Genomic DNA, 72,089 nt, shown 5'->3' with positions numbered 1-72,089 from the left:
TGGCAGCAGAATCCGAAAACGAATTTCTCTATAACATCGAATGATTGGTTCTTAAGAGACAGTCGGCTTCGAAGTCAAAACTAGCTTAGATGCAAACTACGCATTTTGGCATTCATTTTTTTTTCTCTTCTAGATGCACGGTGGCGGCTACTTCCCAGAGCCGGGAATAAAGAAAGTCTCCAGCCACAGCTTCTGGGCCCACCAGGGGGTGAGGGTGTTCACTTGCCGGGCTCTTAATGCGATAACCGCGCCATACTGCCACTGGCCGCGCGTCGCCGACGTCACGGCACTGTTGGCGCTGCTGCCCGATCGTAGTGTTGTCCCGATATCGAACGGTACTCGCAAGGTCCGCACATGGAGGATTCGGTTCCTTGTGCGCGCCGTGCCTATGGCTGCAAGACGAATCCACGAGGACGCACTGTCACGCTCCGCTGAGTCGGCCTGGGCCGGTATTTTGTAGCGATGCCTTTTCCGATTCTATGCTTTTTCAGGCTTTTCGCGCTTGGCCAGTGTGGTCAGAGCGACGGTCTGCCCACATTATCAATGGGATCAGGCGGCCGTGTGTGGTGGATGGTAAGAATAGCATAGAATAAGGCATAAGGCATCGCTACAAAATAGCGGCCCTGGTCAAAGCCAGAATAGAATTGTGGCTTCCGCTGCTAGCATGATCTTTGTGTGCGCATGCATTAATGCTCTTACTGAGAAGCTGCGCGCATACAACGCCGTGTTGCACGCACTGGTCTGAGAAAAGCTAACTTTAAACGTTGTGCTAAATCTATCTGATCTTTTGGTGCATTACACCAGGGGTCCATACACTGGCCTCAGTGGAGCGCGGACACTAAACGTTACGCTGAATCAGACCTTTTCAGCTGGCGCTTAAGGACGCTGACGATTTTATCTTCCCTGTCATTTCGCGCACAATCCACGTGTGGCGGCGGGAACGCCCACTGCCGGCGTTCCTCGTCAAGCGAGAATTAGAGCGAGCCTGGTTTTCGCTTGAGCTCTGCTCCGGCGGCAGTGGGTGTGAGAAGGCGCGAGTTGGAACGTGCGGTAGTGCCGGTGAGGGTGAGTGCGTATCGTGAAAAAGTAAATGTTGATGAGGGAGCTTAACTTGCTCAGTTGATCTATATTAGCGCAGCGTGGTTTTAGGATGGCATCCTGCCACTTGCTAATCTTCCCTTGCACAGGGTGCCGGAGGGTTCCTGACTCCAGGCATCATTGGGGGAGCAGCGGCTGGCGGAATAGCAGGTGGCGTCATCGGTGGTGCATCAGGGGGTGTGGCAGGTGGCGTCATCGGTGGTGCAGCAGGTGGTGTGGCAAGTGGTGTCGGCGGTAGCTTGACTGGCGGCGTGGTTGGAGGAATAAAGTCGTTTAGATACTGGCCGCCACAACAACAGTTGGTATGAAATGCCTGCGATGCTATTTTTCTTATGGCCACTAGCCTTTGGTATGGCCGTTATACTATGTAAAGAATTTCTGCCATATCTCTCCCCAGTATAGCTGCCTGGTTCTTTTCTTACTCCTCTCGATTAAGAAGCGCTTCTAATCGGTTTTATTCCTGTGATACCATAATGAGCTATAATCATTTACGGTGGTAAAGATAAGCATGTCTCTTTTGGTGTCTCACTGAAAGGCATCGCTCATTCTATTATTTTTCCCGTGAATCCATCTATGTTCATAATATGCACTATCTGTGCAAACAGTGTGAAGAAAACTCAAAAGGCAAACGTAAAAAAGAGCGTCTAACAGAGCCTTTTTTGCATTAAACAACAAAAATGAATGCCTCACGCAAACTACACACAATCTCATGGAACATTATTTAATATATCCTCTGAAGAATACTACTCGAAAGACGTGGTTGCTGTAGACGTCGCCACGCATTGACACGGCACGGTTTGACGTAGCTTTGAAATATGTGATATCTTTTATGTGTACCTTTACTTGTAAAATACAGGGACCTCTAGCATAAGCAGATAAGATAGAGAGTGACGGAAGTATACAATTCAATACTATGAGTGCGTACCACATTCTACTACATTGAAATCAGGCACAGCACAAAAAAGTGATAAATATAGCAACACCAACAAAAAGTGCAATATATGGATTGCCAATTCCATCCGAAAACTGAGACACAGTTCACTTGTGGATTTCACTGTGCCTAGAATTAAGATCTTCAATCGTACAGGGAAACCATACCAGTGCGGGTTAGAAAGTTTCATATGCAAGGCGTTGTAGCTTCTAGTATACACTTGTGGGACAGGTGTTAAAGGGCAATAAAGCTATTAGTTAAATACATTTTCAGAATTATTAGAAATGTAGACTTTAAGACTTGTATGGTAAAAGTTAAGAACTAATTTCGCAATAAAACAACAGGAAAATAGTAGCGATCTGCGTCGCCGAACCTAGAGCAGTCGTTAAAGATGAAACAGTTTTATTTCATCCATATGCCCACAAAAAAAGAGGTACCTAACCATTACTTCATATGCAAACAAAGTGGAATGAGCACTTTTCTTGAAGAATATATCCGAAAGAACACGAAGAAAAAGGGGAAGGAAAAAAGAGGAGGCGATAATGTTTGAAATTGATTGGCGTGCAATACAGCAGTAATGGAACGAATAGCCGAACATTATGCGGAGACCCGGTATTCAGGCAGGGCTTAGCTGCCAACTAAGCGTATATTGAAACAAAGAATAGGCCTACGTGAATAAAAGTATTCGTTCGTCTAAGCATTTTTAGATAAATAAAACTACAGTATACATTCCTAAAGCTTGGAGTATTCCTAGTTCTATAATCTCTCCCATCGCGAATTTCGAAGATAATGGCTCACAAGTTCACCATCTCTTTTGTCAGCTGCCCTGTTATGGGATGCAATGCATTATAAGAATATATACAGTCGATTTCTCTCGGTGAACATAACGCAGCCAGGGATGTAGAACACTAGCACTGCACATATATTGTCCAACTTCTCGCTTAGAAGTCAAGGCTCGTCAACTACTGCAGCCTGTAGTTGAGATTGTACAACATTTTGTCGAACTGCGCGCGCGATGCTGTCTGAAGCGCCGTCCGTTGCAATTTCGCAATCACTTCACACCACTGAAATATAATATCGTTAACAATACACTTAGCTCCAGCGTAAGCCTTTTGTATTTCGTATAATAATTTACTGTTTACTTTCTCTAAGCCGGTACCCTCTGTGCATAACCATGAAGCGTGCGAGTCGCTCAGAATTGGCCATCAGAAAGATCCTGATGGGGAACCCATAAAGCGTAAAGCAAAAAAAAAAAGAGAGAGAGAGAGAACAGACATCTCTGCAATCATGCAGGTTGGGCTATGTCTTCCACCTACGAGTGTCGCCAAGTTTACATAAACATGGTCACTCATGGACTTGCGAAGTGCTCTGGAACAGTCATTTTTCTTGTGTGTATAGAAATTTAAAACTGCTGTCACTGCATTTTTTTCCACAGTTATTATTCAATACTTTTTCGAGAGCACTAATTAATTAGGGCCATAGGAGCAACTGGAATCGTCTAAGAGACACTAACATCTGTTTCAATTAACATTGTTAACTAGTTTTTTTTTCAGAACTGTGCGGTCTCCTACACGACTCGTATATTTTTGTGTTGCAATCCGAAGGAATCCGTAGGATTTCGACTTGTCCTTAAACTGCAACGTTCAGCCTTGAATTGAGAGGTCCGGTTCGGTCTGAGTGCTGTTGTGGATGCCTTCAGTCCTTTCAATGATTTAATTCTCTTCTCCATGCAAAATCAGGGTGCAGGCTGTGAGGTATATTGTATAGGGGGCGAGGAAGTAGAATATATATATATCACTAAATCATTCATATTTTGGTAGTGGAATCAGTGTGGTTGTAAGAGCTTCTAAAGTGGTTCGTGCCTCGGTTTTTATTCCCTCGTTTTTCTTTTGTCCAACAGCTACCACCGCTACTTGGATGATGCGGTTTCAGCAAGAGGAGTCCGTGAGAGGTCCCATGAATATGAATAATGCACGGAAATACACTATGATGTATAACGTCGTGTGTATCTTTTTTGTGTTTAACGTACGGCCATTTTGCCGTTTTGGATGCCTTGGTGCTGGAAAATTGACAAACGACGACACTGCTAACATTTCAGGCAGCGCAGTACGCAATCTTGCTGAATACAAATCTATATGACACTTACCCCTGTATTGAGAAACGCTTTTTAACTTGGAGCTGACGCTTGGCTTAATCTAAATGATTCCTCAAGTCAACGTGCCCATGACACTCATTGCGTTTCCTTCGGCGTGCTCACGACACGTTTCATTTAGACTGAGTCAAGCGTGGACATAAAGTTAACATGCATTTCTAAATACGGGGCTCGTCACGCGCCGTTGGCGCCATGGCTGCCACCGTCGTCCTGCTGTAATGTGATCGATGGCGCATGCGCGGTCTGTCTGCGGTGGCTCACGATGCCTCATGTGAAGCGAGAGATGCGTAGTGCCTTGGGGCGCAACCGCAGAGTCGGCTCAGTCGGCTGCTTCAGCGGAGGCAGTGCACAGTTCCTTCCGTGATTGTCATGGCCTGATCGTTTCGCAAACACTAGCGTTCCTGAAATGTAGATGTGCACAAAATGATGGTCTGAGTGAAAAAGGCAGTAAAGCTGAAGCTGTGAACACCGATATGTCTTCTTCAGTGTCCTGTAGTGTACAATCAGGATGTGAAGCCTAAAACACTACTACTGGCGTTCCTCATTATGGCCGCGTTCTCAGACGCCTTGTAGCTGCGAGCACACAGTTGCCTCCAGGTAGTGCGCCATTTTAAAAGCGTCGCATGAGTTTTACATAAACCTTCCTATTGATTTTAATGCTTTGTCCCTCCCGGCTAAACTGCCAGATTTTTTCCTACGAGCATTTTCTTCTGTTTCAACCATCACATTAGGCGTGGACACCAAAAACACATATCATTTTGAACATGTGGCCGTTTTGGGGAATATGAAAGCTACAAGAAAAGGGAAGTTTCACAAACACTACTCTCGAAAAATGGCGGTAAGAAATGCTATATAAGGAAGCATTTCTAACTATCTCATATTTTCCTGACTAGAAGAAAATTGGGACCTGAAAATGCTTAGATACTGCAGAAGTCGTGGGACGTAAGGTGATTGCTCTGCACTCCTTAATAAATTAAATAGCACAGTTTAATGTCTCGCAGCCGCAGAGTGCTCTAGATTAGGGATGCCATATTGCGGCGCATCGGAAAAGTTTTGGCCTAGCGAGGACCTTAAACGCACACAATTTGTTCATAAACGCCACATATTTCCTTGCCTAAAAGAGAAATTGAGAGACTGCAGCGTTACCTTTCCCGATACCAGATAATGAAACCGAAGAAGCATAGCAATGTAGGAAGAAGGATACTTTTCTTAGAAGGATTAAACGTACCACCTTTTTACTCTCTGTGGAAAGAAACAATTTGTTCTTTTTTTCGTCTATCGCTGCATTCGTTGTAATTTTTTCTTAGTAAATTATATGAACGCGATAGAACATGTCACTTTATGGTCAAGTACCGAACAAGTGGCATATAATGCACCCAAGTAAATAGTATTTTACAGAACAATGCACAAAAATATGATAGATAAAGAACAAGGGACGGTTGAAAAAATAATGGAATAAAACATTATATAGGTGAACAATTTAAGTGAAAAAGACTCATATCCTATACAGACACGCGTGGCGATATGATTGCAAGAATGAGCAGTCGCATTCAGATCACAAGCACATATAAAGAATCAGTACTCGTGTGGCTATCGTAATGCAGTTATGCGATAAGTAAACAATGACATCTATGTTGGCTTCTTATGCTGCGACAAATAAATATCGAGCCCTTAAGTTTTCTTTCTTCTCGTAACCTAATACAAGAATGATAAAACGAAACAAACCGAAAATTCTTGTACACACCACAAGATATCATGTAACTACACACACTAAATATATGTGAATGCGCATTGAGAAAGAACAAGACGTGATAACAATAAAACTTTATGGGAGTTAGCGCCAATGTCAAATGCTCAGCTCACCAATTCAGTAATCATATTCAAAGAATGCATATACTTACGAATAACAAAGAAATATGCCACACTCAAACACTTCTTGCCCCATCATAATTTCTTAATCCTGTTCGTAAAATGGATAAATGCCACTTGAGGCAGTTTTGGCAGTGCACTATGGAGATAGAGGTACATTAATGAGCATAGAAAACGAATAAAATCACAGGTTGAAAACCAGCTTGTGTTATCATCGCGTCACTCTAAATGACACCTCAGCAAAATGACGCGTCGCAAAAGGTTTTTCACATGCAGTCTGCACCCTGCATCACTTTCGAAATTCTTGGCGGTGTTCTTTCACTGACGCTGCGAGTTGTTCGGTATGGTTGCCTAAGAAATACACATTGGTCAAACTGGAAACGTTGTGGGAAATATATTGTTTTTTCTTAGAAAATCTGGAAAACGTAACACTAGAAATTTGGACGCAGACACAACACAACCAATAACAACAAATGCCATTAACAACTATTTATTTCCATAAAACACCATTTATACGGCCATTCGAGAGAAATGCTCAGTATTACTACCACACGGTGAAAGGTTTTCATCAAGAACTACCACCTGAGTGAATACAGGCATTCAAAAACACGACCTTGGCCTCGCGCTACGCAGTTCATGGTCTGCTTATACAGATTGCGGAAGGATTATTATCAAGAAAGAGGCCAAAGCCAACCGAGTCACGTTATTTGCAGAACTGACGGGAATCCTAGGCTGACAAAACCACGACTCGCATCAACACTATGTATTATAGGCAAACGTACATACTTGTCGGGTTTCTTCTTTCTTTAGAGCAGGCTCCCTGAGTCGGTGGTATATACACCGTTCTCTCTGGCCAATGCAAACCTCTTAACATATCGTGGTAATTTGAATATACAGAACCACCCTTGAAGAACACGTCATGAACATTTTTACCCTGTGGGAAAACCTCATTTGATGCCACCGCAAATCGGAGGACAAAGCTTGGACAAACCGTTTAGAGGATAAGATACCCCAGGACTATGGTGCCTCTTTGTGGCCTTCTAGAAATTGTGCGAGGTCTTATGCATATAAGGTGTTACCCAAGGTTTAAACATCGGTCACTGGGGACCAACCCTTTCCCATCCAGCTTTGTTTTTTTGCTTTATTCTGGAATGATTAGCCCAAGGAAAGAAAACCGACTTAGGGAAACCCACTAACTTAATGGTCGAAGTTGAGGTGCATTTGACGCAGGCATAATTTCTGCAAAGCGAATTCGAAGCAGTGAGTTAGAGTGCCCCTTTCACAATTTTAAATTAAGCGGAGTCAAAAGGCAAGGAGAGAGGCCCATCAACCATGGTGCTCCAAAAATTTCACTTGCAGGTCCAGGAACTGTAACCCTTCCATTTCTGGCATGCCATGCATGAAAACCAGGCCCTGCGCTGCTCGATAAAAGGATCGATGATTATTGCAGGGGAAGTAAATTCGCGCTGCTTCTATAAAACACTTCAAAAATAATCGACATGCCCTAAAATATTTAACAGCTGAACCTCATTAAGCGCGTTCCCGAGAACCCTCTCAACATAAGCCAAAAAGCATTTAAAATTGGTGACCGCATGACGCCATACACCCCCTACGCTGCCGAAAAGGCTACTTGATAAGCACAATAAAAAGCCATACCAAGGTAAAATTCCAATCTTTTTAAAAAAGATGTCGACTGACAAAGAGGTAGAATTCCTAAAGTCGTATTCTCGATAAGCTTTAATGCAGTTGTTTACAAATGATAAAACCTTGTCTTCAGGCATCTAATCAACCAAATCTTCAATATCTACCGAAAATGCGGAATGCAGACGTCCATTGTGGTTACCAAAATCAGCTACTTTAAAGAAAGGCGTCACGCGGAAGGGAGCTCCCATATTGCTATTCTCAACTTATTCAAGAGAAATAGGCTCGCATTCTTCGGTCATAAATCACATACGCTCACGACAACACTTCCTGCAGATGTCGGAGAAGTCGGTACCTCGTTTCAAAATAGAAATTTGGCAGATCCTATCGCTTAATAACTGTCGACGATACGCGTTCCGTGTTCAATCAATGTAGGGACACAACGTAATGCCATCGTCGAAACGAGTTATGTATAAAGCGTATCCTGCAGCGAGAATCCTCTTTTGCGCTTCCCTAAGAACACTCAATGCCATCGAGCACGGCAGATTCGAAGCCTGCGCGTTACATCCAAAGGCATTGCATGCCGGTGCGTGCAAACGCTTATAAACGCGTCGTGCGGCAACCGGGATCCTCTCTCGCGCTTCTTTCTGGACACGCTGCACCATCTAGTGGCACTGCTGATAAGTGCGCCGTAGCCTTGGATGCAAGAAGCATGGCGCTAGAGACGAGCCCGGTTGCCCACATGACGCGTTCCTACCGTTCGCACGCAACGGTGCGCCATGCATTTGAAGGCCATGCGCAGGACTCATGATGGCGGCGCTAGATGTCGCGGAGTTTTCTAAGAGATTATGCAAGCTTTCTTACATCGATTTAGCCACCTCTGGCCTCCTTGAAACGCTTGGATTGGAAGATTGGTCAAAGAATAGTAGGGAAATGACAAACAAGGAGGCCTACAATAACAAAGTTCCCAATAGGGGTCCAGAAAGTTTGGTGATGGGAATTGTTCATGCTTTTAACAGCGGAGCTGCTTAAGCATGAGTTTCAACCGTGCCCTGCGACCTCTCAAAACTCGGCGTAGCTATGTAAAGGGAAGTGTAGAGGAGAAAAACCTAGGCGAGACATAGGCTAAAGCTAGGAGCGCTCGTCGCGACTCTGGTGTTGGGGTGAAGAGGTGTGCAGTGGGGATTGGCTGCGCCTAGCGATGAGCTTTGCTCTGACGTGCACGGACACTCCTAGCTGATGGACGCGGCGTGCTCCGGCGGGATCAATGTCCGATCCACCGATAAGATGACCTGAGGAGGTGCTCTCTCCCAAAGAAGAAGGGGAGCGGCGGGAAGGAGGAGTAGCCCCCCCCCCGGCTTCCTCCTTGTTTCATTTCATACCAAATAAGAAAAAAAAACAAGTTCACAAGCAAACACCATGGATCAATCGCAACATCATTCATATGAAACGTAAAATTAAGAGATTAAGAAAGGCCCGTACGCAGCCAAACTTAATATCTGAACTACAAGACAAGCTTGCACTTGCCGTGCGTAAATCAAAGGATCATTATTTTAACTCTTCTATGCCGAATTTTATTACAAACGATCCAAGTAAATTTTGGAATTACATTGCCGAGAAGAGGAAACCAATATCCCAAATGACAATAAATGGACAGATGGTTACGGAGAAGGTTGAACTTGCTCATCACTTTAATATGTTTTTTCACAGTGTCTTCTGAACTCCCAGTAATTGTTCACGTAACTGCCCAGCGTACCAACCGTTCGATGTGAATTTTATATCGTATGCTGGTGTACTGTCTATGGTGCTGAACCTAAAACCGAAATGCTCAAGTGGACCTGATAATATCCCTAATTTGTTTCTCCGTAGATATGCTGTAACCTTATCAAAGTTTCTTGTTATAGTATTCCGTGCTTCATTATTGTCGTCTGAGTTACCGAATGACTGGAGAACAGCCCGAATAGCACCAATCCATAAAAAGGGAGACCGTCTACTTGTAGATAATTACCGTCCTATTTCCTTAACGTCATCATGCTGCAAACTCATCGAACATATCATAGCAAAAAGCATAACCACATATCTGGAAAAGCATTCAATTTTAACTAAATTCCAGCACGGGTTCAGAAGAGGGTATTCGACTGTCACACAGCTGGTCACTGTAGTTCATTCGTTTGCATCAACCCTTGACAAGAACGGACAAATAGACGTAATTTTCCTTGACTTCCGTAAGGCATTCGATACGGTCCCTCATGATAAATTAATCCTAAAACTTGAAAATGCAGGGATCCCTCAGATGTTTATCTCTTGGATTTCTGCTTATTTGTCTAACCGGAAACAATTCGTTGACATAAATGGCGAAAAATCGGGCTGCCTTCCGGTCACATCGGGTGTTCCCCAGGGCAGTGTGCTCGGTCCTCTTCTTTTTGTTCTATATATTAATGATATTGTTAACACGGTTGAAGGTGGTGTACAGATTCGATTAGTTGCCGATGATTGTGTGCTCTTTAAAGATATTGTTTCTCTCCATGATCAAACTAGTTTATGTTGTAGTTTAATTAATATTCTTGCATGGTGTGGGTGCTGGGGAATGACACTAAACACAGATAAAAGCGTACTACTGCGAATGACACATAAGAAATCACCCCTGCTTTATACATATAAGTTAGGTCCATCACCTCTTCATGAAGTCACTAGCTATAAATACCTAGGAGTGACCCTTAACAATTCACCATCATAGAATGTTCACATAACTAACACTTGCGCTTCAGCCTTCAGAAAACTATGCCTGCTGAGACACAAACTTAATAAAGCCCCACCCAACGTTAAAATGCTATGCTACATCTCCCGAATTAGACCTAAGCTCGAATATGCTTGCATAGTTTGGGATCCATACACAAAAACTAATATCAATAGTCTTGAGAGAATTCAAAGAAAAGCGGTCAGATTTATATTTAACAAATTTTCCAGATGTGATTCCCCCACCGAACTTATGGAAATTAACAACCTTGAACCACTCGAACTTAGAAGAAAAAAAAAACAGAGACTTGAATTCCTTAAACTACTTCACACTAACAATTTATCCCTTGACCCACCTGAACATTTATCGCAGTTATCGATCAGAACTACACGCCACCGCAGACATGATGCATTAACCCCTTACTTTGCAAGAACAAACACATATAAGTTTTCTTTTTTTCCTCGAACTGTAACCTAATGGAATTGTATATATTGAATCCACTTCCTAATCTTGTTTTTCATTGTTCTGTTTGTTTTGCCAATCTGATTTTCTTTGTATGTACCATATGTCGCCCTCCCTGCTTGGACCACGTGTTCGCAGTATTCAATAAATAAAAAATAAAAAAAAAACAGTAGCAGGCGACCAATGAGAGGCCGCGCATGTCGCGAGGAGTAGAGGCGATGGGCAAGCGTTTCGGTGCGGCGCGCCGTTTCCAAAGATGGAATCCACTCGTCCCGAACGCCAGTGGGAGCTTGCACGAGAATGCGGTCAAGGAACCGGCGGCGGCGACGACCGCTGCCTCCCCAGCCGCCGCTGCTTACGCAACATAGTGGCGGCGGCTGCTGCCTCGGCATCACAGCTACTTGCAGACGTCGCGACCTGCTGTCACCACCTTAAACGTTCACGTCCGTCCCCCTGAATGTCCTTCAAATGTAGTTCGCCGTGGGTGCTCTTCGATTGGTTGCCCGGAGTGGCTCAGGGCATTCCGAGTAGCTCCATACACGAACGCTCATTGGCTATTTCTACTGCTTTCTTGACCGTCACTACCACGTGACAATAGTGCACTGCCGAGCCGACCCGCGGTGGTGGTAAAGCAGGCTTTAAGCACTCCCCCTACGTGGGCCGATGCCGAAGATAGTGCAATATCAGGCCGACCCGCGGCAGCGGTGTAGCAGGCTTCAAGCACTCCCCATATAGTGCCGATCCAGAATATAGTGCAATACCGCGCCGACCCGTGGCGGAGGTGCACTTCGCCATTAAGGGGACCACATGAAAAAGTATGACAAAGCTTAGCTGGTCATCCTTCTTCACAGAGTAGGAGGGCACTGAGTTTCTTTGTTCAGTTCTTTTTAACATGGCAGGAGATTAAACAATATAATAAGAAAAAGTTTGGTGGCGCAACCCACAGCCCTTTTCCAAAGGGGACGCTCATAGCATGCATCCATTCATCCAAAGCGCAAACGAGGAATTCCGCTGCGGGACACGTCTCACAGGTGCCTCTATTCGATGGTGGCAATACATTGCGCCGTTTTATTAATTCAATGCTAAACGCTATCACGTTGACAGTCGTCGGAATATGGTTCCGCCAGACATTTTGTCATTGTGAGCGGTACATACCTAGTTATTGAAGTTGCATCCAAGACGTTAATTGATGAGCGGCACATACCTACTTTTACATACCCAGCTACTCAAGTTCGCATCGAAGGGGTTGTCTGAAGAACAGCACGGAGCGAGGCCCACTTGCAGTGTTGCAAGTCAGTGTTTTATGGGAGAGCGGCACCTACCGAGTTCCGCATCTACAGTTACCCATGTCGGCGTGAAAAAAGTTGGTAGACGAGCGGCAGAAGTATACACATTGCCACATACTCAGTGATCCAAGTTGGCCCAACGATTGGACTTGAGCCATGTTTCAACACCACAGCAGGAAAATGGGCTGCCCATTCGACCACGGACGAAGGTAATCGGGAAAACGGTTACATACAAACGTAGATAGATAGATAGATAGATAGATAGATAGATAGATAGATAGATAGATAGATAGATAGATAGATAGATAGATAGATAGATAGATAGATAGATAGATAGATAGATAGATAGATAGATAGATAGATAGATCCTCGGAATCACATTAAAATAACCTCAAAGCCCACAATGCATAAAGATTTTGAAATATGTTTTCGGCAGAGCTTGGTAGTTTGATAGTCTGACACAACAAAAACATGTTACAGCAGCAGCACAGAACATTGTTTCCTCCTAACAATACGAAACTTCTGAAGCCGTAAAAGCAAAGAAGCAGTGCTGTTCTACTGTCGTACCTAAGAAGCATCCTTGCACATACTAGTACGAAAAAAATAAGGCATAACTCATTTCGCGATGACTGTCGATGGCAATTTGATTAGCATTCAGACAATATAGCGATACACCGTGTTTCTCAAGTAACTTTTATTTAACATCTGTAGTCATTCTGAGACTTCCATTGTTTGGGCTGTACCCGACCAACTACGCCATCGACCCCCTTTGCTATGGCATTCGCTTATCATGGTCGTTCAGGGCCATGGCGGCATGAAGATGACTTAATGGCGCCGACGCTGTGATGGTGATGAAATGAGGACGAGGAAATGACGGCCGTGTAATTACGAAGGCACTAGGATGGCGACGGCATGACGACAATAAGATGACTAATCTTAAACGATGACGATTGTATAGCGACGACAGCGTGACGACTACGACATGAGGGCAATCAGAATGATGACGAGCGTATGACAATGATAGCATCCGACGATGGTATGGCGACAACTAGCTGAAGCTTGAATGATGACGATGGCACGACTGCAACGGTACGGCGACGATGATATGACAACGGATGCATACAATACGGATTGTACGATACGGATTGATAACGATGGCATGAACATGTAATTGCGATAGAATGACGAATGACGTCAGTGAAACAATGATGGCGTGACGATGATGGACTTACTTAACCTATTGGCTGCGATGGTGAAACGACCGCATAACCATGGCGGCGTGACCAGTGTTGGTTGACGAAGTTCGAATGATGATGATGCGATGACCTCGAAGACATCACGGCGACAATATCATAACGAATGAATCACGACTAATGTATTGGGTGGCAACAACGATGACGATGGTAGATTAACGGCATGATGACCATAGCATGAGGCGACAATAGCGTGACGACATCTTTATCATTAGCCTTGAATGACGGCGATGACGTGATGAGAGTACGATGATGAATCTGGTGTGATGACGATGGAACGACGAAGGCGGTGTGACGAGTATGGCATTACGACGATAGTTTATTTTTATTTATTTTAGTACCATAGATGCTCCAAGGCGCTACAGAAGAGAGTGCTTAAAGAAAAATGTATATTTAATATGCGGTAAGCACATACAATAAGGTTCAACGGCAGAATTATATGCGGACACATTGAGACGGGTGACTGCGGAGGTGGGGAGGTGATTCTATTCTTTGATTGTCTAGCGGGAATGATTCCGAATACAAACTAGTGCGACAAAAACGGAGGTCAACTTTACGGCAGTGATTAGTACGACATTACAGATGAGTTCGCTCACTGAGGAGTTCATTTTTCAGGTGACCATTATGAAAGTTCTCCGTGGAACGTTTAGGAACGGCTCATTTTTCTGCGCAAAAATCTTGAAGCCGCAAAATCAGTTTCTTCAAATATACACTGGAGAACCGGGAATAATTTGACTGATTGGAAGGCTCACTACGGTTCTGCATCAATTATAATTCACTAAAAAGAAATTATTAGCCGCCGTGGTGCATTAGGGGCAATAGTGTGGCGCTTCTGAGCATGAGGTCGCGGAATCGAATTTCAATGGCAGCTGCCGTATTTCCATGGGTACGAAATACAAGAACACCAGTGTTTTGTGTATTGTAGGAACGTTTAAAGATTCCCAGGGATTATCCAGTGTCCGCCACTACGCCATGCTTCATAATCAAAGCGTAGTTTCGGCACATAAAACCCCAGAATTCAAAAATGAATTCTTGACTTAGACTCCCAAGAAGCACATGCTTATTGAAGCTTACACTTTACAAGCGTTTTACATATTGTTAATTTAAGAGATAACCGTGCCTTTGAAATGTTGCTTAGCAAATAACCTAACGTACGATTACTGATATTATTAACGTAGTTAACGTAATTATACCGAGAAGGACTAACAGTTATGCGGACTCCTATATACTTATAAGACGTTACTTCGTCTAGGACAGAACCATCATTGTTATAAAGAAGAGGTTAACGAGTTGTTGATTTTCGGGAAATTCTCATTACCTTGAACTTGTTAGCAATCGAAACCATTTGCCGTGCGTAGCACCGGACGGCGATAGCGTTCAGGACAGACTTAAGTAACTTTTTGCAACTTTTGTACTTGGTGTAACGAGTGGCAGATAAACATCAATTTTCGCAAAACTGTCTCTATGTGCTTCTCGACACGCACTACGCAATTGCGTCTTCCTTGTTTCAGTGGCATTCAAAACGTTTCTCAATATAAGTACCCTGGCATTCTATTCACACACAATTTATCCACCAAACATATTGAAGCAACCTGTTCTAAAGCTCTAGCACGTCCAGATTACCTAAAACGTTCTCGGCGCTCAGCCCCCGAAGAAACAAAATTGCTCTCTTATAAAACCCTAGTGCGGCCTATCTTGGATTACGGGTGTGCCATTTGGAATCCATGCCGGAAATCCGCATAAAAAAACTCGAAACCGCCCCCCCCCCCCACAGAAAGACTACCCGAATTATATACCGGCGTTACGACAAGGACTTCTCCCCCTCTTCTAACCTTCCCTCCTTGAACCTCGCTTCGCAAGTAGAGAAGCATAATGTAGAAAGCCTTAAACTGCTTTACGCAGCAGGTAACTCTGAACGTTGCTCATCCTTGGAATACATTAAGTTTGCTAAAGCGTCTAACACACGAAATTTTCACCCTCTAAATATAACGCCCCTGTACGCCCGCACTGACAAATTCAAATATAGTTTATTTTCTCCGATCCATAGACCAGTTTCCCCCAACATACGAAAATTGACATTTGAAAATTTTGTTAAGGCCATCGATGGTTCCCGTGATTCCTAGGACCATGTATTATACGCTATGTTTATTTGCATATATGGTATTGAGACAATTTTTTTTCATAGTTCTTACACTAGTGCTTTGCTGTCTGCTTTGTACCTTTGATTTGTGTACCCCCTTTTGCTGTATGTGAGGCACCCTTGATTTTGTACCCCACTCCTTCGATTACCCTTTAAAGGTTGCAGCATGTATCAATAAATAAAAACAAATAAATAAGTACTGTAAGGTTAACGTCAGAAGAGAATACGTGATAAATTACGCAGTCTTCAGCAAACAGGGTAATAGATGAACTGAACTACGTTAGTGAGGTGGACAAAAAGGGGCATCAGAATCGTTAGCTGTAATGAATTGGAAACGATCAAATGCGTGATCACGACTGTGTGACGACGACACAATGACAGCAATGGCATTGCAACGCTATGAGGAGAATGGGACATCCAGGCTTAGTGACGCTGCGCATCACTAAGCCTGGATGTCGATGTCGGCGTGGCGACCAAACGAAGAGTTTTAGATAACCAAGCTGGAGGGATGGCCATGGAACGACCATGAAAGTGTATGACGCTGGTTTAACAACGAATGCATGAGTGTGTGACAGCGATGGAGTGACGGCGATGTCATGAAGAGAATCGGATGAGAGTACTGGAATGAGGGGAACACAACGACAACCATGGAATACCAAATCGAGCTCAAACCTGGCGGCCCTATCTTTTGGGCAACATAGGTTGAAGCCGTGACGACGGCGGCGTGACAAGAGTCAGATCACGAAGCTGAAATGACGAAGACGAAACGACCGCGACAGCATCACGACTACGAGCACCTAGGGATCCAAGCTCGCAGGTAACATGGGTCATGGCGCCGGCGGAAGGGGCTACAAGAACTAGATAGATAGATAGATAGATAGATAGATAGATAGATAGATAGATAGATAGATAGATAGATAGATAGATAGATAGATAGAAAGATAGATAGATAGATAGATAGATAGATAGATAGATAGATAGATAGATAGATAGATAGCCTAAAAAGTGCTGAAGTAGACAAGTGATGCTAATCGCATTATTATCTTGAGCCTTAGGACTGTAGTTAAGATCAGATGTCAACCGAATTTTAGGTATAAAACACTCTCAGCGAACATGGCCACTATAGTAAGCGTCACTTATGAACGAAAAGCACTCTGAATTAAATTCCCGAGATTTAGGAAAAAAGCTCACGCTTATTTTCTACTTTTTTTCTGGATTTCTGAGGGATTCGGCGATGGTTTTTGTTTCCTCATTGACACTTGCTCTTTGGAGAGAGTCCTGTGATTCTTACACATTTCATCCAGTGGCACTTGGATTACAACAAACTAAAGGCGAGCTGGGGGCGGAAGTTCTTCTCTTCTTCATTGAAACTGCTTTTCGGACTGAACAGCGTTTTAGCCTTCGAGGACGCTACTTTAAGCTGCGTTTTCACTATATCTCTGGAGACAATACCATGAGTCCTCGCGTGTCAGCACTTACTTCGGTTGCCTTTCCATCTTACTTTCACAACAACGGCGCCTATAAAAGAACGCAACAGCTGTTCATCTTCGAGACAGTCGGTAGCTGACATCATGACGCCGTGTACGTGCATAGTTCTCATATTCGGTGAGTACTTTAGAGTCTTACATCTGTCATGGAAGTCATAGTGGTTCGGTGTCCTGCCGCTGAGCTTGCGATTGAATATCATGGGGATGTCATCGTTATAGACTAAACGAATTGAGGATGACTTCGCATCCAAAACAGTTTAGTTATTACCCATTCAGAGGTAAACGAAATGTGGAGGCACTCTTCTTTATCAATTTAACTTAAGGCACACCTTTGGGGCGTGACGTCCACTCAAAAACCACCATTTTTGGGCTTTTTGGCGACATTTCCCGAAAATTTGCTTAGGAAGTCAGTCCAATTAGTCACGGAATGAACACGGTTTACATCACGCATTCAGGTCTCACAGAGGTGTGACGTAGCGATAAGGCAGTTCTCTCGCATTCACAGCTAAATTGCCACAATATTTTTTTTTCATATTGCAATGCAGTCGTAATTCAATATCGTCCTGCACTCTACGTTTCACATGCGGCAGTTTCAATGTTACAATAGCTCGCACGAGCTTCACGCATATTGTAAGCAGTTGTTAGAATAGCGTAACGGTGTCAGTGTTTTCATGGTTGCTCTGTTCTACTTTTTCAGTAACTGCATGCGCTGCAGCGGCAACGGAAAAACCAGTGTCCCCCGTGTACTTTTTGTTCCCATGGGTAAATATCGCTATAAATGAAGCTAAAGCATAAGAATTCTTATCTCAAAGTTATCAATGAAAATTCAATTGCATTGATGCGTTGCCACGCTTTTTAACAAGATTGATAATTTGGATATATTGATTGCAACTATTATCAACATTAGGGTTATTGTAGTCGTTTCTATGAGTATCATGAGTATCATGAGTGCGAGGAGCATACAGTGCATAGTAAAATACGAAATAGGAATGTTCTAGATTACTTGCAAATGCGCGATCAACTAGATCTCAGGGGTTGAATTCATAAAGCTTCTCGACCTGTATTCCCAAAATCATCTTACTCTAGAATTTTTAGCCATACAAAATATAAACTAACCTACAGTCAGCACTTATTCGAACGCGTTGTTCGAATTGGGTAAACAGTACTTAGGAGCACAAACCTTCGTAAATTCGGCCCCTCACTTATAGAAGTTTTTACCATTCGTAAGCTGGCTTTGTTAATATTCAGCGTCAAGATTACCTGAATTTTTTACGCACAGTTCAGACCTAGCATTTTTTCTGAATGCGCTTGATAGTTTTCGGGAGGAGTTAGAAGAGATTACGTATTAGGTGATGTGATTAATTCTGTGATTTTATTCATTACTAGAGGAGGTCACGACGCAGTATTTCTTTGTAGACATTGCATTATGCTTTGGATTGTTGGGAAGACGCCCCTATTACATCCCTGTGCTTCTTCAGTCGGATGCTATTTGTTGTTATATGCCTACGGCTTCGAGGTCTGATTTTGGAATTAGGGAACGAAGGCGGACTCACAAAATTTCATATATTGTCCCAAGTAACATATCTTTCTTTACTTGGGTGTAAGTGAAGATGAAATATTGAAAGAAGTAGGCATAGAACCTATAATTCGTTACGTAGGCTTGTAGCGTAAATTGTCAAGTGGTCGGAAGTACCGTTAATATTCGGTAACCTTTAATACTGCCAATGTCTATCAATACAAAGCTTTATCAACTGTATTTCATGCTTTGATGAAACGAGAACTCCGTTCAGGTTGCCAAGACTTGATGTACACTTTGCTGACGCCTTTTCTGAAGATGTCCTGTTGTTTCTCTTGAGCAGAAATGCTTTCCAGAGGTATACAGGAATATTTATCGTCTTCAGTGCATTACCTTGTGTAACGTTACTGGAAGCACAACGATTCGTGATGGCAAACCGCGAATAAATTTACAGGAGTAGTTTAGAGCTCAGTGCAGGATTGCTGCTTGCTAATATTCAGCTTAGTGGATCTAAGGACAACTTCATGTTGAGCAGTTGATGGCACTCCTGCCAACAACGATGTCTCTGAAACTGATCGTAAACACGAAAAAATTCGGTTTACCTTAGCCTAAAGCGGCATGTGATGACTAAGTCTGGTGCCTTTTCCTGTGGAAATCGATGAAGTGGGCGCAATCTCACGGTCTGCTTAATCAGTTGCTGCAGCGGAGCCACTACACAGTTCAACCGTCAGCTGCTGTCTCGATCTCTGTGCAAACAGTAGTGTTCCGTCCATGCAGCTGTCTGCAAACAGTGGTTTCAGCTCAACGGGCCGTGAAGTATGGAGGAAGGAAAAAAATTAGGAGGGAGCATTGCGCAACGCGATTGACGCCAAACTTGTAGGTCCAAAACCTGATTGCACGTCAAATTGCGTTGTTGGTTTCAGCATTCCCGCTCTGCAGGCAGAGCCGTAGCAGGACAGCTGAAGAAGCACGCCCCAAATAACAACTACGGGAATAGGTACTGGGAACCAAACGTCTCAGCAAATCTTGATTCTTGCTCCGTGATCGCGATGCAAGATGTCACGTGTTAGGCCACCACTGAGCAAATGATGGGCTTCACGAAGCATTCTCTTGCCAAGGCTGGCTGCATGACGTGGTGGTCTCTCTTAACTTTTCCCTTCCTCCATGCAGTAAAGCTGAATCTGCGAACGCCAATGTTTCTCTTTCAGTGTTACCTCGTGTACCATAAAGTTGCGGCGCCTAAAACGCTATTCGTGGCATTGCTTATCGTGCCCGCGTTCTCAGGCGTCTTGTAGATGCAAGGATACAGCTTCTGCTAGCCAGCAGCAGTTGCATCTCCTAGTGGGTGGTTCCAACAGCGTGCCACAAGCTTTAGTGCAATGATAAAGCTTCCTACAGCCGAACAAACTTGCCAAATTTCTTGCAAATACCAATATTTTGTTGAGCAAGCCCCACAAGACGTGGACACAAAAAATACATGTCATTAGACAGGCTGTGTACATTTGTGGCAGTATATATTGCGTTATATTATCTAGAATCAAGATAATTTTATTTCCTGAACATGACTAGATTAAAAGCGGATAAACGTACACACGTGTGTCGTACTTATTATATATATATATATATATATATATATATATATATATATATATATATATATATATATATATATATATATATATATATATAATATTTGGGGTTTTACGTGCCAAAACCAGTTTCTGATTATGAGGCACCGCCGTAGTGGAGGACTCCGGAAATTTTGACCACCTGGGGTTCTTTAACGTGCACCTAAATCTAAGCACACAGGTGTTTTCGCATTTCGCCCCATATATATATATATATATATATATATATATATATATATATATATATATATATATATATATATATATATATATATATATATATATATATATATATATATATATATATCTAAATAGTACGAATATCGGAAATGTTTAGAGTATCTTCTGGTGTAACGTGACTGGAAGCACTACTATTCTTCAAAAACGTCGTATAAATTTTTCAGCCGTAGTTGAGAGGTCAGCGCATGGTTGCTGCTTGGCTAATTGTCTGGTAATTGCTCTAAAAACAACTTCATAGTGTGGAAATGATAGCACTTTTGGCAACTCCCTTTTCTCCGTAATTGCTCGTAAGGACTACAGGTTTTATTCCCCTTGGTGTACAGTGGGATTTGATGACTAAGCTGGATGAATTTCCTGTTGAAAAACTGCATTTACATTAGGTCACTCGAAAAGAAACACACTTACAAAAAAAGTCCTTGCGGTGATATTGTACTCCGGATGGTAACGACGTGCTCTGTGGTTTACTCCAAATGTGGTTGCTTTCCCTAAGACGCTACAGTTCTGGATTGTATTCACACACCAAAGAGAATTTACTGTAGAGCTCTTGTTAGGAGAAAATTCAAACGAGTCATGATGCTGGACATAAGATGTGCGAAGGCGACCAGCGAATGAGATGCATTACTTAGGCAAATAATGGCTTTCTGAAATATGTCCCCGAGGAATAACGCAAAGCAAATCTAGACGTGGATCTTATAACTTCCGAACAACACGTATACGCTTGCTCGTCCGTCCAAAAAAGGAACGAGATACAGGCACACATAGGTCAGCACCATTAGAGGTTGTCTAATATGCAAATGAAGGCAGTATTTCTGTTTTCAAGACGTTTTCCATCTTTCTTGCGTGTTTTTTAGCCCGAACACAACTGTCCTGCTGGAAGCCAGAATTTCGACAAGTGCGCTGTGAAGGTAAGGAAAAAAAGCTTTATATTCTTTGTGTGAATATAATTGCTATGCGATTAGCTTTCTTTGGGCAGTTCACAAATTTTCTGGGGGCAATCTATCTATCTATCTATCTATCTATCTATCTATCTATCTATCTATCTATCTATCTATCTATCTATCTATCTATCTATCTATCTATCTATCTATCTATCTATCTATCTATCTATCTATCTATCTATCTATCTATCTATCTATCTATCTATCTATCTATCTGTGTCATAACAATTTCTCCAGCAACTTGGGTCACTGGGTTGATTACCTAATGGGTAGCGCATCAGGGCGCTGCACTCAGGCAAAAAGGGCTAGGAACTAGCCTTAGGACCATCTTTGGTCGCTGAGTATGTGGCGGAGGATATGAGCCGCTGATGAATGAATCACTTTGAAGAAAACTTAAGAGCTCTTGGAAAGTACCGCCGGTGTATGTGCCGCATTGAAATCAAACCCGCGCAACGTACGGACTTCTTGGCTCTGCCGCTAGAGGACGCAGAGTGCGTGGTGGGGAGCGCGACCGAGCAGCTCGCGTGCATGCACGTCTCAGCCTTGGCATTAAGGTGTGTTCTAGACATCGCTTCAATGCTATTCGTATTGCCGTAGACGTTCATCGTAGGATGAATGCTGGCGAATTAAAAAAAAAAGAGGCTATTTCTTGAAACTTCTTTCGTGGCGTGAGAGAAAAGAAAATCGAAGGCTACGCTAATCCTGGATTATTCGCCCACGAAGGACTGCTTACCAACTACCAATAACAAAGGAACGTGCACGCGTAACTACAGGGAAGCCTGGGGATGTGGAACGGGCCAGCAAATAAACAAATATGGTGCCCTATTTGCTTAATCTAGGTGATGCTGCATCGCGGCGACAATTTGGAACTGCTGCGCTCCAAGCGATAGCGTAATGTACAATGCATGCACCTTGTCAAAGAGAGCCTCCCCTTGTCTCCTGTTGTTTCTTATTTTTACTTTTGTATATGTGTCTTGTTTCTTTACTCTTTCTAAATTTGCACCACTCCAACAAAACGGTACGGTAAATCAACGCACCCGAACAGCCATCCTTCTACCACCTGATCCTTCCGGTCTGGAGCTCCTTCCTCTCGTCTCTCTTTATCGTTATCAGCAACCATCTTAACTGAAACCGGGGCATCGTCAAGCGCCTATTTAAAACCACTGGAGGACGAAGATAACAGACCGTGCTCGAGCCAACGGCATTCTACACTCGCAATATCCGTCATGCTGTAACTACGTCAAAACATTACTATGTTTAATATAAAAAAGTGCAGTGGCCAACGTTTACGCACTTCTCGCTCCACACAGATTCATCTAAAAGGGTGCAATATATTTCCAAAAATGTTGCACTTACTATGTAGAATCTAGACTGAATGGATGTCCATGAGCACTGGCTCCTCCAGCGAACATTCTTTGAACTGTTAGTGTATATCGCTCTTGATATTGTTCTGCATATATTTCACAAAAAATTAAAACATCTTAATCCTGTTCCAAATAGGTTCCATACACAAACTGAACCACATTTGCAAAAATGTTCCACCTGCATATATTAAATTATGCAGAATGAGATTAGGGGTTTTTATATACCTTCGAAATTTCAGTAAATGCCTACGCCTATAGACCTCATTGATGGATTGCCAAGAATGTAAATAAGGAAAAATAAAATGCTGAGTCCTGCATATCATTTCAAAACTGGAGCAATAATATATACGTCTAAACGGCTTAGTATTATATTGTCGAGAAAAAAATTTACGCCAACTTTCTTTGTCATGCGTCCCGAGTTAGTTCTTTCAGGTTACCGCAATCCACGAGGCTCTTCTATGCGGTAGCACAGATAAAATTTAACAGAGTTTCCTGCTTTCAGGGCCAACACTGCACCAGTAACGTTGGTTACTGCTGCCACGGTGTATGCCTCTGCCTACGGTCAAGCATCATCATGTGCCCTCGCCTACAAAAACCACGATACCTCATCGGCGTGCACTGAATCATTGCGTTTGGGGCCTACGTATTTGCGCAGAATATTGTGCAGTTTGTGGCAACATAACGTTAGAAGGTGAGACTGGATCACCTCCATAAATACAATATGAAGTGAAATGAACAGTAATAAAATTCTGCTTATAGGCCTCCGTCTTTACTTCCTTAATACATCCACACTAGATTTCCTTTTTTTTTTGCAGGAGCAAAATGCACTTCAGCTCGATAAACTTGTCAACATTCTCCAACTCTGCATTGCAGTCATCCGACATCTTATTTCATCAACGCGATAACTTTGTAAATTAGCTGGAAGGACTCTGTTTACTAAGCGTGTAGATGATTGAACACATGTCAAATTAGGCGATAAACGATAAGTCACCAGTTGTATTAGTGTACTTTCCTTAGCGGTGCTTGTTCACACATATAATTCACACTGGTGCTCACTGATCCGGTGGTTTTATCTAAATTGGTTCGGTTAAAACTGTAGGCTAGAAGTCATTGATAAATATTATGAACTATTAACATGACACGTAAATAATGTTTCGATGTGCCATGGATTTCATTCCAAAGAAAGTATGAAGGAAGATTGCCGCAACTCATTCGCGTAAAATTATCAATATAGTTCTTAAAGATAAGTTGGAGAACCAGGAGAGTTTTGATTCGAATTTTGTGACTGAAATGAATGTACTTAGCGTCCTAGTTAAAATTATTTTTGCAGCACTAGTATCACTTTGAACAGCTTGACATGAACCGTGTCCAAAAGGAAGAATATTCAGATCAGTTAACCGAAAAATATATACAAGGCGTCAAGAAATCCTGCGAATTATTCGGGTTCGCATTTGAAGAAAATAAGCCGTCTTTACGCAGTTACTGCAATAAACTTGCTACAATTACTACAAACGCAATTAGTACAACCCCACCAGCGTTTAATGTGGCACATCCCTTGTGATCCAGTGTGCCAGCGGCGCTCGATCGCGATAGCAAACGGTCATCTGCCCCCTGTACACGATTTAACACTTGACCTCTAAAATTTGGCATGCATCAAGCCTCCATCCGTCTCGGCTCACCCTCACCGTGTGCCCTCGAGCCTCCAGAATACGGCGTTAGGGGGCACTATATAGGATATTGACGCGAATTATCGCACTTGGATTTTACACGGACTTTCGCGGAGATACCGACGGTGGCGTGGGCAGCTAATATTCGTCTGGAGTGTTGTGTAATTAATGCCGCAATAAAATGGATCCTGCTTATTTCAAACTCAAATGCATGATGAGAATGTTATCAAACAAAGGTGATCGACCTTTTAACAGTCTTTTTTTAATAAACCGAGAGCCTACATAAACTCTGCGTGATCTTCGAGTCATATTATAGGCCGAGATGTGTGTATCGCTGCTATCCTTATATTTCTAAAGCTAGTAAAGCTGTCTCACTATGTGTGTTTTCCTAATGTTAGGACGTCTTCACAATTTCACGATATAATGCATTTTATTATTTTTTCCCTATACCAAACTCTCTTTGCTTATTACTAGGCACTTTTTTGCTAGCAGCGAGGAAGGCTGGAAGGCAGGTCGGTCGTTCGGTCAGTTGGTTGGTTAGTTGGATGTTTGGCTTGTTGGATACAGCTTATTTTGGATACAGCCTGTGAAGAATATGGAATAATTTACTAATAAGGGTTAACTTTTCTACCAGGAAGTTCGAAAAATATTAAGGCATGGTCAGTTGTGTGGAGAGCACATTTTCAATAACGAGTTGTAATTTCATGCACCTATGTGAAGCATCTACGCAAAGGCAGAGTTGGGGACGGTAGACCCTACCTTAGCGCACTCTCGATAAGAAATGTGACAAGAAAAAAAAATGAGGTGTGACGATTTTTTGGCTGTTTTTTTCATGCTCGCTTGCTGTTTTAATGTGCTTGTAAATGATATCTCTGGTTCTGGTAGGTATTACGTGTTTGGATATATGTCATATTTGTGAACGAATGTTAGCATGAGTTTGTAATAGCCGCTATTGGCTATGGGTCATTATGATGGGAACATGGCTAGCAAGATGTTCCAGCACGGTACAATCCTCTGAATATGCTCCAGGGTTGAGACCACGCAGCAAAGAAAGATAGTTCGGCAGTACTGCACTACTCAATACACCCTTATATGGAAATAAAAAAAATAAAAAGCTACCTAACATTAATGAACAACTATCGAAGTGACCAGAATGTAACAACCACGTAAATTGGGAAAATAACCCGAACCCTGCAGTTTTATCGCGAAAGAAACTGCTGGTGCTCAGAGTGGATACTTTTGTGAGGACCACTGTAGATCTGGGAAATAGTTACAGGTAAATATAAAGGCTGAGAGTAATATTTGGATTTCTCTCCTTTTTAGAAGGAACGTAGAAAGAAAAGTAGAAGGAACGGAGGTTAACCAGAATAACGTCCTGTTGGCTACCCTACGCCGGGGGAATGGGAAAGGGGAAAGCGATGATCACAGGGAGACAGAGGAGGGAAGGAAAGAAGGAAATTGCGGCAAGTTCGCTGACGCGTGTGGTTTTACAGAAGTTGCATTAATAGTCACCGGTGGTTGCACAAACCCGTCGTCCTTAAGAAACACAAAAGCGCCTTCACAGCTTTCTGGGCCGACGGGCGATGGGGCCGGTGTTCCAGCAGCACCTGCACAAAAAGCGGCCGATTGTCCAGTTTTTGGAAAGCTTCTTGGTTGCTGAGGAGGTATTGGTGGGCTAGTTGGTTAGACACCACTGATAAAACGGCAGCGTACTTGATGAGAAAATACCGAACACTACAACAGATGCAAAAACATGAGCGAGGAACTGCAACTTAATGTTTAATGTTGTGCGAGAGACATTTACGATCATGCTTGAAGTAAGTTCACAGTTTCGCAGGAGAAACACTCATAGCTTTTACACAGTATTGGCCAACTGCACAAAGAAAGCTCTGTATTATTATAAGCCATATAAATTGCAATGAACATTCACCTACTAAATAAATGAACAAATTACCACGTACCATTAAGGGCAAACACGGGCAGATCTGCACTTGATGACTGCGGACATCCGCTGTCTGAACAGTGATGTGAAGAAGAGTGGCAGCTGTGGCGAGTGAATTCCCCTTCGTGTTGCCTCTGGATTCAACGCGAAGTAGGCGTGAGAGAACGTTGCTCAAATGAAGACATCAGCCATCTCGGGTCGCCAAGCATTTGCAACCATCGCGGATATGCTGAAAAGTAGGGCGTGAGCTACCATGCTAAGCCAGGCCATGTGCAGCCGCGGCTGCCGTAGAAGAGCAGACGCATGCTGGCCTCCACCTGCAGCACACTCTCCAAGCACCGGTTCATCTGAAAGACACTGTGCCTAAAGCCAATGCCCTTCTTGGCGCACCCTTGCGCGCTTTTCCTCGCATTTTTTTAGCGCAGGACGCACGGTCGGGAGCTGATCTCACCTGTACTTTATACAGAACACCGACAATAACTGCGATGGTGACGCTGACGGCAGAAATTTGTCTGGAGTGTCCATATATTTCTATCGCAATAAAACATCGCATGCGTTGCTGAAAAGGAGGACCTGGATTGGGTGGGGGAGGGGTTCGATTGTACACGTTAAACGGATAGGACCTCAAGACCGAGAGTGTTAACCAGAACAGACAATAGGAATACACAAAATGACAAAAACACTAAGCAATCAACCGATTTACACATAATCCTCGCTTTAGATTAATCGGATGCGCAAGAAGAGCCTGCTTACTTTAAGGGAACCCTAAAGTGAAAAATGATTTCTTCTGCATCAGTAAATTATCGTTCTAGAACACCAAAAACACCACTCTTAGAACGATAAGACGTTTGGTAAGCCAGAGAAAGCGCAAGAAAGAAATACGGGTGGTGACACCTACTTAAGTTCCCGCAGTTGGGGGCTGTGACGTCTTGGATTTTGATGGCATCTTCTAGGGCCTGCTAATTATATATGTCGGCGCAGATTGATTACATTATGTTCTGAAGGAACCAATTATTAAACATGGCAAGTTTCGAGAACCTTCATTCAGCCAACGCGGCCCAATTGCGAAAACATACTTTGGAATCCCTGATGTCATGCTGACGTACTGGCGCTGGGGTTTCGGGGCGAAATTCAAATACTGATACTTGCACCTTCATTTTATCATCTAGTAATCAAACTATTTTTTTAAATGACTGCCTGCAGGGTTCTCAAACAATGCTTCCTTAGTCTAAACTGATTTATTGGTTCGCTTTAGTGTCCCTCTAAGCGACTGAAGGGCAACTGACGTACGCACCCCTCGTCCTGTGAATATATATCATTTGTCGAGTAAGTTGTCGAGAGTATATATAGATTTGTGGAGTAAGTTGGCCTTTTGTCCCGCATCCTTTAGCTCCCAGTTAAACCTCCAAAGCAGACGTACTGCTGGTATACGCTTGAGGTATGCGGGAACTCAGGAGTGCACCTATTGAGTAGCAAATCTCGTACTCCATGGAATTGGACTATGCTCTTCTAGACTGGCTAATATTCTTAGCACACTTTCGGTTGTGGCACTTGTAACCAGGCGTAGTATGCTCTCCTTTGTTATTTATGAACGCCCCCTCGTCAGGTTTAAATAAATTCGCAAAAGATACCTTTATATTTCTGCTCCTGTTTGATGTGACCCATCAATGCCGCGGGAATAGGCCGTAAGTAAATGGTTCAATGTATTATATGTACGGAAGAAAATGTTTTTGAAGTGCCAAATTTTACTATTCCAAATTTTAATATTCTGTCGCTCAGAGTGTAGGAGTGTGAAGCCCAATAGAATGCTCTGGAGGAACATACGCATTAAGACGGCAGCATTATTTTACCTATGGGAGGTACGTAGATATTGCTAAATGAAGGCAAGAGCTTCGTCAGTCAGGTTATACATTTGACCGGATTGCTGTTTCTTAGCCAAAGAACAAGTTTTGTAAAACTAGCTATTTCTCAATTATGTGAAAAAGAACCAACGAAATAAAGAAAGCTATGTCGTTCTCTTTGTGCGTGATGAGAAAAAAGTTCCAAGCTACGAAATCTTTTGCAGCCGTAACCCAGTATGACAAACAAGCGTCAGGCATTGTATGTTGTCATAATTATCAAGAGATTTTGATTAAATTATGAAAAAGACGTTGGTATATGGAATTATTCGCCCCCTTTTTTATGCCACGAATATCCTGCCCACCAAGTCTGCCTATTTGTGTGAGTAAAACCAGTGTCTTTTCTCTCCTAGTTCTAATCAAAAGAATTGGCATAGGTAGACCAGTCATTGGAGGCGGTATCGCACTATATTTTATAGTCTTTTATTGGAGTGAGCGATAAAACCCCCATTCTGTGCTTCCTTGAAGGGAAGCCGTGATTTCTTTTTTGTATGCGACTCTCGTATTGTTTTAGTAAACCAGTTCCCTCGATAAAATGAACTTTGAGTCGCCGATGGCTTTTGACATGACGTCTAACTACAATAGACTGTCACTGTAGGACGAGGAGTCAGCAGCAGACGTTCTCCAGCATCCACACCTCTGACCAAGAAGATGTATATCGTTTTTTTTTCGACGTTATTGGCTCATCTCCTTCTGAGGATAAGCTGTACGCAGTTTTTTCTTTCTCTTATGCCTTTTCGGTCAATTTAAATTTTGATTGTGCTATCAATATCGCTTGCTATTTGAAGACCCGACGAACAAGCACACACATTTTTGGAAAAAGAAAAGAGCCACAGGATTTGTCTTGTCAGGGTGGCTCGTTTTCACTTGCTCTAAAATCTCGCAGGTGCGCCACAGTTACCCTATTGTCAAACTTTGATTATGATTTGTTCTGCTCTGTGTCCCTCTATTCTTCCAAGAATTCTTTTATCTCTGCCAAAATATATATATTTTTTTGTATATAAGACGATGGTGCAAGACTAATTTTATGGAAGTAAAAACTTAAAAGGCAAAGAAAGCTCGCACGTAAATTTGTTCCCACGTCACATATAAGAATTGTTCGAGAGTCTAAGACGAGTTGAATGACATTTTTTTCGTAAGTTTCTGGGGCTCCATCTTGATGGGAAATTAGAGGCGCAAAATATAAGGAGTTCATCCGATTCCAACATAACATGCCCGCGCGGACTTCGCGGGGGTCAGTTTACATTTTCTTCGTGCGTTGTGTTTTGCTTGTTTGTTCAAAATCTTATTTAAGCGCGAAAGGTTGTAGTGGAAGCTGGAGAGGTTGGTGAATATGGGGTGCCCTAGAAATCTGCGGCTCGTCCTTTGTGGTAAGTCAGTGCATGGGCGCAGCTTTCATTTTAATTTGACAGCTCCCTACGAGAACAAGGTAGCCTAATGTTAATGTAGGTGGTTCCATAAGCTCTTTTCTAGTAAAATATATCCATGTTTACGTTGACCACCGTTTGCCCTGAAGCACGCGTGGAGATTATGATTCCGAGTTTAATATACTCGATTATCCAGAGAATGCATAAAGTCGATATTAAGCATTCCGAAGAAGGAAGATATGAAATTGTTTCAGTGGTTGTAAAGATCAATGGCACATTAACTGGGATCATGAATTAAATGAACCAACTGGCAGGAACCGCTGCGCTAGTCGGTATAGCCTGCAGCGCTCCAGATATCAGCTACAGCTACACTGCGCTTTAGAATATAACAACTACAGGCTCTCATTGCAGTGAATAAAATGATGTTTACAACTTCATAAACGAAGACGAGTGGGCTCATCTTGACTTCGCCCTTCCTCCCCCCTTCGGAGGCCCGGGTTAGATTCCCAACCAGACCCGATTGTACCAAATTGTCTTTTCAAAATTAGTAATTTACTTTGTGTACAGGAACCTCCCTGAGAAATGTGACGTGAATCCGCGCATGTTTTGAAGTGTATTTTTACTCTATGCGCCGTTGGCCATTTCTGGTACCATGGCTTGGTAAAGCTGGATTTTCCGCTTCATGAGACATGTAATGCTTTCGCAATAAAAAAAAACATCTTTCTAAATACACTGCACAATTGCTTCGCAAGCTTTCGCAATTCACTGAAACACCTAACAAAGTGACATTACAAAGCTATACGGAGAACAAGCATTTGGAAAGTGCCGTTTTAATTTGCGAAATAACGAATGTAAAAGCTCCGTGCCCCTAAACAAACTTCGTGATATAGTTCAAAAAGAAGTACAGTCTAATGGCGATGTGAGCTCATTTGCGCTTGTTTGACGGTAAATAGGTTGGTTGTAATGCAAGTTCTATAGCTTCGTGAATAATGAAGAAGGCATGTGATGTTAGATATTGGTGGCAAATGCGCGTAATTTGGGCCGATGCTCTAATCGTCATTCATCGTGTCTTATAGTGCAAAGCTAACATTATCAGTGGCTCCCCTCCCAGTATCACTTTGGGTTGATCAAGTACACCACCTCTCCAGCGAAAAAAAAAAAAACTTTGGGTGTATATTTTCCTTGTATTGATTCATGCAACCATGAACACTTGCGTTCGGCACGTTTGTGAATCACGCTATTGATATGCTAAATAAAACTCAGATATCCTTATGCTAAAGTGTTTTCAAAGTGTAAAATTAAAAGGTGTACCGACTTCCATGAATAAACTTATGTGCTAAAAGAAGTTTGGTTATGCTCTTGATGTATATTTCAGTGATCGTGCTTGCGGTAGTAGCTGATAAAGCCTACGGAAAAGCAGTAGAAGAAAAGGTGAGCTATTGTGGTACCTTAACGCTGTTTTCATTTACACACATGTATATTTCACTAATCACACTCCCAGAACCCCATATATATATATATATATATATATATATATATATATATATATATATATATATATATATATATATATATATATACTTCTCATTTCTCTCTCTCTCTCTCTCTATGTATATATATATATATATATATATATATATATATATATATATATATATATATATATATATATCTATATATATATATATATATATATATATACATAGAGAGAGAGAGAGAGAGAGAGAGAGAGAGAGAGAGAGAGAGAGAGAGAGAGAGAGAGAGAGAGAGAGAAATGAGAAGCACAACTTCGCTCCTTTCTTTGGTTATAGTATATATATATTATATGTGCTGGACCGTCATATACTATATTATTATATATATATTGTAAGTGGTGGATCGTCAAATCAACAATTCTGTGACCGCCATGTCTGCTTTGCGGCTATGGCATTGCTAGATGACGTGTATTTGATTTCAATCGCGGCAGCCGCATTTCAACGGGGCAAATTTAGAAAATGCGCGTGTACTTAGATTTTGGAACATGTTAAAGAAGATCACGGTGTCAAAATTAATCCGGAATCCGCCACTACGGTGTGCCTCATAATCCGAGTGTGGGTTCGGCAGGCACAGCCCATTATCTAATTCAAGTTTAATACTTCTGCTCCAATGCGATGTGCCATGTGAGGTAATGACAGCGCTCAACCCTCTCAGAGGTTATAAAATATGGCGCGCAACAACGCCTTAAGCAAACACCTCTCCCTGTTTGTTCTGTGTACTGCGCAGCCAAGCAGCAGTGGTGCACGCAAGGTAATGTTTAACATCAACTCACCACTCTCGTGTTAGCCTAAACGTTCAAGAACTTAAGCCTTAGCGGTCAACATCACCGCTAATTATCGTAAATCAAAGCATCCAGCATGGAAAGCTTCGTTTGCATCGATTCCCACAGTGCGTGGAATCTGCGTAATTTTTTAACACATTCGAATTTATTCGGTGTACTGCGTTAGGCTGATGGGTGCTAGACATCCCGTCGATGTTAAGGTAAGTGGGGATGTGATCGCTCCCATGTGTTTGAATGTCCAAAAACAACTTAAGCGGGTGGTAAAGCAGCGTGTTATTGTGCATGAGAAAATCGATAGGATTGCACGTTTCTCTTAGTTTTCTTGTTACAAACACTATTGCGGGCCTAGTTTGTTGAATCCAAGAAAAACTACAGCTACAGAAACAAGAAAATAACGAAAGCCTTTCGCACTGGCTGAAGAAAAGAGAGAATAACGGACGAAAGGTAGAGAGGTCAAGCAGAGTAAGCGTTCTGTTGGCTACACGGTTCACACTTCACTGTTGGCTACAAACTTCACTGTAATACAAAGGGCGTTACTGCCTACTTTTACGGCTACACTGTCTGAGTGTTCTATCGTGACAATCACACAAAAACTCACTTTATATGCCTCTGAAACCGCTTTTAAGTTTGGTGATGTAACATTCCCTTTAGGCGTTTGTCTTGTTTATGACTACACCGCTGAATTACCGAATAAATCACGGCAAACACGGCACTTCTGAGTGCATACTCTGTGCGTTTCCTGCACATGAAATTTGTCATTCGATGCAATGTCAAATACCCCCATTTTGCAAACTCAGAAATTTTCCGGTAGTGGAACTACTACCGGTTGATGGAGATGCTTCATAACTTAGTTGCCTGTAGCTAACGCACAAAACTATTTACAATACATCCACACGTAGGCGAACTGTGGCCAAGATAGTGGCCCTATAACAGTCGGGAACACGTCCTCTTCCTCCACTTCTGTGGCACCACACTGTGGTGGCTGTTTCGTACCATCACCCCCGGCACTATTCCTCTGCTTAGGCTACGCAGCCATGTTGAAAGGTGTGTGTGATACGGCTTTAGTCTCGCTACGTGAACGATGTCACTTGCAGATGACGACGATGCTGAGGGTTGGCCGCGGATGGCTTGCTCTGTGACACCGATCTGTTGTCGCACCACACGGTATAGACCAGTGTAAGGTGACAGCAGCTTTTCGGAGAGGCCTATGCGGCGGATGGCTGACCAGAGAAGCAGCAGAGAACCCGGAGAAAAGTGCACGTCGTGATCATGGTAATCATAGAGGCGACTCTGCTGGTCCTGTGAGGCCTGCAAACGGAAACGGGTGAGGTGCTGCACGTGGTCGGCGCGTGCGTTCGTGTCGTGTGCGTATTCAGTGGCGGAACGTGCGGGCAAGGGCAGCAAGGAGTCCAAGGGCAACGCTGGTTGGCGGCTGCATATAAGGTAGACTGGTGAATAGTCGGCGGTGTCGTGACGCGGTTTATTGTACGCGAACGTCATTATGGTAAATGAAGATCCCCCTCGTGGTGGTCGGCCACACCGTACTTCGAAAAGGGGTCGGCTATGGTCCTGCGGAGACGCTCTGTGAAGCTGTTGCACCGTGGGCGGTATGACGTGTTGAACTTGTAATTTTCGAGCAGGAGCGGAGCATCTCTTCGACGACTGCCGAGTGAAAGCTAAGGCCACGGTCCGTTAGTAACTGGCGTGGAGCACCGTGCACTAAAATGATATCGTAGAGTAGAAAATCAGGGACGTCAGTAGGGTCACTTGTCGGGAGGGCTTTTTGTGATCGCGTACCACGTAGCGTAATTGGTAGCGAAAGGGACTCTTTTATATCTGCAGCCTGAGCGAGGAAACTGCCCAAGAAGGTCTAGACCCACTGGGAAAAAAGATAAGTGCGGATCACTGACTGACCAGAGACATTGAGGGGGAAGAGCGGGGGGCTTCTTCCAACGGTAACATGCTCACAAGGGTCGACATAACGCCGCATGGAGCGGACGAGACCCGGCCAAAAGAAGCGACGGCGTACATGCTCTTACGTGCGCGAGGTGCCATAGTGCCCAGCCAAAGAAGCATGGTGAAGCTGGTGGAGGACAGCTGAACGCAGCTGTGATGGGATGACGAGCAGAAGTTCAGGGCCATGGGGATCAAGATAACGGTGGTGTAATGTCCTCTCTTTGAGAAGCATCCAGAGAGAGCGGCACCACCAGGCGTTGACACCAGCCGGCCGATGAGAGCTCGAAACGAATGATCGCGGCGTTGCTCGTTGCCCATTTGAAGCAACTGTGACACAGAGACAACATGAGCGACGGAAGCGGCATCTACCGGTTCTTCCACGGGGTAGCGGGACCAACAATCTGCATCCTGGTGCAAGCGTCCCTCCTTATATGCGACGGAAAAGGTATATTCTTGCAGGCCTAAAGGGCCCTTGAGCGAAGATAGCCAGCAGAGAGCGTTGTGGTCAGTGATGACACAGAATTAACTTCTGTACAAGTATGGACGAAACTACGTGACCGCCCCCACAATGCAAGGCACTCGCACTCTCTGATTGAATAATTGTGCTCGGCGGGTTATAGAAGTCGGCTGGCGTAAGCTATAACCCGATTACGATTATACCGCGGCTGGCATGGCGCTAACACTGCGCCTATTCTGCGACTAACTGCATCCGTTCGAACTTTAGTTGAGGCAGACAGGTCAAAGAAGGCCAGGTTTGGAGGCGTAGTAAGGAGGGTAGTCAGATGAGAAAAAGATGCGGCATGATTCGGACCCAACGAAAACAGGTCATCTTTACAAAATGGATCCTTTACAAAACGCCGTAAATAAGAGCAGAACCCTACAAAACTACGAACGTCTTTTGTAGACTTCGGGACAGGAAAGTGCAAAAGGGCCATTTCGTCCGGATCAGGTTGCATGCGTCTTCCATCCACGAGGTGTCTAAGGAAGCTGATTTGGCGGTGAGCAAAGTGACATTTTCAAGAGTTCAATTGGAGACCGGCTCGGCGGAACACAACAAGAATCGCTGAAAAACTATCGAAACGCGTGTTGAATGTGGGCGACCGAACGATGACGTCGTCCAAATAACACAAACCGGTGGACCACTTGAACCCCTGCGACAAAGAGTGCATCATTCGTTCCAAAGTGGCCGCCGTGTTACAGAGACCGAAAGGCATCACCTTGAATTGATAAATACCGCCAGGGAAAACAAATGCAACCTCCTCTCAGTGCAGTTCGTCGACGGCAATCTGCCAATAGCCGTACCGTTGGTCGATAGAAGAAAAAAATCTGTGCCCTCGCGATCCGTCCAGATGGTTAACCAGCGTAGCTGAAACGTGCAGCCCCGGTGTTTATCATTGGGTTAATCCCGACAGTTCATTAAACGGCGGCTTGGTAGGCGGCTGGACCCGCTGTAAGCAATGGCTGCTTGCACTCGGTTGCACAAGCCTGTTCTTGTGCCCGGGCTGCAGCATGGGCATGACGTAGACGAGCTAGTTGCCGGCTGTGCTCGCGGCGTTGCTGATCGAAAGGTGCCTGCTCCTAAGGAGTACGTGTCACGCGTGGCGTACCCATTTTGGATACGGATAGAAACTTCTGCGCGCGCTCAGCTATGAAGAACAGCGACGTCACTACTGGCGCAGCCGATCGCGCACCTCTCTTTCTCTTCTTTTTCGCACATGCGCATGGGGTTACGCCGAAGCTTTCAGCGTACAGGGAACAGACGTACGCACGGATGGACGGGTCCACCAGTCATATACAGCTTCGCTGTAATAGGTGGAACCCTACAGGCAGTCTAGAGCGTCATCAATACGTGGCAAAGGGTAAACGTTCTTTTTGCGATTTTGTTCAGGTGACGATAATCTATGCAAAAGCATCACGTTCGGTATATTTTGACAAGTACCACCACAGAAGCCCAGCGACTAAAGGAAGGCTCGGTTATGTCCTTTTAAAGCATCTTTTTAACTTCCTGTTGGATAATTACTCGTTCCGACGCGGAAACACAAAATTGACGTCGGGAAGTAGGGTTTGCATCGACAGTATGTATAGTATTTATGCGATTTGTCACGACGGACGTTTGCCCTGAGAGCAAAGGTCTACAGTAAAAATGAGTGATTGCCGAAGTAAAAATGTCGCGACAGCTTTCATGAACGTGGCAGAGGGCTTCTGCTTGAGCATGTGTAAGGTCAGACGAAACCATCTTTGTCATGTCGATGCCACTGGCGTGAGATGACGCCGCGTTATGGGCCGAGCTGCAAGGAGCGTCGACTATGAAGGGCTCTACGTGATCATTCTGCACAGAGATAATTTCAGCCAATGAGATCCCTTGTGGGAGGACTTGCGCGGTTAGCGCGAAATTGACAAGAAGGCAGGAGCGGTTGCCAGTAATTGTCAGTAGAGTGTGCGAAACGGTAATACCATGTGTAAGCATAATGACCAGAATTGGTGTGACCATCTAATTGCCGTCAGTTACAGTTGGTCTGGAAAACAAGTCGATGTGCGTAACAGATTCACACGGGTGGCGAATAAAATCAATGCAGCTTAAACGAATTTTAGGCGGGTCCGCAGGCTCGGCAAGAAAAAGCAAGTCAAGGGGAAGTGAGCTAGCCGAACAAACAATGAGGGCAGAGTGAGTAGGGAAAAAATGCAGACCCAGAATTGGCTCGTGAGAGCAAAGCTCGATGACGATGAAGAGAACTACGGTGGTTCTCTCAGTTATGATGCGGCATACGAAGACGTGTGATGTGTTGGGGTAATCGGAGGCTTTTAGCATTCTCGAGACGGCGGCATTCCTTGAGGATAGTATCGAGCAGATCGACGACGTCGGCAGAAACGCCTTCGAGGACGTGGCTAACGTTAACGTCCTCGACGTGTTCGTGTCGTCCTTGCTACAAAGGGCCAAGACGTCGAGAAGGAACAACACGTAGGACAAGGTCGACGGCTTGGGGCAAGGGCCTTATTTCTATTGAGTTCGCGACCAAACGGATTGCCAAGGAGGTCGCGGAGCTTTGAAGAGATCCCAGCTCGTGAGCTTCTCTACGTGAGTCTGGAAGCATGCCCGTGGCGTGCCGTGAGGTAGAACATAACGTTGGCAACCATGGTAGCTGGATCCCACATGTGAGTGGTGGTTACACGTTTGTACAAGCGGAGCCACTCGCCAAAAACAGGACAGTCGACTCCGGTGAAAGCGCCAGGATGCCGAGGGGGAAAACTTGTGACGTAGGTTGTGGTGCCAGTCGTAGAGGCTGGTGTAGATGGAATGACCCAAGTAGGAGCCAAAGTTGCATTGTCGGCTTTGCGACTGCTGCGAAGCTCCATCGCGGCTACGGGGAATTTAGGCCTCCACCAAATAATGTTGCCTGTAGCTGATGCAGAACGCTATTTACAGCATTCGGAACACGTCGCCTTCCTCCTCTTCAGTGGAGCCACACTGTGGCGGCTGTTTTGTATCAATATTTAGGGTAATGGCTCTTTGCGCTATAGTCTTCCTATTCAGCAGCAACTGTCCCCAACTAAGCATGAAAGCTTGGAAGCAGCAAGGAACAATTTCCGGCGTGTTTGTCTCGGCGTTTGTGCTACGAATTCACGAAACGATCCACAAACATATTAAGCACGTGGTTCAAAGCAAGAATAATTTCTTGAGTAATACCTGAATGCAAACCAATTCTGGATTCGGGCAACCTGTTGGCGAAATTTAACTTACTATCACAAAATAGGTGCCATAGATGATGCCACTTCCGTTCCCTCCATGATACAGCAACGTCGGCACATACGAAAGTACATTCCTGGAATAGAGTCCCAAAAGAACACGCCTCAAACGGCCTTCTTACAGACAGCACTGGCCTTCATGAGCGTGAAGTACACCTCTACCAGGCACATACGGCTCCTCTACACAATATATTGTCACATAGTAGCGACAGTGAATAATACAGTAGTAAGCGTTTGAGTGACGAAACTAACATTCATTGGGCGAACTTGCGCCCACAAAAGCAAGTTACACTTAAAGCGCAGTGATAACGGGGAAAACGGTCCGCGACCGTCGAAATCGGGTCGGCGGGGCAAGCGCGGCGGCTTTTATATATGAGTCTTCAAGGGTTCCAGAATAATCGGTGGTGGCCGCGTATCTTTCAGAAAGTTTTACACAATAGGCGTCGCGCATACGAACAATCAGATTACAGAAGGTCCCGTGACAACAGACAGCGGATACAGCCCTCTATAATATTCGAGAAACTTCCGATACATGCAGGCGCGTCCTGCGCTGAGCGATAACATTTCTTTGACGGTGAAACATGGTTACCCCATAAAGCGATGAACTACGTACTATGACAACTTCATTCGGAACGGGCAATTTTCACAGACTCGAACGCAACATGACAAGCGTTTGTGCGAAAAGCACTAGACCGAAGGATCACAGTTTCGCCCAGGACTTAGCATACCTACGCCACTTGGCGTCTAAGGCCGGACGTGCGATGGCGTTTTAGTGGTTTCCAGAAGATTGTAGTCTAGTAGGTAGCGAAATTGCGGATGAAATAACCCACAGTGGCTATGACCACATAAAATTTATAAGAGTATGTTCCACTAGACGAGAGGCTTCAGCTTTGGCGAAGCGTTATGTACTCAATGAACTGCACAGACTTCTCCACTTTCAGGCGATTGTCATTTTTTCTTCAACATTGACCCAGAGCTATAAGCAAGGCTGCCACATTGCCCATGGACCTGAATACCCTCCATCAACAGATTGAACTTAACGTTGCACACATGAGAAGTCTTTTTCGCAATAGCTACACAAGTCCATGTCGTGACGCTGCGGCATGAGCGACGAACTTACTGAGACGGGTGACATCGATAGCAAATAAGCATGGAAAAGCTCGACCAAGGCCTTTTCACATGGATACGGTTATTCTGTCCCTGGCTTTGCCCATCAAAACTGCGCAACAACCTAGGGGCTATCATTCCGGGTGCTATTTATGTTTGCATCTATCTATCTATCTATCTATCTATCTATCTATCTATCTATCTATCTATCTATCTATCTATCTATCTATCTATCTATCTATCTATCTATCTATCTATCTATCTATCTATCTATCTATCTATCTATCTATCTATCTATCTATCTATCTATCTATCTATCTATCTATCTATCTATCTATCTATCTATCTATCTATCTATCTATCTATCTATCTATCTATCTATCTATCTATCTATCTATCTATCTATCTATCTATCTATCTATCTATCTATCTATCTATCTATCTATCTATCTATCTATCTATCTATCTATCTATCTATCTATCTATCTATCTATCTATCTATCTATCTATCTATCTATCCTGTTCTTACGTTACCGTTTTGTCTCCTACCTCAGTAAATTTGTAATGCGTACCCGAATGGGTGTGCGTCGATCTGCTGTTCTTTGTTGACAGTTGAAAACCAACCATTGAACTAATCTGGCTCTCTGAGTATGTGGCAAGGTATACATAGGGGCCACTCTTCAACAATAAATTCTTCTGCGGAACTGGGTAGCTGGCACTCTTCGACAAAACACTTTGACTCCACTCTGTCTTTGCTGGTCTTCAAGGAACGTCTTTGACACCGATTTTGGTAGCTAAGTATATGCCACTGGGAATGTGACACTGTACAATAGCGAAAAAGACTTAAATTTTTCTGACGCTGGGCAGAATCGAAACCCCGTCACAAGGGTTCATCGAGGGCAGCAACCCGACACATTAGTAAGCTGTGCAATGACAGCACTCGGTATGTGCCAATGTTCAATGAACGGCTATCACGTCAACGCTTTAGCAAGTTGCGCCTTGAATGTACCACGTATATAACGCTCTTCAATGAACTTCTCTGCAACTTGGGTAATGAATTTGTGGCATTTGTTGTGCGGTAAGCCAGGGAAGATTTCTCGGAGTTCGCAGGCACCAGCGCGCCACGCTTGTTGCCTCGGAGGCCACGTGCGAGTTCTCGGCAGCGCCACCAGATGGTGAAGCTTGTCCGGAAAGAAGCGCCAGAGAGCAGCCCACTTGGCGCATGACGTATTTCTCAGCGTTTCACGCAACTGCACAACGTGCGTTTTAAAGGCTACACGCAAGTTTCACGGCTGCGACACTAGACAGTCGCCGGGCTGCTACTCTACGTAGCGCCTTCGAATGTCGTAGTGTCGGCTGTCGATCATCTGCTCGTTCTTGATCAGCAGGCGGGGAGCTGTCGGGCTTCTTCGGCACACTGGAGAGAGTTGGCGACGTCAAGTTTCTCTTCGTCGTAGACGTGCGGCAGCATGGCGTCGAGAGTAGTCGTCGGATTACTACCGCAAACTAGCTTGAACGGCGTGATCTGTGTTGTTTCTTGCACCGCCGTGTTGCAAACCAAGTGTACGTACGGCAGGACGGCACCCCAGGTCTTGTGCTCGACGTCGACGTACATTGCTAGCATCTCGACGAACTTCTCCGTGAGACCATTCATCTACGGGTAGTAGGCAGTTGTCTTCCTGTGGCTTGTCTGACTGCATTGCAGAATGGCTTGCGTTAGCGCTGCTGTAAAGGCCATTCCTCTGTCGGTGATGAGGACTTCTCGGACACCACGTTGCAACAGGACGTTCTCGATGAAAAATTTCTCCACTTCAGCTGCGTTACCTTTTGGTAGAGCTTTAGTTTCAGCGAAGCGCCTCAGGTAGTACATCGCCTCGACGATCCACTTATTTCCAGATGTTGACCTCGGAAACCGTCCCAACAAATCCAACCCGATCTGCTGAAAAGGTCGCCAAGGATTCTTGATCGGCTGTAGTAATCCCGATAGCCTTGTCGACGGTGTCTTGCGTCGCTGATAGTCTCGACATGTCTTGACGTAACGGGCGACGTCGGCGGTGAGGCGTGGCGAGTAATACCTTTCCTGTATCGTCGATAGCGTCCAGTAGAATTCGAGGTACCCAGCGGTCGGATCGTCATGTAGGCCATGCAGTACTTCTGGACGCAGCGCGGACGGAGCAACAAGAAGGTAGTTGGCGCGGACTGGTGAGAAGTTCTTCATGAGTAGGTTGTTTTGAATAGTGAACGAAGACAATACGCGCCTAAATGACCTATGGACAACGTCGGTATTCCCTTCTAAATACACGATGAGGTCTTTTAGCTCCCGGTCTGCTCGTTACTGTTCAACGAAATTTTCCGTGCTTATTATTCCAAGGAAGGCGCCGTAATCTTCGTCGCCCAGCGGTGGCGAGTCTATGGGGGCGCGTGATAGGCAATCGGCATCACAGTATTTTCGTCCGGACTTGCAGGTTACAGTGATGCTACATCCTTGCTGTCTGATGCTCCACCGCACCAGCCGTCCTGAAAGGTCCTTTAAATTAGCTAGCCAACACAACACGTGACGGTCACTGACTACATTGAATGGCCTACCATATACGTAAGGGTAGCATTTTGCTTTAGCCCAAATGATGGAGAGGCATTCCTTTTCAGTCGTAGAATGATTGCCTTCCGCTTTTGACAGCCACCGGCTAGCATAAGATATGACCCGTTCATGTCCGTCTTACCTCTGGACTAGGACGGCACCGAGGCCTAAGCTACTGGCGTCAGTGTGGATTTCGGTATCGGTGGCAACGGCATGCGTCTTTTGAGTTCTTGAAATGCGTCGGCCTGTGGCGTTTCCCACTTGAACTTGACATCACATTTGGCTAGCCGTACCAGCGGCTCAGCAATACGCGGCAGGTCCTTGAGAAAGCACCTGCAGTAGGCACACATGCCATGGAATCTACGCACTGCCTTCTTGTAGATGGGCTGTGGGAACTTTGCGATGGCAGCTGTCTTTTTCGGGTCGGGGCAGACACCAGATTTGTTGAAGACATGGCCTAGAAACAAGCTCGTCGTAAGCGAAGTGGCACTTTTCCGGCTTCAGAGTGAGTCCTAATGACTTGATGGCCTCTAGTACTGTCGGAAGCCGCCTACCGTGATCGTCGAAATTGCCGGCGAAGACGACGACGTCATCCAAGTGAAAAAGAAAGGTCTGCCGCTTCAATCCTGCTAAAACCGTGTCCAACACGCAGTGGAAGGTTGCAGGCACCGAGCTCAGTCTAAATGGCATAACCTTGAACTCACAGATGCCGTCTGGCGTGATGAACGCTATCTTTTCGCGATCTCTCTTGTAGAATTCTATTTATCAGTAGCCAGACTTGAGGTCCATCGACGAGAAGTATTTAGCGTTGCAGAGCCGATCCAATGCGTCGTGTATCTGTGGGAGGGTGTATACGTCCTTCTTTGTGATCTTGTTCAGTCGACGATAATCAATGCAGAAGGGTAGGGTTCCATACTTTTTCTTCACCAAGACTACAGGAGATGTCCATGGGCATTTCAACGGCTGGATGATGTCGTCGAGTAGTATTTCGTCGACTTGTTGCCTAATAGATTCACGTTCTCGCATCGAAACTCAGTAAGGTCTCTGGAAGAGTCGCCGAGCTCACCCTTCGGTTATTACACGATGCTTTGCTACTGGTGTTTGTCGAATCCTCGATGACGTCGAAAAGCAGTCTTTGTATCATCGGATAACAGTTCTGAGCTGTTGCTCCTTGCTCATGGTGATTCCTGGATTGAAGTCGAAGTCTGCTTCGGGAACTATGGTCGTCGCGGTAGATGCGGCAGAATGCTAGAAGACAAACGCATTGCTGGTTTCCACAATTTCCTCGATGTACGCGACTGTCGTGCTCTTGTTGATGTCCTTGAACTCTTGACTGAAGTTGGTTAGCATCACTTCAGCTTTCCATAATTGGAGTCAAGGAATCCTTCTTGCGACGCAAACTTCCCAGTCGAGTAGTTGACGTTGGTCGCCCTCGATGACGCCTTATACGTCAGCGGGTGTTCCAGTGCCGACGCAAATAATATTGCTGGTCCGAGGCGGGATGCTCACTTGATCTTCGAGCACATTTAAGGCCTGGTGACTACGAGAGCTTTCTGGTGGTATCGCTTGATCTGCGGATAGCGTTATGGACTTCGACTTCAGGTTGATGATTGCGCCGTGTTGGTTCAGAAAATCCATGTCGAGGATTTCGTCTCTTGAGCACTCTTGAAGGATAACGAAGGTGGCAGGGTAAGTCCGGTCAGGAACGGTAATTCTTGCGGTGCCCATTTCAGTCGGCGTTATATGGTATCTTCCAGCGCTCCGAATTTGAAGGCCTGCCCATGCAGTCTTAACCTTCTTCAACTGGGAGGCGATGGGTCCACTCATGGCGGAGTAGTCGACTCCTGTGTCCAATAAGGCGGTCACTGCGTGGCCGTCGACAACCTTGTCGAGATCGATGGTTCTTTGTCTTGCGTTGCAGTTAGGTCTTTGTGTCGGATACTGGCTACGTCGTCTTGCACTGAAGCTGGAACGTCGCGTCGTCAGGTCGTTTTTCATCGGCGTATTATTTACTTTCAGGCTTCGGCGGGATGGTGTCATCTCGTTGATATGTCATCGAAAAAGTAATTACGGCATTTTCGTCGACGGTGGAGGATATTTGTCAGTTCGACGAACAGCAACCGTACCTCAATGGGTTGCTGCCTTTAGTTTTCCAGGTATGGGCTGACGACCGGCCCCCGGCTGGACCAGTGCGTGGACGGCGCTGCGGCGACAGGTAGCGGCCTGATGATGGTGAACGGCACTGTCATCGACGGCTCCACTGTGTGGCAGCTAGATAGTCGGCGATGTAACGTGGGCGTTCACCTTGCTGCGAGGTGACGCGCTGATGGCGAACCCTCGCAGTCCCATCTCGCGGCAAGGGCATGGGCGGTAGATGTGCGCGGCTTCACAGTGATAGCAAAGCGGATGGTGGTCGTGGGCGCGCCAAACGTCAGTCTTTCTTAGAATGCTATGCGATGTGATGGGTTGGCGTGCTGGCGGCGCCGGTGGTGGTGGACGACGGAACCTAGGCGTCATTGGGCGTTGCCGTGGGCGTGGAGGGGGAACGTGACAGGGGGCTACAGCGGCGTACGTCATCGCTTGGGGCTGAGTCTGCGGCGATTCAGGGGCTACTCCGAGTTGGCGTTGGAGCTCCACACGTACGACGTCGGCAATCGAAGCCACTTGAGGCTGTAATGAAGGCAACTGCTTCCGTAGCTCCTCCCGCACGACCGCTCTTATAGTCTCACGCAGGTCTTCGGTGGCCCGTGACTGAACTCCGGCGTAGTTTGCTGATTTCCTGCGGCGATTGAATTGCCGGTTCCACATTTCCAGTGTCTTCTCGATGCTGGTGGCGCCGCGAAGAAACTCGTCGACGGTGTTGGTTAGGCTGCATTCTGGCGAAAAATTCCTTCTTCACACCAAGCATGAGTAGGCGGACTTTCTTCTCGGACATTTCCGGGTCGGCGTGGCGGAATAGGGGGCGCATTTTTCTGTGAAGATGACAATGTTGTTGTTTGGTAGCTGCACTTGTGCTTACAATAGGACGACGGCCCTTTCTTTCCGGACGATGCTCGTGAAGGAGCGCAGGAAGTTACTTCAAAACAGCTCCAACTTATAAGGAGGGACTCTCGGTTCTCGTAGCACGTTCTCGCAGCATGTTCCAAGGAGAAGTACACGTGGCGCAGCTTGTCCTCAGAGGTCCAGTTGTTGAAAACCGAGATCCTTTCGAAAGTCGCCAGCCAGGTTTCTGGATCCTCCGACGAAGCTCCACAGTAGGTAGGTGGCTCCCTAGGCTGGGAGACGCTGGCGCTGCCATTGTGGTCGTTGACTTGGTAACAATCTTCCTGGTAGTCTCAGACAAACGTCCATACTCCGGGGGCAGTCCTTGCAGCCTTCGGCAAGTCGCTGGTCCTTGTCAACGGTGGCGTTGTCTTCATGGTTCGGGGTTGGATCACGGCTTTGCGGGGTCATTCTGTAGACGGACGCACTAGCACCTCCACCAGATGTCACGTGGTAGTGATGATGAAGAAATCAAAACTTTGAATGGCGAAAGTAGCGTTTTATTGGTCGAACTAGCGCCCAAAAAAGCAAGTTACACTTAAAGGGACACTAAAGGTTACCAGAAAGTCAAGTTAAAGTGGTAGAGCAATGTTCTAGAACGTCTAAGGCGTCAATATAATCGCGAACAGAGCTTTAGTAACCGAGAAATTGAGGTAAATGCATGACACGATTTGAGACCGACCAGCGACATTCCGGTACTAGCCCGATGACGAAAGCACTCCTCAAAATTTGTGTTACTAATACTCAACTACTCGTATTGAAAATATCATTTCATTCGATTATAAGACGGAAGAAAATGCTACTTGTCTACGTCTATTCGATTCTAAGAAAGAATAACATTTTGACGTTACCCTTCTGTAGTATGGGTGATCGAAAGGTTTCGTTTTCGCTCGACTCTGCGCGCTCGACTCTGCGCCGCGCACGCTTTGGAGTTTCAGTAGTTTCGTTATCGCGTCGTGCTGTGCGGGTTCTCCTGGCTCGCGAAACTTTCATTTCAAACAAGTAGTGAGAATGCCACGTCCTTGCGATGTCGTGGGAAGCCCTCGTTGCTTTCCCGCTCCGAAGAGCCGATGTCGAGGCCGCCGTCGTAGTACGCAACGACGCCGGCAGTGTGAGCCCTCAGCAGCAGGACGCGTTCGTCAGTGCTCAAATCGCTGAAGTTGAGCCCAGCATCGCGAGCCAATCTGTCGTTGTCAGGGTCCATTGCGACGAGCGTCGAAGTTTGCGTCATAGAATAAAGTACCAGCTTATGGTCGCGCGTTTCTCCTTCCACAAGCCACCATACTCCCGCTTTCGCTCTGCTGCCGGCTCTGTCTTGGCTCTGTTGCTGGCCGCGCGTTTACGTTTTGCGCAGAAAAGCCGTAGCGCCGTCTGCGGACGCCATTCTACTGAGCGATGGCGCAACATCACTATGAGACCATGATGTCAGTACTCCTCGATCGGAGGGCGGGCGATTTGAACTGCGCTAGAGGTACGCAGACGCTTCAGAACACATTTTCGCTTAAAATAAGTCTCTCCTTGGCACGAAACAAGCGTTTCTAGGTTTCTGGGATGGTATTTCAACAGTCCACGTTCACTTAATAGTGACCTTTAGTTTCCCTTCAAAGCACAACGATAGCGGCGAACACAGTCGGCGATCGTCGGAAATTTGATTAGCGGGTCAAGCGCGTTGGCTTTTCATGCATCAGTCATAGAATTTTCCAGAGTAATTGCTGGGACCCGCGTGTCTTCCACAAGGTTCTACGCCATTCGCGTCACTCATACGTGAAATCAGATTACACAAGGTTTGGCGACAGACAGTGTATTGTCCTGTTGTAGTGACTGTGAAGAAAGCAGCCAAACTGAGAAATACGCAGCTAGCGTTTTATTGGGCGAACTTGTGCCCTCAAGAACAGGCTACACTCAAAGAACGGCTACAGCGGCGAACACAGTCGGCGATCGTCGAAAACGTAGTCACCCGATAAGGATGAACAAGTAAACGTATCAACACTGTTGCCATTGAATCGCGAATATGCAACCTTGTCATGCGGTCCTCATCACGGTCGCTATCGTGCACCAGTTGTCAGACCGTGTTCGCCATGCCATCGTCATCACAGCAATGTCGTCATAAATGTTTCATGATACAGTCATCATTACACCATTGCTGTAACACTCTTCCTATTGAAATCATGCCGTTGTCACACCATCGTCGTCATATATGCGTCGTCATGCATTCGCTGTCCCACCGTCGTCGTGATGCTATCGTGCTCATTACAATGTCGTCATTCTTACCTCGACATCCGACTTTAATCATGCCATCGTTGTGAACGATCGTCCTCGCGCTGTTGTAATCATGCGATCATCGTCACACTGTTGTTTCACCATATTCTTCCCTTCAGTAGCATCATAGCACCTTCGCCGACCCATCAACGTCATGTCTGTTTGTCACACTGTTGTAATCAAGCTGTCGTCATTCAGTAACATTATGTTGTCGTTGCCATTCCATCGCCATCGACGATTCATTGTCAGACAGATTTTATAGTGCGTCCTTTGTCATGCAGTCATAGTCATGGTGCCGTGGTCTCGCCATCGGTGTCACAATCGTCATCTTAATGTCCTCATATCGTCATGGCCACGCGGTAGTCGTTACACTACCGCGTTAACTTAAAAATCCCCATCTCATTGTCGTCATTCCATCATCAATGCAACGGCGTCATAAAGTCGCCGTCATCTTAATGATCTCGTATCGTGGTAGTCACGCGGTTGTTGCTACACCCTCGCCATAATTTCAAAATACCCGTCTCATTGTCGTCATTCCATCCCCAATGTAACGGTGTCACACAGTGGTCGTCATCCTAATGCGCTTATATCGTCGCGGTCACGCGGTTGTCGTTACGTCATCGCCATAATGAAAAAAAGATCCTCCATATCATTGTCGTCATTCCATCACCAATGTACCGGTGTCACACAGTAGTCGTCATCTTAATGCCCTCACATCGTCGTGGTCACGCGGTAGTTGTTACACCACCACCATAATTTAAAAATCCCGATTTCATTATCGTCATTTTATCACCAATGCATCGGCGTCCCACAATTGTCGACATGTCACCATGCACAAGTAGTCTTGGTAAGCAAGTGCCAAGGCTAGTGGGATAATGCCGGAGGATGTTTCATATAGCTGAAGCAACGAAATTCTCAGAAATACGACTATACGTGGGAGTGCGGTCTGTCGCTGCAATGCTCAAGTGCTATTGCCATTATCGTCGGTAGCCATCGCGAGATGAGTTCTGCCGTAATACTTATGCATTGGATCAATAAGCTGGCTCTCTAAACTACGAACCACACACAGCGCCTCATGAAGACTAATTTTATTACAGCGAAACTGTTAGCCTTTCGATGGTCGGCAATTTTTGTGTCCGCGTTCGTTAGCATAAATGTGGGTTGACCCCGGTGGTAGAGCAGGCGAGAAGCAGTGGCTCGTACCCGCGTAATGCAATGCATACATCATTTATAATCACGCATTCAACATACAGAACGCATGTGTTTCAATGGAGATCAAGCGCCAAACAAGCATCTTATCCACTTGTTTGATGATAAGTTGCTGCTGATAACAATGCGAAGCCCGTAGCGCTCCCCTCCCACATTCCCTGGTAATGTTTACTGTTTCGCAAGCTGCCGTGGCGATGGCCACTTGCAAACCAGCCTAGCACTGATTTCAACGTTGTTGCACCGCTATGGGCAGCGATGGGCTGTAAGAATTACCCTTACTACCATTACTCCAATTACTATCATTACTCTAAATTACCATTACTACAATTGCTATAAAGCAATAAAGCATTGCATTCCCACCTCAGTCGTTGTGGCGGTTTTAAACAACTTGGCTGGACAAACAGTTTCAGAGGGCCGGGAGGGCGAGACAGTTCCTTTTTTGTTGCATTACCCGTCAAATTCTAACATTACCTACATTCATCACCTCAGACACTTATCTTGATATACATAAAATTACAAGTCCTGTACCTCTTTTTTTTCTTTGGCCGCCTTCTTATAGGGCCTTTTTATACTTCCGGCTATTTCCTACAGCATAGCATTCAGGTGCAAATACGCTGGATAATAACTCTGCATTTTCGGTAGAGAAATTTCCCTCTCTCTCTGCAATACCACAATGACTGTAAAAACAAGTCTTAAAGCCTAGTTCTGCGTTATTCGGCATTTACACGGCCATCTACGGGATATTTGTCAATGTCTACCGAATCTAGGAGATATTCTTTTATTTCTAAGAAGAATAGTAAAATTGGAAATCAGGGCAGTATTCGAGAATGCCGCCTGTAACACCCCGATGTTGAGGAGCAAGCTAGAGGGCACTCCTCTAGTCAACCTATTCTCTTTTGATGCCCAATATGCTAAATATAAATGCTAAAAAAATAAATAATCGATATGCTGGAGAAACGCCAGGCTAACATCTCCAGCATACCGTTAAAACTCCTTCTCTCTATGCTGAAATGAAGGTACCACGAGAGGATGAGAGAAAATGAAATTAAAACGCAGAGACTTATTCTACCATTTCATTTCCGTAATTTGCAAGCTACCCCCATTCTACCATGAAACCGTACCAACTCATCCACATGTGAACCTTCATATTCTACGAGCTTGCCTTTTTCTGACTGAATACTCCTAAAGCAGATTTAATTGTCCACTGCAGAAGAAACTGGTCGTACCTTTGACTGCAAAGAAGGGTGGGGACAAGACCTCCCCACCGAAGCAGGCGCTAGGAACACCGCCAGCAAAAAAGAGTGGAGACAAGACCTCCCCACCGAAGAAGGCGCTGGGAAAACCACCTGCAAAAAAGAGTGGAGACAAGACCTCCCCACCGAAGAAGGGGCTAGGAACACCGCCTAAGTTTCGCTTCCCTCCACCTGTCGGCCCAGTACCTACCATCACGATGCCCAAAGGTCCATGGAAAGGTATTTACCTCGTGTATCCGCCGATCGACCTGCGACTGGCTCCAGTAAGTATTGAAGAATGACTCACGTTAGCTGCTTGGGTTTATTAAAGGGAATTCACCTTCCCTACATTATATTATTCACTCGCGGCGAACGGTTAAAATATACCAGGGGATTTCCTTTTTGAGGACATACAAAATTATCATTGTTTACTTATGGTAGAAAACGTCATTGGAATCTTTCAACTGAACGCTCGAACACATCAGTATATTTTACACAATTTACATGCATAATTGACTATTGAACAAAATTACCCCCAGCTAAGCTTTTAAATAACTGTACTCTAATGCACACACTGCAATGTATAAATTGTTGTCTGTGTGTTTGGAAGCAATACTTTCTTGTAAAGAACGACTCTTGTTGAGTTAGGAAGTTATACACTTGATGGTCAACTTTATTGTTTGTATAAATTTTTACCAATTTTTGGAAAAGGATTGATGGCCATTATTGTAAGTCTTCCTGCTACAGCCGTTACATTACGACTCCTTTGAAGTGCAGCATGTCTTGATAAATCAGTTCCAGCAGTTGCCGAGCAAAACAATTTCTCTCTCTTTTGTTGTATTTACTCGTATACATGCATATAGATGAGCCCTCCTAAGATATAACACTTCGGAATAGTGTAGTAAATGTCTGGAAGCGAACACCGGGGTACCGTTGCAGCCAGCCCGATATGGTAACTGAGTACATCGTGATCGGGAACAGAAGGGGCGCAGAAGATGCCTGCGCATCTTGTACCCCTGTCACACGGACAGCCTTAACCGAGGTCAAGTTAACTACGTTTACGGCTGACCTCAGGGACCGCTAACCACACGGCAGAGGTAACCGTAGTTTGTCCTCTAACCAAGAATACCGCAAACCGATCTTGGCTATCTCGGTTTACTCTCGCAAACCGAGAAACAGGTAAGATGGCTGACACACACACAAACCCCTTGAGCCCAGGAGAACGCACGACGTGAAATATTATCAGCAAAGCCTACGGGACTTGCGACAGTTGTAACCTGAAGCAGAGGAAATAATGAGCACAAACTGCTAACACGCCGCAAGAACGTACATCAAAAAAGAAACGCAATGAAATGCTTTGGATCTCGTAAATGCTACGCCGGTTACGCCAACCACTGTTGGATGACTTAATGTTAAAATAGCCAATTTGCTCAATATTATTGAGTTATTAAAGGCTTTCAGTATTAACGCAGTGAGCGTATATTTTATTACATGTATCTGCGTTAATATTTTTTATCATACACCGCGAACTTTGTTTAAACAATTTTGCACGCATGATGATCACGTGATCGCATCGGTTTGCTGAACCGAGTCCGTGTAGCATTGGCAAGCCGCGCTCGCGTTAACCTTGATTAATCCTGTGAACCATGGTTAAGCTTAAGCGCGGATATATAGACAGGCGTATTACTGTCATTTCGATACGCGCACCGCTTACTCGCCTGTAACTTCGCAGCTTCACACGGAATTAAACTTGCAAATTTTACGCGTAAGTGATGGTTTGTGCGTTGTGCTCCCACTCTTTCGGTGTCAGCCTTACGAGGAAGCTTTAGCTCGGGCCCAACTGCGACACGGCCTATTCAAATACATGTAAAACGCCGAAACACTTTTCTGAGATGAACTCTGGACCGATCTTAATGAAAGTTGTTGCGTTTGAGAGAGAACATTAAATTATAGTGACTGTATCAAGCGGAATTTTGATTTAGGCCGGAATTTTGTTTAAAAACTTTTCAAGAACTTGAAAGGTCGGAAAAATGGAACCTAGAAGTTTACAAATTAATAGCTCTGCATCAAGCACAGGTATCGCGGTTCTGTAAACACCACCTTTTAGAACATTCGAAGCGGACACATTTGATATGTCAATTCGTATCTTATGTGAATTTGTTACGTTTGGTACACGGGTACTGCAAAAGCTGTATTGCCATATTAATAATTATTTTTGAGATTCGTTTTTAACATATCAATGTTGTCCGCTTTAGATGTACTGTTAGATGGAATTCACAGAATTGTGATATAATTTCTTATTGCTTAGTTATAGAATTGTAAACATGATAGTGTTGTTTTTTGACAATTTGGAATTTTTGCCACTTTTTACTAAAAAAAATGACGACCTAAATGAAAAATTCGAAACCAGCTGTCACTAGAATTCAAGTTTTTTCTTTCAAAGGTAACAAACATTGTCAAATTTGGTGCAGTTGTTCCGAGAAAAAGAAATTCTCCTTTTACATGTACTTAAATTGTAGGGCCCGAGCAGAAACTTAGCTTGACTTCATATTTGCCTTTAGTGTCCCTTTAAGCGCAAACATCGTCGTGGCCGTGAAGGACATTGCAGTCCAAGTATGCACCATTGAGGTTAAATGAGCCCTGCTTTTTCACATATTTTGCCTCTTTCTGGGAAAGTGTATGGTGCGACAGAGTTTCGCTTATCTTCGTCTCACATTCAGAACAAATTTGAAACGTTGCGTGTTCCGTTCCCTTTAGCATCATTCTTTATATTGACGGGTCGAAGCGAGACGAGATCGAAGCCATGGCAGTGACTTGGATTTGTTAGGATGTGTTGCATGCCTCTGGCAGCCTGCACCGGAACATATCCTCCATTGTTCGCGGTAGCTCACGTGTTATAACTTTTAAAGCACTCATTGGCTCACAGGCACGTACGAACGCATCGAAGCGCTTAAAGACGCCGGAGAGTAACGCACCAATTTTGACGACATGACTCTGATTTAACATGTGAGTTTTATTATGTACGAAGAACCGACATATATTTGGGCGCAATATATCAATGTTGTGGGCGTGGAAAGAAAGGGATTGATAAACACAAAGAAACATGTGGTATCGCTTCTTTGGATGGACGTCATCTATTCCTGCACGGGGTCGCCTAAGTTTGGAAATGAGCTGGTATTACACTAATTTGCTTAGGTATACAGTATTTGTGCTAAGCAAATCCAGCTCCATACTACGGCCTCCCGGAAGTAATTTTCCTCAAATCTCTTTTCCAGACAAGAGTCAAGTGGGACACGTTATAAAAACTTCTGGAGGTGAGACTATTCCGGCATCTTACATATATAGAAATGCCATAAAAAGCCTGCATAAAAGTCAACGCAGCGTGCGGGAGCGCTAAGCATCTTTTTTGAGACTCCGAAGTAGTTAACTAAGATTATCCCCGCTACCTTTAAAGCACTTTCATATATATGTATCCTCAGTTCTTGAATGCCCTGTTCATGTAAAACGAAAACTTTTTTGCGGATAGGTGTTTCGATAATCGTATTTTACAGCAGTACTTCGTCGAGCTTCGTCAGGCGCAATCGGCAAGAAAGGTCACGAGCTCACGGCTTCACTGATGACATCTTTCTTTTCTTTTTATTTATTTTCTACGTGTGCTTACATGAAGCTGACATCATATTTTATCAATATGGAACGTATGTCACATCACCGATATTCAGGATGGCCCGGATGAGTAAGAAACAATACATTTTTGTGGTGCATCAGTAAAGATCTCTTTCTACACTTTTGATGCGAACTAAAGATGGTAATTAAATAAGGCTTTATGGATCGCTGGTTGTGCCCTCAAAGTTAGCTTTCACTGAGATTGCTGGTGCCAAGGTGGTCGCATGGTTGAAAACCCGCCGAAAGGGTAGCGTTACTCAGAAATTAAGTGATATATGACGCCAGGGGACAGGCGCCATTTCGGCGAGAGCCTCCCTGCTTCTTCCAGGTAAGTTTGTCGGCTCACTCGGAAACAGCTTTGGGGCACCGAGCTATATCTCAATTTTCGGGTGTTGTGCTCGTTCACGCCACCTAATTTTACTTTCTTGTTATGGTTGACGCAAATCAGACATCCTAAAGGTTTATTATATATGGCGGACCCATACTAGTAGCTCACTTAGTAATTCTGACAGTAACGCTCGTAGGTTTTAAATATTTAGGCGGTCTAATATTGGCATCACTGGTGCTAGGGCTCCATCCCGCTGTCCCCAGCGCAGCAGACAGATACTCTACCCATTTGGCATAGCTATGTCGAAGTTTTCTGCTACATCGTGCCGCCTCCGGCATCCACCAAGTTTGGCACTTAAGCAGTACCCAGAAAGGGGTGTCGTCAATGGTAGCGGACAGTGTTTTAACGCCTTGTCTACGATAACTTGCCGTGCTACGTACTTCAGCTGGCGTAACCTTAGTCTAGGGAGTCTTCATGAGTGCACCTAAGTCCAATGTGCTTCGGTATATTTGTGTAATCGCGTACCATCCCTACTTCAACGCTGCCTGCGCACAGCGCCCGTGAAACGAGCTTTAGGCAGGTGTTCGAGGGTGACGACAAACGTTCTCTCCCGCCTTCTTTCTCGTTCCCCACAAATGATGGATCTGCTCAGTTGCCACCTGCCCAACTGGAGACATATTAAAAGACAATACAATTCGAAGAACTCACTTTGAAATTGTGACCAATCTGCAACACGTTCTCGACAAGAGTGCCTCTTTGGTGAGAGGGTTAGCCTGTAGCGTAAATTGTTAGAAACCCAGTGCCCAGTTGCGTATAAGGCTAAGAAAATATTAGCAAGCGCAATATCTAGATGGAAAGACAGAACTGCCAACCCTGTCCCGATTGGTGTTTATTATAGTTAGCAGAAAGCAGAGAAAATGTGAAGTCGATAAACAAAATCGAAACCTTACGGTGATAAAATATTGTGGCCCTTTCTTCCCGCTTTCGCCTAAAGATGTTCGCCACGGACGTCCTCCAAGAATAACGTTTGGGCTTTGAGCGAAAGTAATGCTAGTTGCTCTTGAAGGAGGAATATTTTTTATGTACGCCTATATGGCGTTTCCTGCTTAATTTCTGTGATGCTGTTGTGCTGTTTCTTAACAGCCTTGTGTTCTGTTGTAGGAAAGCGCCAGGGAGTGGAGGAGGCATGCCAAAGGGCCCTAATAGAAACATACACTGCACCCATGTCTTCTTGTTTTTTCGCAGATGTGGAAACGGCATCTCAACTGGTGGCAGATGGAAATACCCAATTGCGAAGACCAAAATCTGGTGGGCCCCGATCCACGCAAAATGAAAATCCTGCTCGTGATGTTTATTTTTGTGACATGCGTTGCAATAAACTTGGCCAAAATATTTTATTTTGTAGTGTTCCAAAAGCATATTACAGAAAGATAGTTAATCATTATAGACGCGTCCGAACAGTCTTAATTGTTATATATACAGTCATGCTCAAATGAAAAACAAATACGAGAAAAGCTACAAGTCATATTTCTCTTTCACATTATCTAATATGAGTGAGACTAGTGTGAGCCAAGTACGCCTAGTTTTGGGGTGGCGTGCAATAACATTCCAATATGCGATCATGGCAACGCTTGTGACGTCATTTTGTTACATTAGACGAGTTCTAATTTTATTCTTCCAGTGAGCATTTCAAATCACTGCGGTGGTGCATCGACGCTCGGACCTCTGCTGGTAATGTTCCGCATGATTTTTATGCGTGCGTTTCTAATATTTCTGTGTATTACGTATGCCTGAGGCATTGAATCTGCCAGTAATTGTTCAGTATGCTTTTCACTATCGGCAGCCAACTAGTTCAAAGTGATTGTGCTTAGCTGAAAATTACTTTGGTCACCACATTCCGAGAAACAGCAAGGAAGTGAGGAGGCCATGAACGTGCAAAATAAGCACACTTTTATTCAAGCTTTTATTCCAGCATGTGAAGGTATGGGAGCTAACCAGCACCAGGGACAAATGTAAACAAATATAATTCATAAAGACAATGATATGTCATGATAAACTAATGACTGAGAGGTTGTGATTTGATGGTGATGCGTTTTCAGGAAGGAAAAATGCGCTACAAGAAATAGGAGATTCACACGATATTTTTGCCTCGCCTAATTCAAAGAGTAAATTATTCTCCGCGAATACCATTCAAATATATTTGAGAACTAAACGTGAATGCACAAGGCCCCGCTTTGTTTTATATATGGTGTTGCAATCACTGTTTCGTGGTTGACATCGAAAGAGAGAAAGACAGGAAAGACAGGAAAGACAGGAAAGTTAACCAGGTTTTGCCTTGTTTGCTACCCTACGGTTTGGGAGATTGTAGTAATGAGAAAAAAAACTGACATAGCAGAAGCAGATCAATAAAGAAGTAATGTGCATCACCTATAATTACATTACTGCGCAATCAGTGGCGGTCGCAGAGCTCAGACTTCAGTGGCATAAGTGCACTGTTGCTCGCATAACGGTAGACTTTATACGAACATTGTTTTTTGTTTCGCTGTAGAAGCTTTGGCGTTTATTGGGCTTAAAACAGCGTGAATTATGTGGTTTTTATCGCCGAAAGAAGGGTCATAGGTTAGCGTTTACTTTATGGTCTCGTGGCAAGAGCAAACGCCGCACGAGGGACCCTCCGTCATGCCAATATAGAGAGAGCGTTTGTAAAAGCGACGTCCAACCAATAGCGACACAGTAAAACTGAATCGCGTAGAGACAGACCAAGAAATAGAATAGGGCTGAATGGAATGGTCAAGGCAGTGCAGTCATGAGTTAGTATATTGCGATTAATTTCACGGTTCTTATGCAATGAGATGAGCTAGTAGGCGAAGTTTTCCATAGTGCGTCAGAATTTGACAGTGTCACAGGCATGCGCAGTTGTTGAGGAGAATTCGCGCCTTCTGCTACTTTTTCTTAGCCGATAGTGCCACAAAGGTCCAACAGCCATTGAAGTTTATGAATGTGCCTATTCTAAGAAGCATGCTAGTGAGGTGTTATTATGCGCCTATTTTGGGCAGGACAAATGCATCTAATTAGAGTTTCTTCCTAAAACTTTCTCTGAGTGGAATGAATTTCTCTAAATAACACTGACGCCACCCATTTTGTGCACGAACGGGAGGGTTGCTTTGCGCCTAGTAAATATAATAACCTAGTGTATGTTTACTATTCCCCTTTCGGCCACCTCCTAGTGTAGGGCAGCAAACCGGGTGGTCGTCTGGTTGACCTCCCTGCCTTTCCTCTCCTTCCTGTCTGTCTATATCTGTGTATGTTTAGTTTCTGCATTTCTTTCGAATGTTCGGTAGCCTTTCGTTCTTGTTCTCTTTTGTACGATTCAACGTCCCTCCTGTTTGAATCACAGAAGTGGTTCAGAGGATGTATGAATCTATAAATAATTAATCACACCATCTCTTCATATGAGCCATGCTGCCAGATTGGATGCAGTTCAGGCAGAGTGCATTATATGAATATAAGATCTCTGAATATGGCACACCGTTAGGGTGCTGTTGCTTTGTGTAGCGAACAGTGCGTCTCAAAGTCACAAGTTCCGATTTCGTTGATACTGCGCCATGGTAAAACTTCAATCTGATCTACAATGATCATGATGCGCTGATTACAGCACCCGACGAACTGTTTGAAATAGCAGAGCAATCTGCGCATACGTGGAGGCAATAAGAGCCCATCTGACTTAAGTGCTGTAGGATGACGCGTTTAAAAGCCAGCCGCTGAAAGTCGGCCTTCTTTCGAATAGAAATAACATCAAATTTTATGGGATGCTTTTTCAGACACCCCTGGGCATTCAACAGTAGAGACAGTCAAAGATGTAAAGCCAGATGTAAGTAATGCTTGAGGAGCAGTGAAAATAGCGCAAAACACAGCGCTTCATCTTCGCGTTGGCCGAGGGGCTAGATGGCAAGATTGGACATGAAACGTGGAGTATGTGTATTCTAAATGCACTGACCACCATGCATGTTCAAAACTCTTTGTTCATCGTGCTTTATTTAGCGTAGAACGGTCTCAGTAAATTTTCATTCCAAGCAGGCAAGACGCTCAAGTAGATGTTTGGGGCTGCTGCCCCTTGGATGCCTCGTGTACTTTGCTCGTTATTGCTATGACAATTGTCTCATAGGCACCACTCCCTTACGAGTCAATAAGACTGAATCAAACATGCACATTGTGGCTGTCTGACCAGCTATGCGGCACTCATGGAATGGGGGCAGAAGGCTTTTAGTCAATCGAGTGTTTGATGTATGATGCTTCACTTTACGAACCTTTTTTTTCTTCGTGGGCGCTGCCATTGAGCCTTGGGCAGTGGCACCACTTATGAGCCGTCGCGCTGCTTGTTCGGGCTGAAATTCCGTGCAGTACGCCAGGTGTACGCTCAATGGCATTTGCTTGTGGGTGTTTTCTGGCTCACATAGTCTACTTAGTATGTGACATGGCGTCTTCTACGTTGTAAACAGTTATACATATGATACGCAATGAAGAGATTTAACTTGAAATGGCCGGAGTTTCTACTGATGATGAGGCAGATGAAGCACGGAATCCGAGCTTCTCGTGCTTGTCTTTGGGCCTACATCTTCCGGAGACATAACCGGCGTATTTATAACCATCATTATCACGAATGTGTATTTACTGAAACGTTCTCCTTGCGAAAACACCCGTGAACATAGATCTAGGTGCACCTTAAAAAACCCCCGGTAGTCAAACATTTGCAAATCCCCCGCTACGGTGTGCCTCATAATCACGTCGTTGTTTTGGCACGTACATCCCCATAATTCTTTCTTTTTATTTCTGAGCTATAGTTTAGTAGAAACGTTCCGCAACGCAGTAAGAGGGGTTGTTTTCTTTGACAATCTTTCAAATACGTACTTCTGGATACGCTGCGCGGTTGCGTCGATTGTCGGACATAGATTTTGCCAAATAGTAAGATAGATTTAGTTACAGATAACAGCGTGTCGTACAGTACGAATCACACCTGTTGAATAATCAAGCGGCTCGTTGTGGACTGCCCGGGCATCCGAAGCAGTGATAGCCGCTGGCTTATAGATCTGTTCTGTCTACGGTCCATGCGTCGATCATGCGGCATCACGATGTGTGGCCTTCTTGTGGCGTCAGCCTGTGTATACTTTTCCTTTTCAAACCAAATTGACGAACTCGGCCGAGTGATCAACTTGACAAGCAGGATTCCAAATTTAAGACCGTCAAAGGGATGAAAAACTATTTTCGTGTTGTGCCTGCTTCGGCTTTACCTCTTTTTCCTCTCACATAGAGGTCACATTCTTAAAATTCAGTCACTTTAGATTATGCTGCATGACAAGACAAAGAGGCAATGCCAAAGCACAAAGGTTATATGCATCACGCTAGCCAGGATATCGGTAGTACACAGATGGCTAACATAGGCGTACATAGTAGACTGGAAATGCATGACCCGCCAGGATTGTGTAGTGGCTTTGGCATTGCGCTGCTAAGCCTGCGGTCGCGGGATAAATCGCAGCCGCTACTGCCGCACTTCAACAGGGATGCAATGAGAAAGCACGCATGTTTAATGCACTGCGTACCCGTTAAAGAACCGCAGGTGGCCAAAATTTTCACGAAGTCCCACACTACGGCGTGCCTCATGATGAGATCGTGGGTTTTGCGCGTAAACGCCACTGATTTGTTATATTTTGAAATGTGTGAGGACGATGACGAGGGCTGACACAAATATTCTGCAACGATTGCCGCTTAGATATTTGGCGCCTGAATTGGGTTGGCCATACCCGAGTACTCTTTTGTTTCGGTTCGCGCGCCAAGCAATCAGATAGCCACACGATTTTCCAGTTCACGCTGGCAATTCACAGACTGCATTGCTCTACGGCGAGCGGAAAGCAATACAGGCGACCAACTTAACAACTGCTATTACAAACAGCTGCTGATGATGGGCGTCACGTGTTTGCGCAGCCAATAGAAATTTCCGCGTAGCGTAACTGCTGCCGCACCCGAAGGCTGCAGAGCGGTTCTTCAAAGATCTTGTATGATTTCATAGCTCGTAAATTTTTCTGAAAACTATCTAAAACGTCTCCAAATCGTTGCGACGCACGCGAAGGTGACACATTCAAGCAGCGCCGCGCAGACTCGCACACGCCAGACACGAGGAATGGCTCGCGACGCATGTTTTTCTTCTCGCCGCATGAAAATTTCCACGGAGACGAAAGAACAGCGGGCGAATTCAGAGAGTTCACAAGGATAAGTGCAAGTACAACGGTTGTCGGACGTCTGCATTGTCTCCCTGTGACGGTTGCTTGAGGAATAAAGCAGAACTATTGCCCATATTTTTATTCCTCACTCGTGCATACGCTGTATTTTCCGTCTTTATAACACATGTTTTACACCTGCTTCATAAATTAGGATTGGTCCTGACAAAATGTTGAGGTAACCAAGCCAAGGGAGAGTTCAATTCTTCTGAAATGCAGCAAATTTTAGCATATGAAACATTTAAACAATACTTAATGGAAGCTTATGATGGCTTGCGGTTGCTGTAAAATTCATAATCGCGTAGAAAACGCAGTACGACGACATTCGCGCAAGGCCCACCCTAACGAAGTCACCGTTCATGACCATAATAAAGCTGATGAATGTTTGTATGTTTCCCTGTCTGTCTAATTTGTCCTTCTCGTGTACGTTGCACTGCTGCTTTTCCTTTACTATATTTTTGTTACGTACATCCGCAATAAGTCTTAATAGGCTGAAACGCTATGCGGTAGAATTGTCATAGTAAGATATTGTTTCATAGCAAGCGTGTTCGACACTAACCGAAAAAAAAGTCGCCATTTTGCTCGAAATGCGAAACATTGATAGCTATGACCAAAATATTGGACAACACATGCAGTAACTTTAGCAATTTTATCGGGCGTAGATACTTCAGGCAAACATGAGCACTCGATGACCGCGGAGGTTCACTGCCACACCACTGGCGTGAAGAACAGAGACATTAGCGGCACGCAATAGATTCGTGACGCATCCTGCATCAATGCGTCTCCGAAACTTGATTCGTGCTTCTCCGCACTAGGCGCACGTAAACCCACCAGACATCGCGGCACATATAGCCATTGCTCCCACCACGCATTGCCTCCATGGTGGGTGTTACTGAGCCGAGCCTTGAGCTGCAGCGGCCGAGCTAAAGATGGAGAAACCTGTTGGTAACTCCAGTATCCTTTACGTGCGCTGGCAACACTGTCCAAATGAACAAAGACGGCGATGAATACCACCTTCTCGGCGGCTCTTTCGATTGGTGCTGCGCTCGCGCGTTGCTCGTTCGCGACATCGAATCCAGGTATTTCGTCGAAACAGAAAGGGACCTTGTGACTGATTAGCTTATTTTAAGCTCTTCCAAGAATTTAAGCGACGAAACCGCGGAACTTGTTGCGTCGTGCGTGCCAACGTACGGCCTGCCCAGCGAACCGAATCAGCTTTGTTTTGTTTTTTTCAAGAAAAAGAGCGTTTCAAGCAAGCCGCAGGTTTACAAAATTTGGAAGATGCTTAAGCTTCACCTCTAAGATTGGTACGCGATATTAAAATATACTTGACTGCTTCTCACGCTTCTTGGCAACTGCAGCTTATGCAACCGTAAGGTTGACCGGAAAACGTTGGCGGCGAAGGCTATGCGTGAAGGCGAGGTTTTCAGTGCAAACACAGCATCTTGCGTGGGCCTATCCCGGATGTAGTGCACAGCCGCGCCAAAAAATTGCATCCTTTTCAGGCTTCTTTTATTGTTTCGCACTTTTAATATTTTTGACTGAGAAGATTTAGCATAACATGCATGCGCTGTCGCTATTTTGTTTTATGACATTTGTTTGTGGGCTGCCATTCTCAAAATTCTCAGGGATAACATTGTCAAGAATGTAAGACAATGTAGGAGCAACTCCAGGGATAGTATGGCGTGGTACTATAACCCGCATGTATCGCATTTCATATCGCAAGGCGTGGCATATATATACGGCTGCTTTCGCTCAAGGGACGCCGGCACCGGAAGACGACGTCCGATTTTCTGTGACGCGCAGCTCTTAAAGCTATCATGTTAAGAAAGGACCTGCTTGTGCGTAGCAGGCTTCCGAAAGGTGCAAGCACTTGTCCGCGGCGTTTGTCCACTGTACCATAGGCCTGGCACTGGGCTGTTTTCGACCTTCACAGGCAACTCCGCAGTGCGACTCGTGGTGTAGTATATTACATTATGGCATCTCGCGATATAGAGGCAGTAATGTCTGTCTTGCTTTCAGAAGCGAAATACGGATATTCTGCACTGAGACTAAAAACTGTAGCGTAACCTGGTCAGTGTGTCTTGGGACAAAAAAAAAAATTAAGAGTTCCGCTTGTGAGTCGCGCCCGCATCTTTCTTTTTATAGTTGGTTGATATGTGTGATAAGGTCATCTGCATCCGATGAGTGGTACTTGTTTATGCTTGCAGTACGCAGTGTTAGAAGTAGTGCTCGGGCTTGCGTACGCAGCAGACACAAGCCGCCCGTCGGAATGCTCCAACCTAAGCGAGACGCGAGAAGTGAGTAACAGCCAATCGGAACCTACGACGTTTTTCTACATATATACGTCCATAATTTTGCGAAGGGCTTTCTTTTGGGCAAGTTCCATTAGTGTAAATGCATGACTGGCAAATGAACTGAACCAGGTGTAATCGAGTTTAGGTGTATGCACTGTGGCCGACAGGAAACTTGAGGCGCTGTGCGCAGGTCGAACGCTACAAAGCTGGGACGAGCGCTGTTTGCAGTTGTTTCTAAATTTCTTGCGATCAAATGAACTCAAGACTCAACGCGTTATATCAGAACATATCATCTGCTGTTTGCACCGCTAAGCAAAAGCATTCTATGAAAACGATACGTCGCCTCGCGGCATAGCTTGTGTCATGATAAACTTCAAACTTTCCGAGGCAGACACGACTCCTGCTTCCGTGCCTGCACAGAAAAGTACATCAGCGAGAATATTCCTTCTAGTTAAAGAATTAGTGCATTAGCAAGATATTGGAAACAATGTTCTTCTCGCCGGGAAGAATAACTCCCGGAATTAAGCGTTTCGAAGAAATCCGCCTAGTATCAGTCGTCATCTTTTCCCACTGCGAAGTTTCTTATCCAAGTCACTCTGCGACGCACGTCGTCTGCTTCTTTCGCGAAAAGATGAAATCATACATTGTCATTGCACTGCGATCACAAGCATAATGGTAATCAACATGTCTTGCAACATCCATATTTTTCTTCATTTTCTGGCTCATGCGCGGCGACATCGCCACGATACCACTACGCGGCATTCAGCGCACACCGTGATAGGAGGTCCTCTTTCGCTTCAAGATGGAACCTGGACGGGCTGTTTCTCGGCGCGGCCGCTAAGTGGCGAGCATTTCGATGTAGTCGTCAATATGAAATGGATAAAGCAACCACCGCCGCCCTAGCACCATTTGGTACGTAGGAGCGCTACCGACTGCTTAGTCCGTTTGTAGCATGGGAACGGCGTGCCGCATTGCCAAATTTAAGCTAGGGCCGTGACTAGGGCGCCTAGATGTTTTAACGCAATAATGTTAGAGCGCAGGCTCGATGAAAAACTGTCAGTGTCAAAATTTACAAAAAAATATTGCTTTTTCTCCTCATTCTTTTTCATGAAATACTTTGTTATATCGAGTTTTCATTATATAGTTTTGTTAATTCGGGTTGATGACAACATTTTTTCCTACGGGTACCTGCCGGGAAATGGAAATTTCTTTGTTAGATCACGAATTCCGTAAAATCGAATTTCCTTAGACCGAGATTTACCTGTAGCTGCTGCACGTGAGGTGTTGGCATTGGTGGAGGCGGCGGGTGGCGGTGACAGTGGTGGCCTTCAGTCCATGTCCTAGGATCCATAATTGCCTTGCTTGATTAGGTTTCTAGCGCACTACTACGCGCCACATTGCTCCGGTCACAAAAAATCGATGACGACAGGATGAGCATGCTGACGGTGCGCGAGCAATGGAACCGGCGGAATCAGAGAGAGAGAGAGAGAGAGAGAGAGTAAGGAAAGAAAGGGAGGTTAACCCGAGATTATCTCCGGTTGTTTACCCTGTACTGGGGTAGGGGCAAGGGGATGCAATAGGTGAGAGAGAGAAGGATAAGAAAAGAAAAGGAAAACCTAAACACACACACGCACGTACACACGAACTGTTTCTGTGGGCACTGTCACGCAGCCCACAAAGGCGTTCCTAGTCTTACGCAGTGTCACCGTACAGTCCTACGTCACACAGTGTAAATTCACAATTTGTCAGAAAGTCCCGTGTCTTTCAAGTATCGCAGCAGCGCCTTCATAGCAGATCGCGCTGATGTTCGCGTAGGCCAGTTTCCAAGGATCTTATTTTCTGACATTGGGCGCTTGTCCAGTTTGTCAAGGGTGGCTGAGAGGATCGCTCTTTGTGGGTTAAAACGAGAGCACTGACGAAGAAGATGCTCGATTGTTTCATTGCACCCGCAGAAGTCAGAAAGTGGGCTGTTGGCCATTCCGATAAGGAAAGAGTAGGCATTTGAAAATGCTACTCGAAGCCATAGACGGAATCAGGCTTCCGCTTGGCCGAGCGGGCTCGGCTAAAAAATATACCTCGTGGACACCAGGACACCAGGCACCAAGCTAACAAGGAGCTCACATGCCAAGAGTAGCCCGACTAACAGCTGAGCCTGCCATCCAAACATGCCGGCTGCGGTCTTCGTCACATACTCACCGCCCCAGCCCCGGTCACTCTGAACACCGTTCTCCTACTCCCGCTACGCTTTGCTGGTACTACTGTCGCTGTGATTTGCGCAAACCCTTGCCACCAGCCCTGCTTCTACGCAGGAAATGGTTGCGCCGAACAATGACGGTGAATGCTGTTTCTAGCACCACATCCAGTCGCCTTTTCCACGTCATTGATCGCGTCCCCAAAGTCCGCTATCTCGTCCACACTGGAAGATTTCTCGTCCACACTGGCGCCGAGATTTGCGTCCTTCCTCCTGCGTTGGATGAACGCCGAAATCCACCCCACTCGCCTCCCCTCTCCACGGTCAGCGCGATGGACCATCTGGACTTACGGGGAAAGGTTGGTGACTTTTCACATCGGCCTTAAACGTATCTTTCCCTGGATCTTTGTCATGGCGGCTGTGCGCCAGCCCATCATTGCAGCTGACTTTCTTTGGCACTACAAGCTCGTCGTCTACGTGCGGCACAGCCGCATCTTGTACTCAGAGACGAAGTCAAGCGTCCAAGAAGTTTCCTGTGCCATCTGATTCAAACTTGCACCCGCAAATTTCCTAATTTCATCACCTGACCTAGATTTCTGCCGTCCTCGACTGTGCTTAAATAATATTAGCATCCATTCTGTACCTCTAATGGTCCACCAGTTATTTACCCCACGCATTAAATGACCTCCCAAGGTCCATTTTTTCTTAATGTCAATTACAACATCAGCTATCCCCGATTGCTCTTTGATTAACACCACTCTCTTCCTGTTTCTTAACGTTACGCCTAGCATCCTTCGTTTCATCGATTTGTGGGCGGTCCTTAACTTGTTTCCGTGCTTCTTTGTCAACCTCCAAGTTTCTGCCCCATTTGTTAGCATCGATAGAATGCGTTGACTGTACACGTTCCTTTTAAACTCAAGTTTCCCGTCAGGATCTGGCAATGCCTGCCGGATGCCCTCCAATCCATTTTTATTTTTCTGTAAATTTTTTCTTTATGATCAGAGTCCCCTGCGAGTAATTGACCTCGGTAAACGTAATCCTTCACTGACTCTATAGGCGAACTGGTGATCTTGAACTCTTGTCGCCTTGCCAGGGTATTGAGTATTATCTTTGCCTTCTGCATAATAAGCTTCAACTCCACTCTTGTACTTTCTCTGTTACGGTGCTCCATCACTTGTTGCAATTTGCCCCCAGCGTTGCTGAACTGGACAATGTCATCTGCAAACCGAACGTTGCTGAGATATTCGCCGTTGGCCCAGCGGCACGCGCTTCTTCCGCAGTGGCGTACTTGCGCGGCCGTCCTCAGGTCCCGCAAAAGCGTGCGCGCTCCTCCGTCGCTCGCCGCCGACAACCGGCGCCACCGCCGCTGCGACTGTGACGTTAATGCTTAAAGCTCGCGCGTGCGATTTTCAACGCAACAACACATGGCGCGACAGCCATTATTAAACTTAAAATTTGGCAGACGCTTATGACTGCATATGTGCGCGAATACGACATGGGAACGTCATCAACGCGCTCATTTTACACACTCATGACGTTGCACCACCTCCTCCGCACCATCACGTGCGGCGCCCAAGGACGCACGCACTAGTCAAAGAGATGGCTGTGACGTGACATGTGCAATTAGGTACGCACCAGGCACACCTTCAGTAAGCCAGAACTGAGGAGCAGCCGCGGCTTCAGGGAAGGGTGCTCATCTCGCACTCCTAGAGCCGGGTCCCACACCCAAATGTACCGTATTTTGTTTTCCAAACCACGGTTTTACCTTGTTTGCAGGAAACTCAATGAGCAGTGTGACATCGATCAGGGAATTTCGAAAGTGTTGTTACTGCATTCGGCGTCGGCCATTTTCGGTTGCGGCGAAGTTTCGCCAAAGGCACGACCAACATAGACCCCAAAAGCTTTCGCCTCAAAACTACTGCACTACAAACATCTCGAACTCGTTTCCGCCGTTTCATTTTGTGTTCACTAGTTTTTCTATGCGCCATCAGATGTTGTCTTTCGTTGCACTAATTTTCATATTTCAGAGTATGAATTGTGCTTTTTCTGGTCAGGTGCCCACCCATATAAACATGTTTTCTTTTCCTGTTGCGGCCGTTAGAAAGCGACGCTCCCGACGCCGTCGGACTTCAAAGAACGCTGATGCCTCTGTGAAGAGTACGCTCCATCCGACAACACCTCCTCCTCTGCCCCCTAGGCCTGCGGCAATTCAATGTAAATCTGACAGGGTCATAGCGGAGGACAATACAACTTGGTCCTCACTACTAAAGCAACTGCCAAAGCCATAACAACAGCGGAGGTCACAAACGAAGGCACAGCTGATGCCACAGCCGATGCCACAGCCGGAGCCGGAGCCACGTCAAGTGATACAGCTGCGCACGGCTGTAGAGTGCACAGCGCGGGTTCCTGAGAAATTGCCTGAAAAAGACCGGCAAGTGGTTATGATGCTCCGGCCTCTAATGAATGCTTTTAGGATGCTCTTAAATAACCTGCACACTCCGTCAGCGTGAAGTGCATTGGAAGTGCTGGATGCTCTCAATTCAGTACTTGCAACTCTTGAGTAACCATCATGGCTCATCCGAATCATCATATTTGCACTGAAGTCAGAACGGCTGGGGTTTAGCTTAAATATATACTGCCACCCACTGCAGCGTACTGCTGACGCCCACCGGCTCCTTGGTCTTCGCTGGTGACTTCAACGTACATCACCAGCTAAGAAGCACCAAGATTAGCTTCAGACAGCAGATTGACGGCAGCGTAACGTATCGACGGAGCACTTGCTATGACTTCACTGATTTCCAGGCACTTAGCTGCGTGGACAAACAGTGATTGCTCTATATCATTTTTCTCTTTCTGTTCCCCTTTCCCTTTACCCAGTGTAGGCTTGAATACCGGACGCTCGTCTGGTTGACCTCCATGCTTTTCCTCTCTTTGCTATCTCTCTTTTCTTTCAGTATGTAAAACAGCACGAAGTCAACTAACGTTTTCACTTCTTTATATATTCTGTGCATTTTCTACGTCCGTATATTCCGTGAGACAGCTTAGTGCACTTATGGTCTGAGCATCAAGCATTTACTAATAAAAAATATATCGCCACTTCTTTGGAGAGCTTCGCTATGACTCACTACTTCGCATGTATAGTATGAGTCAGAAGTCTTACACATACCTGACACAACACATATGTGCTTATATAAAACATAATAGTGAGGTTATACCAGGCGTCTCACATTTTCCAAGTACGCCACAATAACCTGCTTCCAACAATAAATTACCCATTTATGTTTCGTCAGTAGATCTTGCTATTACCGCGCCATTTCAAAATAGTAATGTACTGCTTCTTCCTCACAGCACATTCTCATTAAACCAAATGCTCCAGCATGTTGAATTCGTCTACAATGCAATGTAGCACCTATCTAGGAATAGATTTGTTCTGTATCCATGAATAACGCCATAAAATCCAGCCAGCTGCGCTATTGTAGAGCTGACATCTGAATGTAGCTTAGTCGACTCACGTACACGTGATGTCCAAATGACGAGGCGGAAATAAAACAATGAGCTGGTTTTGCGAAAAAAAATTATATGCGATCTTTTTTGTGTGTCTGTAAATGTCAAAAGCCTATTTGGTGGCGTTTTCTAGAATCCTCTTCTAGATAGCTTCCCCGTTTTCGATGTAATAAAACATAAATATCTAAGATGTGTTATAAGGAGAGATTTTAGTTGCAAGCCGCAGTCTTTGCTAGCACAATTACTGAGCGTTAAGCTCCCTATAGAGAACAACACCGTTACAAGCATTTAGGTCTCCAAAGCCATGCGCATCTTCACAACCGGTGAGTATGAAGTTTAATACTAGATGGATGTCTCAATGCGCTTGCTCTGCCGTAATCACGCAAAATCTTCTAAGACAGAGTGCATGCATAACCTCACATTGAGGGCTAACACCTGCAACTTCGATAGCCAGACGTACTCTTCGACAATAGATAGACAATGAATAAATGTGCACAGAAAATGCAAGAATGTACACATTGCGAATTGGCACACGACGCTGTGTGGATATGGCTGGTTGCAATCAGGATCATGCTCAACTCCTTAGGTTCCTCCATCAGTGACGTCGCTCTTTTGTATTCCGGGCGGGTAGCGCAGGGATTACGGCGTTGCTTACCACACTATTGATTGCGGGAAATCCTTCGAGGAGTGTATGAGAAAACGAATTTGGGATATTCGCGTTTCTTTTCTCACAGCGAAGCTCTGAATACTATTTCCGCAGAGGTTATGCAAAGTTGGGATGTTGCGTGGCACTCCATCTTAGAATTAACGTTGACTGTTGTTGTACGGCAATCAAAAAGACAACCTTGTATACGTTTTTGCTAACTAGGAATCCGTATTTCTGCAGCTTAATGTCTGTTTCACCGGTTCCTTTTTAAGAGGTCAACTGCGAGGTGTCTAAATGCCGTCGGTGTTTTCTGACAACGTTAGTTTCAGTACAAATTTTTTTGAGTGCGTTCGTGCCACAGCGTGTGTTACCACTTTGTTTCTTAATGAACTTTCAATGCAAAACGCAAGCTTCCGTACGAACTTCGGATACAGTGAAGCATAGCAAATGGCTTCGATATAGCGAAGGAATCGTTCCAAATATAGCGAAGTGCATGGAAAGTCTTAGGCATGTTTTCAGTCCCTAACCGACTATTTGTGCTTCCGAAGGGTGGGCAAGCTGTCTCGTAAAGCTTCGCTGCATAGGATGTATGGGTTGTTTGGATGGGCATATAGCTGCCAATTTGTTTGTGTTGTTTCTCCTGCCGTCTAATATGAATTCGTATGTCATGTGGTTGTGGTCGCCTGGCTCAATGTGAGCAGCTTTCTTTGAATCCCTTCCATTCGACAGTGATTCCGTATTGCTGGGTAGAGCGTAGCCTACATCGCAGTGGCTCTTATTGCTCTGCTGAGATTGGAGATTTCGGGCCTGGAATACTGAAAATGCCTTCCCTAATGTGCGATAGGTCCACAGCTATTTAAAAAAAATCATCTCCATGCGCCCCCTTTCGGTTTGTAAAGTACAAGATCCGGTAATACGTATATAGATCAGCGTCATTACTTTGCTCAACGTCACCTCAAGAGCAGGCAAGCAGCGGATGTATACCACCAAATGGTGGTGATGATTACTATTGGTGAGATGCAATGAATCCGGCCACTACAACACATGGTGACGGCGACTACTACCGCTGCAATGTCAACCCAGTAGCTATTGCTGAAATGTAACATGTGGACTAGCGGGAAAGCTTCTGTAAGTGAAAAGCGAATACGAATAACGGGCTTTATATTTATGTTCATAGCACCAACCTTTGGCAGCAGTTTGACGAGAGCGACAAAGAAATACAGAGTTATTTCTTAACAGTAATCTATGCGGTGCCTACGAAGGTTTCCCCCTTGTGTGGTATTCGGCACAGTGTCAGCGATGGCTAGCAACTTTGCCCGTGCGAATTTACACAGATTGCTAGTGTAATGCCAATCATACACGGAGTCTTTAAATTGTAGGTAGATGAGTGTCCCGCTGTGTTTTTTTCGAACACTGAGGTCAACACATACTTGTCTGAAGATTCCTCAATGTAGCGGCACCCACAGAACTTGCCTTATAGTTTAACCGCGCCAGTTATATTCCAGGCTTCCGTTTCATGCGGTTGCCCGAGACATGAATCTGTGTTCATATGAGTTTCCCTCTGGCTACTGGGACCTGCAATTAAAAGTAATTGCCTGGTAAAGAATTGTGTCATTTATGGAGTGCCACTTAATTTAGTCAAGCCATCTCTATGAAAAGTTGGCAGCTTCCCGAGCATTTCGGGATGACACCAAGTTAGGTGTTGCGCGGTGCACTAAAAACTCCACAGGAATATTGAGGTCAACGTCTCTTTTGACTAAAGCTTGAACAAAAAGATTTCCGCGGAAACGTTTGAAACATGACATATCTTACATGCAATAGAATAATTTCCGAATACGCTTTCACAGTTCTTTATCCATCCCAAGTATGCTTGATCTACAAACTTCTAAGGTTGCAAACTTAGCAAGCAGGTTAGTAAAATTGAAAGGCAGTACACTATTGTTGCAATTAAACAAAAAAGTGATTTGAGAACGTAAGCAGAAAGCAACGAGAAAGTAATATACAAAATTACGTAACGCCAGGTACTACCAAACGCAATGTGGATTTCTCTTTCCTTTTCTAAATTCATATAAGCAGCGGAATGCATCCTAAATAAGGAAAAGTGAAGTGTCAATGAGTGCACAGCTATATAAATTTTCTGGCGCCTTATTTTAATGCCTTCTGGTAAAGCGGAGAATTCTGCGAACGAAATGTGCAGAATATCGGGCACTACAAGGGCGTTTTTTGAGTAAATTCAGAAAAGTGCGAATAATGTTCCCGAGGGTTGCAATTTGGGCTTGTTGGTAATGCATCTTCGAGGGGTGTACGGTAGCGCGATTAAAAGACGGGGAAAAAGAGGACACACGGGGACACACACACACACAGCGAATAGCGCTGTATGTGACCTCGTGTGTCTTCTTTTGTCCCATCTTTTAATCGTGCTACCGCACACCTCCTGAATAGGTTGTAGTTAATTATGAATACACCTATATTCAGTTAATTTTGATTTGGAGTGCGGATGCTTATGTAATACTGCGCCCTTAAGGGACATGTAGAAGCGAAAAAAATTGAAGAAAAAATGTGCCTTGTTACATCATAGTGGTAAAAGCTTTACGTTTTCGATTCCAGGGTGGAATAGAGGAAAGTTATTAAATTTGCGTCTTTTGCTCACCTTTTCGGTGCCACCGGAGGGCTTAAACACTTGTCATTTGTGGACTATTTGGCATATTTATAATAAACTTAGCAAAATAATCCTGCTTTGCAGGCAGCGCGCCGGATACAATGAGTATATCAGCATGTTGCAGGCCTATTCATGGCACCATCGCAACTTTCGTATTTGATCTCACGGCATTTAGGGAACACCTTATAAATAGTGCTTGCCATATTAGTAGCTGTAAGCGATGGCTCAGCAGGTCAGCTCGAAAATATGTGCACTCATTAGAAACGTGTCCCATACTTTGCGTAAGCTGCTGAAAGCATCACGGCCTGCTCACTAATATACAGGGAAGACAACCTTTATGGAACACAATGACAAAAGGTACATGGGTTGGTCCTCCACTACTACCTGAAAACCAAAAATCACGTGTTCTTGCCCTGAACCACCTGTCGCATTTCTTGCTCAGCGTCTTCCTGTCTTATAGGTGCACTCTCTCTTATGACACAATATGGTGACCTTATTTAAATATAACTAATTTAGGACGAAATTCTGCATTCGCGCTTTTGCTGTGGAAACCTTCAGCAGCAACGCGAATGCAACTTGCAATCAAGCAATGAAGCCTTAGAAGTAAATGCAAAGTGAAATATATGCTTGCCTATGTGGTGGCGTCCCGAAATAACAGGAATATTTTCTTACAGCCAGTACACTCGTACTGTTCCTGATCGCGCTTTCTCGGGATGTTTCCTCGCGATCGCTGATGCCGATGGCACTCCCAGCTGGGCTCTCCTCGGCAGGGTCTTCCGCGGGCGGTGCCGGTCCACTGCTTGAAGAAAGGTCTCTCATAGAAGCGAACCCAGCCACGGAGCGGTCCTTACAAGACGAACACTCCGAGTTGCCCCTGGTGGCTTATCCACCCTTCGAGTGAAGATGTTTGTTGGACGCACCTAACGTTCGCAAATATTTATTGCGAAATGCTTGGGGGCTCATGACCCGTAAATAAATAGGAATGCCTGTATTTGTGCATCTCCTGTATTTGTGAATGCCTGCAGTGCATCTCGATTCCTTTTTAACGCATTTTTAAACACTTTCTGGGTCTGTCTGTCAGTCCCCTGTCTGTCTGTCTGTCTGTCTGTCTGTCTGTCTGTCTGTCTGTCTGTCTGTCTGTCTGTCTGTCTGTCCCTGTCTGTCTGTCTGTCTGTCTGTCTGTCTGTCTGTCTGTCTGTCTGTCTGTCTGTCTGTCTGTCTGTCTGTCTGTCTGTCTGTCTGTCTGTCTGTCTGTCTGTCTGTCTCGCGTACCTGGATTACGGCGTAGTCCGTGGTCGTAGGGTAAGAGCCTCAGGCTGCTGTGCGGAGATAACAAGGTTTGGAGGCAGCCATGGAACCGCCTTGGGTCTCAGACTTGTGCGAGTGTGTTAATGGGTGCTGCCATTTAACGAACCTCTTTCAGGCTGACATGCGTCGCTGTAGACGGGGCACCAGGGTAGGCATCGCTG

The 72,089-nt window shown here is 44.9% G+C and overlaps 2 protein-coding genes and 1 long non-coding RNA gene across 3 annotated transcripts in view; all 3 read left to right on the top strand.

The window, feature by feature from the left end:
- The window catches only part of LOC142586901 (uncharacterized), a 10,118-nt gene extending 5,746 nt beyond the window's left edge, over window positions 1-4,372 (top strand). The window contains exons 3-5 of the mRNA XM_075697783.1: window positions 134-208; window positions 1,188-1,400; window positions 3,930-4,372. Of these exons, the coding sequence (XP_075553898.1) occupies window positions 134-208; window positions 1,188-1,400; window positions 3,930-3,950 (309 nt within the window). The 3' untranslated portion in view covers window positions 3,951-4,372. The remainder of the gene's footprint in view (window positions 1-133; window positions 209-1,187; window positions 1,401-3,929) is intronic.
- A 25,080-nt stretch (window positions 4,373-29,452) lies between these two features.
- On the top strand, window positions 29,453-54,448 carry LOC142587594 (uncharacterized). The gene is made up of 5 exons (XM_075698723.1): window positions 29,453-29,619; window positions 30,992-31,047; window positions 49,039-49,344; window positions 52,336-52,374; window positions 54,297-54,448. Exons 1-4 carry the CDS (start codon window positions 29,583-29,585, stop codon window positions 52,360-52,362), a joined length of 426 nt encoding a protein of 141 aa, XP_075554838.1. The 5' UTR covers window positions 29,453-29,582; the 3' UTR covers window positions 52,363-52,374; window positions 54,297-54,448.
- A 12,961-nt stretch (window positions 54,449-67,409) lies between these two features.
- Window positions 67,410-71,611, top strand: LOC142586900 (uncharacterized). The gene is made up of 2 exons (XR_012829287.1): window positions 67,410-67,638; window positions 71,295-71,611. It is a non-coding gene; the product is annotated as an uncharacterized LOC142586900 (long non-coding RNA).
- The last annotated feature ends 478 nt before the right edge of the window (window positions 71,612-72,089 follow it).

Source organism: Dermacentor variabilis, chromosome 7, assembly GCF_050947875.1.
Source record: "Dermacentor variabilis isolate Ectoservices chromosome 7, ASM5094787v1, whole genome shotgun sequence".
In the NCBI taxonomy this organism is placed as follows: domain Eukaryota; kingdom Metazoa; phylum Arthropoda; class Arachnida; order Ixodida; family Ixodidae; genus Dermacentor; species Dermacentor variabilis.
This window is presented reverse-complemented; position numbering and strand designations above follow the sequence as displayed.

Excerpts from the sequence above, each read along its gene's own strand:
- LOC142587594 (XM_075698723.1), top strand. The coding sequence starts at position 29,583 with ATGGGGTGCCCTAGAAATCTGCGGCTCGTCCTTTGTG. Across the intron at positions 31,048-49,038 it reads GAAAAGCAGTAGAAGAAAAG|AAGAAACTGGTCGTACCTTT; the intron begins GTGAGCTATTGT and ends TGTCCACTGCAG. Across the intron at positions 49,345-52,335 it reads TCGACCTGCGACTGGCTCCA|ACAAGAGTCAAGTGGGACAC; the intron begins GTAAGTATTGAA and ends TCTCTTTTCCAG.